Source organism: Pinus tabuliformis, chromosome 8 (genome assembly GCF_031772625.1).
Source record: "Pinus tabuliformis cultivar Carrire ecotype Pingquan chromosome 8, CPIR1, whole genome shotgun sequence".
NCBI lineage: Eukaryota > Viridiplantae > Streptophyta > Pinopsida > Pinales > Pinaceae > Pinus > Pinus tabuliformis.
The window spans coordinates 642,259,695-642,331,783 of NC_142294.1; positions in this window are offsets into that span (position 1 = coordinate 642,259,695).

The window sequence follows — 72,089 nt, forward strand, 5'->3', positions numbered from 1 at the left end:
TGAACCTCTTTTCCTTGATCCTTGATCCAAGGTGGCTCAAACAAATGTGAAGTACATCTTCTCCATGAGATTTTCATTTGTACCTGTTTAAAAAGCTGCTAACAACAACTGTTAACAACAGTAGGCATACGGACAACAACTGCATGGGCTAACTCCTGCTTCAACAAAGAAACATATTTCACATCTTGTGAACCCTTCCATGTCTTATGTCTGCATACAAATGATTAACTAGATAACTAGCCAATAAAACATGCCTTTACAACAAATGACCCTTCAATTCAAGCATGTAGGAAAAAGACCTTTAGGACTCTTTTCCAAAAGATGAAACACTTCACCCTCACCTCCATTTTAGAGACCAAGTTAACTTCTCCCAAGCCAGCATCTCATGCATCTAATGCTCAAGCATGCATTCCATCTTTCAACTTTCGCTTAAGTACACTGTACTTCCGAAGCTGAAATGAGCATACTGTTGCAACAATAAAGTGAGTTTCCTACTCAACTTCTTTCTATTTACCATTTTGGTAAGATCCTACAACTTGCATTTATTTCACAAAGAAATGCAAACAGATGCATCGAAGGACATTCAGTCTTACTTGGATAAGAATTCTAGCCATTTCTTACCAATCCATTTCAAAGGTCCCTCCTTTGTTTGCACATCAGCATCAATATGTGAATCATCCTGAACCAAATCGATCATGGAATATTTATTCCCATCCCTGCCATTTTCTTTTTCCACCTTCTCCTTCAGCTTTGGTGGAATTAGTGTGGGATTCAAAGTCCAACACCTTTCAGTAAGATGCCCTTGCTTATGGCAGCAAGTGCAACACATTTGCATCCTTTTGACAGCATGATTTGCCTTGTCCTGTGGACCTTTGGCTACTTGCTTCTTTTCCTTCAAAAGTTTCCTATATGTGGTCATCCTCTTCCAACATCTAGAAACATAATGGTTATCCAAACCACAAAAGGAGCATGCAATCATTTTTCAATGCTTTACAAAATCAAAAGGAATGTGCTTAGAACCAGATTTATACTTGCCTCTTTCACCTTTATTGCCTTCATGAGGAGGTGAGACAAATGAAGAAGTGGCTCCCTTTGGAACACCATCACTTTCTTCAAGGCTGTCAGAGTTTCCACAACTCTCTGGTTCAAGTATGTGCTTTTGAACACCTGCATCATGCGAATGATGTTTTGAGCTATTTCATTCCTCCTGAATACAATCCTCACACTTCTGAGGTAGAGGACCTACAATGAAACTCCTTTTTGGAACTGTTTCAATGGCCTTCATGGCAACGTTGGAATTCTCTCCATAAGACTGTCCATAGCCAAGACCCAAATACTTAGGCCTTTCCTCCACCATTATTGGCTCAACAATACCTTGTGCATGTTTGCCCAATCCTTTTCCTTCATAGCCCATTTTGGACATTAGCTTGGAACCTATGCCTCTAGTATGTTTTTCAAAAGAACCAATATAAGCATTCTTAGAAGAATTTGAAGACAAACAGGAATGGTTTACCTCTTCTTCAAGCTAATACTTGGTCAAGGCTTCTTTTGCAACAAAGAGTTGTGACTCCAACTCATGCATCTTTTTTAGGTTCATACTTGCAATATGAAGTTGCCTCTCCATTTCCTGTAATTTGTCAAAAAGCATCTACTTCTCTTCCTCCATGGAATTCAACTGCTCTCTAAGTATGCTGCTCTTCCTTCCATCCTCATACATTTCTCTCACCATATCCATCATGGTGGACAAGTCTTGCTTCATGTCCCCATTAAAGGAACTTTGGGAGCAAGGAAAATTTGAGAGCTCACTTGTAGCAGTTGTCATTTTAAAGAGGAACTTCAAACAGGATTATTAAAGAGCTTATTCAATAACCTTTTGCAACTACCTTTTGTGCCTTTGGGATAGAAGAATGCCTTTAGCTCCTCTTCCTTCTTGTCCTTCCTGGACTGAGCTATCACTAGCCTTCCCTTCACCTCTGCAAACTCAAACAATAGTCAGTCTGTAACCAAGAATACAATCAATAAGGAAATCAACCCTTGACTGTCCAAACACCTTCCAAACAAGCAATCTTTGCCCTGTCAATCAAGCATTCTGTTACAACCTTCTTTGAAGGTGGGGTTAATCAATCTTAAGCTCTAATACCACCTGATCTAAAAATGGGGCTCTTAGGCTTCTTGTCTAACTTACAAGAACCTCTCCCACTTCCAAAGCTTTAAATTTTCACAAGTCTTAATGATTAACCAATGCGAAAATAATAAATGCTTGAAAATATGGGTATATGCTTGTATTTGGTTTCAGCTGATTATTTACTTTAAAATCTATCGTTTGTACTGATATGGGAAGATACTTAAATTGATATGAAAATGCATGCAACAGTAGTTAAAGCAGCAGTAAAAACAAACGCATAAGACAATAATATAATATGGAGTTCACCCTCATATCTTGGGCTACATCTCCTTGAGCTTTAATCCACTCAATTAGGCTCTCTAGGATTATGGCTTCAGTTCTTTTGCAAGTGCTACACTTAACTCCAATGTTTTATACAGTAACATTGGGCTCAGAACACCATCTTATTCCTTGGCTCTTAGAGCTCTTCAGCTTTCTAGCCCTGGCTCTTGGCTCTACCTCTGGCTCTGGCTCTAGATGTGGCTTTGACTCTAGCTCTGGCTCTGTGGCTCAAGCTCTGGTTCTGGCTCTCAGCTCTCGCTTCTGGCGCTCACTCTGGCTCTAGCTCTGGCTATGGCTCGCGACTTTCTGCTCCGGCTTCTCTAAGCTCTTTCTCTCAGCCTTTGCATGCCTCTGGGAATCGCCCGACCTCCAAGCGACTCCAACAGCGATATTTTCTACTGTCAGTTGAGCTCCCTGGCTTTTCACTCAACCTCCGAGTGACTCTCCAGACTCTCTGTGCATTCAACTTTTTTTTGTTGTTTGCTCTCTTTTTTTCTTCTACCCCTCTGTTGTTCTCTTTGTTCTTGGCTTCAGGCCAATCTGTCTCACGACTGTTTGTCTCCCTTCTTTCGGTTGTTATAGTCACTGCATCACCTCACAGGGAAGTGGCCACCTATTCTGTAACGGATAAGTGTCAGGTTCACCGGAAACACTCGATCATTTGAAACGGCCGTTATTTCCGTTTACTCCAAGAATGCCCGCGAAACACGAATCTCTGCCAACTCATCGTCCACGTCGGACTTCAAATCTTTATATGTTGTAGCTTATTTCTCCCGTCGAATCCGGTTTCCCATCGGGCGCAATCTCCGTCGCTAGATCTGGGGCCTTCAGATCCTACAGTCATCGCTTTTGTCGCACGGATGACTTGCTCGGGCATTAGCCTGCGATGAGAGCGGTTTTTCTCTCTCATCTGTCGGACACACGTCAATCATTGTATGGCATCATTGGGTCCTCTGAAAAACCCGCTTACCACCCCAAACACCATCGATATTCCACTGGTTTTGGAGCGTGGGACCCGCCTGTCGTTTCAGTGCTTTTCCCACGGTTTTTGAGTTTTCCTTGTGACCATGCGCTTGGGGCTTTTCCTTTTTGAGGGGTTTTGCCTAGCGATGCGCAATTAGCACTTTGCGCTAATCGCACAATAGAAACAGCCTCCGTTTTTTATCTAGATTTCCCATTTTCCAGTTTGTGCCATTGCCCGGTCTCCAAGGGCCTCGGTCAGCGTGCTTTGACCGAAGGTCCTCATGGCTCTGTGCTGGCTACAAATTGTCGTTGTTCAGAGGTTATTTCTGATAGGCTTCGACATCCATAAGACATTAAACTCTGGTATGAGTTTTTACAAAGTTTGGTTAGCCAAAGAGAGTTTAAGGATCCAAATTTGGATCAGCAGTACTCTTTGGGGCTACCTGACCCATTTAGTGCTTTGTACTCGTAACTGATTACTAAGACGATAAAGACTTGAATGCTCATGTGGGATGAATGTACTTAGTGACCAAATATAGGGTATCATTTCCCTATAGGTGATAGTGCAGGCAACACTTGAGCCTCATTACCATTACCTTGGTTGATTCCATGATTGCCGGAAGGTGTCGCCAGTTCTTTCAGGACGTTGCCCCAGGACCCATCATAGGTTATCTCCACAAGGACCAATTATTTTGAGAGCAGACAAGATGATTATTTCTTCATAGTACTCTTTATCATACACAACAAACAAAAACCCTTTTTCTTTTTTTCTTGGTCACATAGTTTAAATTAAAGGAAAATAAACCATTTATATTTTTACTTTTCTTTATGTATGTGACCCAATTGCATTAATATTTATCTCCTTCCCTCGCTAACAAAAAATAGCTCAAAAAACTAAATCAACACCATAGGGGACCCCATGACTCCCCGTAAATCTAGGAATTTTTTAAACCTCCCCCCATTGCTAGGAGGTGTGCCAAGACTCCCACCATTTAGGCGGAGAGGACATCACTCAAATACCATTATTAAATCTTCCTTTATTGGTGAAACTTTTTTTGGAACTCTTCCTCGACAAAGTACACCCTTCACCACTCTTGAAGGATCCCCACATGCTACCCCCTTTGGGAGCACACACACCTCTCCTCTAGACAGTCCCTGAGATACCCATCAGGGTAATCCTCCCGTGATATCCTCACAAAGGATTCCATTGCATATATATATCCAAAAACGTTTTGCAATGGAAGATAATGTAGAGATAATGTTCTTAGCTTCGTTAAATCTCCAAAATTTAAGCAATCTCACCAATGACTCGATCGAACATGGCCAAAATTGGTTAGCTATGCCCACAAAGCTCCCTTCGGATATTCCAAAGTTTGAGGGAAAGCAGGGCGAAGACCTAGGGAACCATGTCATGACGTTTCACCTATGGTGTTCGTCTAATAGTATCACAGAAGATACTATTAGATTACGGCTATTTCAACACACCCTAACAGGGCTCTCCACGATTTGGTATATAGACTAGCCCTCTACATCTCACGGAACCTTTAGCTCATTAGCTATTGCTTTCCTTACTCTCTTCCAACTTCTAGTCCACCATGATTCGAGTTCGGAACTCCTAATCAAATTCAAACAAGCACAAGCTACACATATCTCAGACCATATACATGAATGGCGGAAACATCGTAGCCTATGAAAAACTAACTTTGAAGATAAAGTCCTCCTGGACATTTTCTTGAGATCCCTCACCTCCAAAATCTCTAAAGACATGGCTAAAACATTCCCACAAACTGAGGAAGAATCCATTATTAAATCCCAACAACTGGAGTTGATCTATAACCAGTTTGGGTACATTTATCACGTGTTTCTAGACACCCCGCGCCTGCAGTCTTATCAATAAATTGCATATGCATCCATTACTGTTGACGAACTAATAAGGGCCCTATCCCAAAGACATCACAACAATAATTATCAATACCATGCATATCCAGTTAATGGCCCATCATATGATGCTACACCACCATTGCAAAATACAAGGTATTATAATGGTCAACCCGCACCTATGCAAAATATAGTCAATAGGGTTAACCAACACCAGCCCCTGCAAGGAGGCTCATATCATCCCCCTCAAGGAAATCAATACTCCTCCTGGAGTATGAATAAGATGTCTTCTTCCATGAACGAGTATGTTAACCAGGGTCAAGGGAACCAATATTCTCCTTTCCAGCACCGCAACAGAATATCCCACCAAAGAAAAATAATGCACGGGTGAATCTAGTGCAACCATCTCTTGCTTCACCGCATCAATCAGAAGAACAACCGAATTCAGTTAATCCTTCTAACGGTGCTAGGAAAAAACCTAAAAATAATCCAAAGGGAGAACCCCGAGCAGGGAGGCAACAATCAGCAGCAACCCCCAAGGGCACTGGGAAGGGATAACCCCAACTGGAACCAAAACTAGGGTATGACCAACAATAACTCATAGAAATGGGACAAGAACACTAGTCTCTGAACTAATCATGCATGCGCTATCTACGGGGAGTACGACCATTATACCCATCACTGTCCTCAACTTCCTGATTTGAAAAGGATACAAGACAGTAGGGGGCAAGGTGGATAATTAACTGCACTCATGCAGGAACCCTTCCCCCATTAGGGAATTGTTAACACACAACAACAAACTTCCCAAACTCACCCATCTGGAGGGAACCTCAACAATACTCCTAACCATGATATCTTCATGACAAGAGAGGACATCCTCTTACAAACGAGGAATCAAACTTATGAGACTCCCCCAAAGCCCAATCCGTCCACCTTGGCTATGACCATACCTACTGGACCATTGACCATCACGCGACCTTCCATAGATGCCATGCCTAAAATGGTCAAAGGACCTTTATGGCATGTAGGGCCCAATTCAAAAGTTGCCCATAGTTACAGCATAGTCAATGACTTAGCTCAATCACCATCAGCTATGTCAGCGCTTGAAGTCCTACAGATGTGCCCAACCCAGCGGAAAGCCCTACTTTCCACTTTAGGTGCAATTGACCCATCCAATTCCTGCCTCATGGTCTTTGACTTGGACAAAGCTACTCCACAGATGCCCTCAGTCGTCGCTTTCCAAATCCCTGTCTTAGTCAAGAATATCAACATCCATCATTGCATCATTGATGAAGGATATTCCACATGCATCATGTCCAAAGCTGTTTGAAAAAAATTAGGATCCCCTAAACTTAAGCCTTTTGACATAACGCTTAGAGCATATGACAGATGCCCTTCTGCTCCTGTCAGTTTATGCCCTACTGTGCCAATTAAGTTTCCTGGAAAAATTGTGTTAATATACATTGAAGTACTCGATGCCCAGTTGGATTACAAGATCCTACTAAGATATATGTACGAAATGTTGGCAGTCGCCTCATCGGTGTTCAGAATCATGATGTTCCCCCATGATGGGAAGGTCATTACCATTTATCAACTCACATACTATGAGAAGGAAACTTCACCCACACCAGATGGCGTGTTTCCCTTAGTATCCCAAGAGGTGTTCACTACTTACACTGAGCTCAGCCTAGGCCAGTTTAAGCCATCAAACCTCCTAGGAACATTCCTAGGAGACCCTCTGGTAAGACAAGAGATTGTCCCAAATATTGAAGCACCAGTGTGCATGATGACTTCACGAAACATTTCCCAAACCTTGGAATCAGTGCCAGACATCCCACCCCCTGCAACTAAAGAAGTCAGGACTTTACCTCAAGCCATTACACAAACCCCTTTGTTGGGCGCGGGATCCCCCAAGGGAAGTTTGGGGCGTAAAGCCCAGATTTTGGCTAAATGGTGTAAATCCAATGTAAAGACTCTGTATTTTGTGGGTGCGGAGTGTGAAGTTGTAAATGAGTCATAGGGTTGTCCGCCCTCAATTTTGTAATGTAATGTCGGCTTTAGAGAGATTGTATAAATAGAGCGAGGCTCTAAGTAGTTGAGAGACAAGAGGAATCTAAGAATTAGAGTGATCATGGAATAGAAGAATAGCGGAAGATCTAAGTGTAGAGTCGAGTCTTTGGGTCGTAAAGTAGGAGAAGGCTCTGCAGCTGAGTGCACAGAGGCCTAGTAGTCCGCAGCTGAGTCCGCAGGGCAAGTCGAGTCTGGAACTATTGAAGCATTAATAACGAGAATTTTTACATCAATTCTATGTATTTATTTCCCATTTTCTGTATCAAATATATTGGGTATAAATTGCATTTCCGTTGTCTATATGGTGCACGAACATATATGATTGTGTTGATTAAGTAAAGGTGAGATAAGGTATCTATTTATGCGAAGTTAACTAACAATTGTAAGAATATAATTAAGATACACGATGTAATTTGGGGAAATAGTGCAGATCACTGCCCTAGCAGCGTGAAAGCATATCAGCCCCTGGTTAGGGCTACGGAAAGGACAATTATAGCAAATAGTGAAGGTATCGCAAGTCAAAACGTTGCGCGAAGTAACCTACGTGAAGGTAGGCCTAGTTGGATTAAATCGACCCCTTAGACATCTCAAGGGTGTTGAAACTTGGTTCCAACATCCCCCCATACTGCTTCGGGTGAGACTTCAGTCCGTGCTCCATAGGCTGATGCCAAAAGGGCCAGTAGTGTAGGGATTTCTTTGGCTAATTAACTCCAAACATGGGTCAGGCCCCCTCAAGCCAATGAATGGTTCCGCTGCCGGGATCGGAATCTGCATAAGAGATGTCTGATGTCGTATCATTAGAATCCAACTAAGAAAGAAATTGAAGGTTGGTTGGACAGGAGGATTTATGAGTTCGCTGTAGGAGAACAGGGACCTGCGACTGACAAAAGAAGAGTGGTTAGACTGTTACTTGTACACATAGATCCATGAAATCTTCTTCGTGTCATTTCCTACTGAGCTATACGAGTGGATTGCAAAGCTAGTAGAGATCCAAGGAAGGCGGAAACTCGACAATCCTATTGTGTGGACCCCAGAGTTAGTGTGAAGGTTGGAAGCATCAGAGGATAAGATTGTGCACGTCATTCATCACCGGCTCGATCGAATTATAGGAGGATTCATTATTGAGTTTGCAGTTGACACTTCAGTAAGCTACAGCGAGGCATAGAGATTCTTTCTCGAAGGACCACGAGGTAAGTACGTAAAGTCCCTGAATACTTGGATTAAAATTTTATTGTGTGAAAAGAGGGTTATGCAATTACCTTGATGTTCAGGGCTACGCAAAGTGGAAAAACTTACAGGAACGAAGGAAATAAGGGACCAGAAACCAGCCCCTTGATTTCACCTCCACGAGGGGACGAGGAAGAACTTGTGAAGGTCTCTCTGCAAAGTGCGATCCATTTGATAAGGAAAAGAATTCCACGAATACCACCCCCACCCACACCACCACCAGCTTCACTGCCTTCACCTCCATCTTCACCCGTACCACCTCCGCCACCACCGCGAGTCAATATGGCAAGCACGATAAAGTTGCATGTGTTCAAGGGATTAGGAAATGAGGATCCAGACCAATTTTCGTTCATGGTAAGAACCGGATGGGAAGCGCAGGGAGTTACAAATGACAATATAAAGAAAGCGACATTTCTTAGCACCCTGCAGGACCACGTGTTGACCTGGTATATTAAGCACTCCAATGATAATCCAAATGCGGGAATCATGGATATCCAAGCAACACTAAACATAGAATTTAGCAGGCCGAACTCTGAAGCACAATCGATCATTGGATTCAAAGAAATCACGATGCTACTAGGTGAGACTCCTTAGGATTTGGATTAGTGGTTGAAGTGTACGATTCACGAAGCTAATATGAATCTAACGGATGGACAACATCGTGAATGGTTTGTAGCATCGCTAACGCCACATTTAAGGAGCACGTTATCGTAGCAGAAGTTAACGACTCAGGCAGAGGCCTTAGAGATCGCGATGAGGCTGCATGAGACCCCGATGTAGGATCCTAGCTTGGGAGTTCAGTAGATCTACATGCAATTGAAAACTTTATGCCTTGAGATGCAAAGTCTGAAACAGGACAGAACAGCTCAAGCAGAAGTGCATGAAGAGGTGTGGTGCGTAAAATGCAAGAGTCAGGGTCATGATAAGGACCACCACCCGGTGTTCATGAATTAACTTGTGGGAGGAGGACCTATGCCGTTAAGGCTGGAAGCACAAGCAGGACCTAGTGCAGTGCCTACTTTGTGGTGCGCGATTTGTCAAATTAGTGGAAAACACGCTATGAACAATTGTTATTTGTTACAAAAGTATACACAAAATTCACAACAATTGTTCTATAACTTTTGTAGGTCAGTGGGACACGATGAGTGCACTTGTAGGAGCTATGAGTTGATGATGGATAGAACTCCCACCTACAAAGTTCAGGCTGAATTGTGGCCCCTAGACTAGAATGCAAGAGTGGCGCAAACGGGATTTCAGGGGCGCAGACGAGGCCAAGGCGGAAGGGCACCTATAAGAGGTCGCGATCAGTTGATCTGCTACAATTTCTTAGGGCCAGGAGATTATTCCTACGGTTGTATGAATTTGACGTGGCTGTCATGTTTATATTTCACCATGTTTGATCATGAGATGAAAGATTGTCCTATGCTGATAGCTAGGATATGCGACAAAGGAGCGCTACTACCTCCCCTAACTCAGAACCTGAAAATGATGAGGTCTGAGCTGTGCGAAGAAGGACTAAATGTTAACATTGTGCTCTGAAGTGGAATCATGATGGGAGATGACAAAGGAAAACACCCAAAAGATAGTACTTGGGTTCGCAAAGCTCTGGCGAAAGAAGTAGAGTTTGATTTGGATCGCACTCGGGAAACCTTCATGGAAGCTAAGAAGAGCTTCATTGATGCCTCCACTTCAGCAAGCAAAGATAAACCTGAGCTAGAGATGGACCCATCTATGCTTACGATGATCCTAGAAACATGCATGAAGTTACTGCGTGATAGTAAAGCTGTAAAATGATTACAAGAACTCATTAACAGTTGTGCTGGGACCATGCTAGGATAACCACGCGTAGTCCGAAAGATTGGAAAGCACAAGACAAGGACGGGAAGAGAAATGAGGTTAACCGCATAGATTGGAGAATATGAAATGGACCAAGTAATACTGGATTTAGGGTCGGATGTGAATGTTCTGCCTGTTAGATCCTAGATTTGTCTTAGGCTGAAAAGACAAGGTTCTAGGTCCACATCAAACCACGCCCAGCCTCGTAGCTAGCCCTACGAGGACAGGAGAGGGCTCTATCCGGGTCAATCTCGGCAAAAGGTAATCGATGAGGCTCGAGAGGACTAAATTTGCAACTGATCTTAGGCTAGGTATGAAGTACAAGGATTTTGAGGTTGATTTTTTGGGGTTTTTGTTGAATCAAAGGGAAAGGCACTTTTGGGTGCGGGGATGAGACACAGTTTTTGCAGAGGTCGATTGGGGCAAGGAAGGCGATCGTCTTGATGCTTTTAAATGGAATGAATGAGTAGATCAGATTGATGAGGAGTTAAGGAGAGCAAGAATGTTTCAAGGATTCTCCTTAAACAGATGAAAACATAGAAATTTAAACAAATTCAAAGGCAGAGCATAGCAGTTAATGGATTCTACCTTAATCACTCATTTTCTCAAATTCAGAAGAAGAGAGTAAGAAAAATGATACACACAACAACTTACAATTACTGAGAGAATCACAGCATCAAAACATAAAGCCACATGGATCCCAAATAGTGCTGCAAAACCCTGGTCTTTCCTTAGCCAAAAATGCAGAGATAGAATGTACAATGATATGCCAAAGCAATCCCTAGTGTCCAATCTTGAAAAATGATTGAGAAATTACATGATATAGACAAGCCTAACTCCTTCCCATGCCTCTAGGGGTCGAGCTCATCATTCTAGGTGTTGTTTGAACTAATTCTAAACAAGGAACTGAAATCTAGGTAGTCAAACAACTTACCCCTATATGCTAGGAAACTGATTCATTCATTTAATTTTCACTTTTTAGTGAATGAATCCTCTAGAACAAGTAAATAAGTGCCAAAATTACATCATGTTTATCCAATTACATCAAGTTAGATCAAAAATTACATCACAAAGCAAACCAGTCAAACTGTCCGAATTTCTGAGCTGGAAGGTGAAAAATTGAGCAAAAATCCTCTGTGCGTCGCGCCAATTTCTCTGTGTGTCGTGCCACTTTGAGACTAAGTTTGAGGCACTTCCTGAAGTCCAAATTGAGCCCAATTGTGCTTGTTGGAAAGCCCTACCTGTCTACTTTCCAACCCAAGTGGAATTTTTGAATTTGGTGCCCAATTTCCCCTCCAAAACTTCAATCTCCCAAGACTGCTTCCTGTGTGTGAAAATAGAGGCAGAGAGGTCATTTTTAGGGTGTTTTTGACCTCCTGAGGACTCAAAAATTGCCCAAACTTCTTGGCCATGCACCAGAAGTCATGATTTTTCATGACAAATCCAAAAATATAAATTTTTTTCCATTTGGAGCTTCCTGTCATAAGCGCGCGCCACATGGCATGGCGCACATGGAGAAAAACCCTGTATTTGCTCAAAAATGTCTAGGTCCGCACTTTTTCTTCACATTTCCTGTGGTCCCGCACCTAATGGTCATGTATCCTGTGGACCTGACCGCACCTTTTCTTTAAGACAGGTGCGAACCCCTAAGTGCGCCGCGCCTTTTTGCAGATGACTTTTGGAGGCCTTCCCGGTGTCCAAATTGGGTGCAAGATAGCTCGTTGGAAAGGTCTTTGAGTCTAACTTTTCAACATCAACTCCAAATTGAGCTCATGATAGCTCATTGGAAAGATAGTTGTGTCTAGTTATCATTTGATGCATCAAGTAACTCATGTGGCCAACTAAGATAGGAGAAAACTTGATTTTCCCAAGGTTACTTCAGAGGTGCATCAATTCTCCCGAGGCAACTGTATTTTTGACTTTTCTCTAAAACCATGACACCTGTGTAAAAGGTGAAGGAGTTTTTTCTTACTTGTTCTATTTTTGACAAAAACCTCTCTCATTTTTCCCAAATTCATCTTTCCTTGCTCAGAAACATCATTTGAGTAAAACCTACCCTGATGTGTGGAATAAGGGATTTGTCGAAATGAAGCGAAATGAAGGGGATAAGGGGCTTCTAAATTCTTGAGGAAAATTTTTGGAAGTAGGGAGGGATTTTAAGAAGTAGGGGAAAGTGGAATCTCAGAAATTGAGTGAGGGGAAGGGGTCCAAAAGGGAAAAACACAGGCCTAGCCTAGAAAATTGCCAAGTTGTAGCAAGAAACTAGGGTTTGTGCAAAAATGAGGAATTCGGGGGATCTCAGTGATGGGAAGTGTTTAATAAGGTACATTAAGGATATGGGAATGTGGATGAACATCAAGATACAAGTTTTGCCGATGATTTGACCATTCAAGAGAAATTGCCTTCAAAACCCTAGGAGAGGGAAATGAACCTTACCTAGGCACGACTGAAGCATGAACAAGGTGTAAAATGATCCATTGGAACCTGACATGATGATGACAACCCTCTGAATGATGGTAGACTGAGCTGAATGATGACATGGACTGACATTTGGACAACTTTGACAAAAGTAAGAGCAAACCCTAGACCGAATACCTAGCGACCAAATTTTGCTTGAAGACTCACTGAAATGACAAAATTTGACCTTGACACTTCAAAATCACTTTGTAAGAGCATTTTTTATCACTGGAAGAAGGTTGGAAAGACTGACACTAACACTGCCAAAGCAAACATGGGAGTGAATGGGGAGACCTACACTACAATGGTCTCCTATTCAGCTGCGAATGGAAAATCAGCAGAAGATAATACCCATGGGGCGATTGCACGAACTCACTGTCGATATTGAGGGAGCAAGCACGTTGACAGACTTTGAAGTGATAGAGATTGTTGATGATAGCAATCCCTACCCCATGCTCTTAGGAATTGATTGGGTCATTGACATGAATGGGGTGATTAATCTGAAGAAGCACAAGATGATTTTTGAAAAGAAGTCACTATGCGTAGTTATACCTCTGGACCCTGCTAAAGGATCGCACTATACAGACCCGGTGCACGACTATGAAAGAGATGATGATTTGGACTACATCTATAAGATATCAGCGCGAAACCAAGACTGGGTGAATTCCACTGCGGATGGAAGGCTTACATGGGAGCGTGAGAGCTCCTGTACTTTAGATTCGAATGAGGAGACGGAGCGATGGCAGAATCAGTTACATGAGGTGACTACACTAAATTGTAATATTATGACAAGGTCACTGCGCTATGTATCGACAGAAGTAAGGGACCTACTTACTTACGATGGGTTAAGTGAGGTAGATACCTTCTTGGATAGATTTGAAAGAGAAGTGCCAAAAAAGAAACACTTCCAGGCCTTGGACTGGGTACTTCGCACTACACCCATGAGATGGTGGGGTACGCACAAAGGGAGCTTTGATGACTAGCGCGAATGTAAAACAATGATGCGCACATGGTTTTGGAAGCATAGAGTGCGATTCATAGATAAATACAATGGGTAGGATAATCCGCGTGCACATCTAGCCAAGTGGATGCCAGCATGTGGAAAACAACCTATGCGGATGCACATGAAGCTCGCGCTAATAGGTATGGTCAATAAGCATGTGTTGGGGGGACAAATGTGAAGCTGGCTCTTAAGGTTGGATAGAAAATATGTGGAAAGAACAATCGCGTAGAAGGTTATCCACACGGAAGCATTTGATAAGGTCCACAATGTGTTGAACAAGGTATGCAACACACAGCGAAGTGACTGGGACCTACGTGTACCCGGACAAACTCCTTTATAGTTGGTCAATGGAGTATAGGCCGTAATTCCTATGGAATCTATCATGTCTAGTCCATGCATAGTGGCGCTCGCAGGGGTAATGGACCGCGGAGCCCTGGAAGAAAGGCTCACGCCATTGGAAGAGCTTGAAGACGAATGGTTGGGACTTGATGAAGAGATCCAGTAGGGTGATCTTAGGCTCCAAGAACTCATGAATGAAAGAATTCAGTTGAGGGAGAAAAATGCCATGGCAGAAGCGGAAGTCAAGAAGCTTGAGGAAGGAATAAAGAAGGACTTTCTTGATAGAAAGACTATAGTAATAGAGAAAGATGAGCTTGATTACATTGACAGACTTGGGGACCACCACTGAGAGTTTCTCAGTTTGTTGCATGGGATGGGACTATATGTTATTAAGGAAATCACATATGGTGGCACGGTGTAGTTGGTGAAGTTAAATGGCGAACTCTTCCTAGGAAAAGTCAATGGCAGTCAGTTGAAGCTATACACAGGTGGTCCGACCAGCTGACTAGCTACAGGGAGCATAGTCTTAGTGCTCTAGGCAACTGAAAGGAGGCGTAGGACTATAAACTACTCTGCTCGAGAGTTGCATGATTTCAGGACTACACGTAGTAGCAAGGTGTCACAAGGTCCGCGACAATGCAAAGGTAGTTGTGCTGCCACACGAATTGGCTGGAAAGTAACCATTATAGTCACTATTCATGATGTGATGCTTGGTTTGAGATGAAATGGAGTGGGTGGTAGGCATTTAAGGAAAACTTTATGGGCTAGATTTGGGAAAATCTACCGCCAAGGGAGCATTAATGGACCAGATTTTGGGGGAACGGTCGAATTCGAATTCAAAAGGCGCTATAAATTGCAAAGGGCTGCCCAGCAAACAACACTTGGCCATTTGAGAATTGAGCTATTGCGCGCCCAGAGATTCATGAACCCCGATTTGTTCAATCTTTTGAAGTCGAAGGCATTGCTTGAGCACTTACCTAAGCCGTTGAGAGATTTGTGGAATAGCAATATGGCAGCATCTGAAGAATCCATGGATATCTGAAGGATGACCGCTGAAGAGGCCGCACATGCCATGACAGTAGGAGAAGCCCCAGAAAGTGTTCAGATAGTCGTAGAAATCCCTAAATCACCATGCACACCGAGACCTAAGAGAGATAAGCAACCTATGGTATCGGTGCTCGTGTCCCCCAGGAATCCATTAAGGACGAGGCTCACCATGGAAGAAAAGGGGAAGGCGATCAATTTGGAAGTCGATGAGGAGGAAGAAGACTTCGAAGAAATCCTAGTAGAGGAGGATGAAGAAATGGAGGAAGAAACCTAGGGTGCGGACCCTCTGACCAGGTTGCCCGCATATGTTCCTCCATGGAAGGGGAAAGTAAGGGTGCCCAAGGACCTAGATGAGAGCAAGAGCTCTCTGCAAACTCCGCTGCTACCTGATGATATCATTTTTGATGGAGTGCACTTGGGACAGGTGCCGGTTCTAAAATTTGAAGACTGGGATCTCGTGGACCATGAGAAATTCCCACATTTGGCAACCACACAGCTAATGCGGCCGAAGAAAAATACAGCAGTGGGAGTCATAGAGTTGGAGCCGCACAAGTGGTTGCGAGGAGTAGAGAAAGCAGGGTTGTTAAACCTGCTCTGGGTGCCACATTACCATCGCGCCCTAGTGACTATCTTTGTCATCAGGCAACTGCTCTGCCTGGTGCATGATGGGTGTTTGTGGCTGGAGGAGCCCATCCCCATCATGGACCACCTAATTCATAGAATTACCTGACTCCCTTGCAAAGGGGAGGATCCAGCAAACATATCCGAGGGTAAAAGTGATGATTTGGCCATCACGAAGGCCATGAAGAAGAAGTTAAAGATGGAGAAGAAAAAGAGAGGGTCTACGATCTCCAGTATCGATAACACTGTAGTCAGAGTCGTGACGCAGATATTAGCAGGGAAAGTTACGCAGAAGTGCCGCGTGGATGAGGTGCTCGCGCCGATGGTTTCACTTGCCACACAGTGCGCAGAGGGGGTCTAGTTTAACTGGGCATATTACTTGTGCAGGGAGTTCCTAGAAAATTGCCACAAGCCGCAGGAGCAGGGGAAGAATTTCCACTATGCATGGCTTCTGCTATCCATAGTGCTAGTGGCTTGGGAATTGCCTGAGGACAACTAGTTCCCCACGATTGCAAAGGATCTTCTGGAGGCAACGAAGTACGCTTCGTTGTGGGCAACTAAATATGCACAGAGGATTAGAGACATCAAGATATTCTGGGTGTTCATGGAGATGAACATCAGAATGGGGATTAACTGCAAGTTGCGATTATCGCCCACTGTCTATAATAGTTTGTATATCTTCACGGAGTTCAAGGCGGACTTCCATCATGTGTATATCAGGGCATGCAAGGACCCCACAAAGAAATGGAATGAGCTACCTTACCTGGCCATGAACGATGTCATATTCACTGTGCTTGAGTCATGGCCATCGGAGTGGTGTGCTCCAGCCAGCTCCGTGGTGGAATTAGAGAAGTCTGCTGCACAAAGGAAAAAGGAGGAGGCAAAACTATGGATGGTGTAGTTGGCTGAGAAGAGAAGGAACGAAGCAATAGCAGAAAAGGCATAGGAGGCGTGGGACACCGTGAAAGCGACAGAAGAGCAGTAGAGGGAAGCTCAAAAGGATTGCGAGGGAGAAAAGTCACCTTCACCCACAAAGGAGACAGATCCAGAGGAAGGTAGTGCGGACCCACATATAGCGTCCACACAACTAAAGCAACAACACCCAAGAGAGAAGGTGGGGCTATAGAAGAAGTCGAAAGCCTCCAAGACTTCTTTCAACCCGATCACCCTCACTGAGGGGGATCTCCATGACATAGGGGAGATGGTGTGCAACGTCACTACGAAGGCCCTCCAGTAGTTCATGGAGGAAAACTAAATGGTGTTGGGGGCCCTCCAAACATAGATATAGGAGTTGTAAGTGCGCACTCCTCAGGCTGGTACTCTATCGAGCAGCCTCACAGTAGGCATGGCCAGTGCTGAGGAAATGTTGCGCGCCCGCATGACCAACACCATAGTGTTGGCAAAGGGCATGCTGGTTACAGAAAATGAGGCTGACAGACCTATGGTTAGTGTACTGAAGGGAATTGGGATAAACATGGCTGCGCTCCCTTGGGAGATGCTCTATGTTTTGCAGGACGGAGTGACTGCAGAACTGCGGGCTAGGGAGGGTCGTGTGCTCCAAGTGATCAACAAGCAATGGATTAATATTGAACAATTGATCCTTTAGTGCGACGAGGTCGTGACACAGAACAGACAGCTAATGCAGATGGTTGAGGAAGCCTGCAAAATGGTCCCTGCGTTGGCAATCCCAATAGAGGAATCAATAGAGGAGCGCATTCGGAGACTAGCAGTAGGGGTGCGTAAGGCGAAAGAATAAATGGCTAAGGTTCAGCTGGAGCTGAACCTTCAGATAGCTGAGATGAAATTGAAGGCACAACCTGCAACTCCGCCTGAGGTGAAGGAACAGTGCACCAGTGCCATTACAGTATGAATAGCAGAGATCAGCAGTGCAGTGAAGGACTGTACCAAACTATTTGAAGAGTCGTTCGAGGTCCTCACCACTCTCCAGGAGGACCCAATCATACAATGCTTAGAAACAGAGGTGCGCAAGCTGTAGCAAGAGTATGATGAAATAAAAGGGACCCTACAGATAGTGGCCCTTACATAGAGGTTCTCACGGATGCAGCAGGCAAAAGCGTTCGTCATTACGGCCTCAATTGAAGCCAAGCTCATGCAGATGCAGGGAACACAGGAACAGGTGCAGCGCAGTAGTTCAGCGAAAGCAGTCTCTGAACAGTGCGTCCAGGAAGTGCATGGGCAGCTGCTCAGTGCGTTGCCGATCTTGCAGTAGTCCAGGCGGAGTTGGGAGGTATCTGTGCAAAGATCTCCACATTAACAGAGTGACTCGAGGGTGAGTCACGATGTCTGTGTTGGGGGCCTATTGGGCATGAGATCCCCCAAGTGAATTTTTGGGGCTTAAAGCCCAGATTTTAGCTAAAAAGTGTAAATTCGATGTAAAGACTCCGCATTTGTGGACGCGGAGCGCGAAGTTGTAAATGAGTCATAGGGTTGTCTGCCCTCAATTTTATAATGGAATGTCGGCTTTAGAGATCTACCCATGCTCCGCGGACTATGGGATTGTATAAATAGGGTGAGGCTCTAAGTAGTTGAGAGATAAGAGGAATCTAAGAATTAGAGTGATCATGGAATAGAAGAATAGCGGAAGATCTAGGTGTAGAGTCGAGTCTTTGGGTCGTAGAGTAGAAGAAGGTTCTACAGCTGAGTGTGCAGAGGCCTAGTAGTCCGCAACTGAGTGCGTGGATCCCTGCAACTGAGTGCGTAGGGCGAGTCGAGTCTGTAACTGTTGAAGCATTAATAAAGAGAATTTTTACATCAATTCTATGTATTTATTTCCCGTTTTCTGTATGGAATATCTTGGGTATATATTGCATTTTTGTTGTCTATATGGTGTGCAAACATATCTGATTGTGTTGATTAAGTAAATGTGAGATAAGGTATCTATTTATGCGAAGTTAACTAACAATTGTAAGAAGCTAATTAAGATACGTGGTGTAATTTGGGGAGATAACGCAAATCGCTGCCCTAGCAGTGCGAAAGCATCTCAGCCCCTGGTTAGGGTTGCGTGAAGGACAATTATAGCAGATAGAAAAGGTATCGTAGGTCAGAACAGTGTGTGAAGTAACCTGCATGAAGGTAGGAATATTTGGATTAGATCGACCCCTCAAACATCTCAAGGGTGCGGAAACATGGTTCCAGCATCCCCCCATATTGCTTCGGGTGAGACTCCAGTCCGCACTCTATGGGTGGATGCCGAAAGGACCAGTAGTGTAAGGATATTTTTTGGCTAATCAACTTCAAATCTGGGTCAAGTCCCCTCAAGCCAACACCCCTTCTTATGCCCCCACCCTCACACCAAGCCATGGAAACCCTCACATTACCAAATATGGCTCTCGCAATACCAATTTGTTACCTAGTCCCCATGGCCGTGTTGGCTGAGTTAGGACACATGAAGGAAGGAAGCATCCATGTACCTCCACTTTCGATGACCACCCCTACTCAAAATCATCCTACACCTACCATAATTGGAACCACTAGAAAGGCGAAACAAAATGGTAAAAAAGGAGAAACTTCCAACTCCTCCAGGCTCGTGCAACCCTGTGCATTATGTGAGGAATTCAGGCACCCAAATCATATATTCCCTAAAATAGACGAGTTAAAAACAATCATGAATGCCTCTAAAACATCGGTAACCCCAGCTCCACCAAAAGGAGTAAAATTCGTACCCTTGCATAAAAAGGAAGTATGCACCAACCATGTGTGCACCATATGTGATAAATATGGACACTACACTCATCATTGTCTGAATATCCCTGAACTCCAAGAGACACTCAAAGGTCTCATCCAAGCCAACAACAATGAGCCAATAGCGCCAACCCCACCTCCACAGGATGATAAATGTCAAAACATCTTCTACATACAGGAAGAGGCATCATCCAGCTCTGCACCTGCCTACAACACATGAAGGCAAAATAAGCAGTATTTCCACCCCTCTACTTTACCATGTGCTATATGTGATGACCCTACCCATCTGGTAAATTGCTGCCCAGAATTATGGACACGTTACCAAGTCCACCCCACCACCCAGGAGGACCAAAGAAGAAAATCTAGGCATCAATACCATATATGCAAGGAGAACCATCACAAAAGAAGGTGCCCTCACCTTCCTCAATTCCACAAAATAGTGAATTTCATATGTAACTTCGTAAAGGAAAATCCCTATCTGCTAGACTCAAATATAGAATCCACAAAATCCATTCCCCCACCCAGCGAAGAAGGACCCCTATATTTCCTATGTGTGTTTGAGGAGAAAAGACGGCTAGGCCCCGCCATTTCACCTCCCATCACCATCACCATTTTAGACCAGGCCAAAAGCAATAAAAAACCACCTGGAAAAGAAATTTTCCCATCACATGTACATTATGTGACAAACCCAATCATTTGATCAATAAATGTCGCGAACTAAGTAGGTTCAATGACATCTTCCACTTAGTGGCCCACATCCCCTATAAGCACCTCTCAAACCAAGAAAAAATTACATTCTGTTATTGTCGCATCTGCTCTCAATTCCATCACACAAGGAATTGTTAGTGTTATAGACATATTTGGGCACTGCAACCCCAATCACATATGTACGTAAACCAAGGGCTTCTAAGTCCCTAAAAGTGTTGCTTCATACCCTAAAGGAGCAAGGTCAACTGATTACATCATCTCCCAAAAGTTCTCCATGAAACACTGCTCAGAACTGGTCAAAGCTGGACCATACAGACTGCTCAGTGCTAAGGGTGCGATGCATCTCACTTGCCACATGAAAAAAGTGCAATGCATACTAGAAAGCCCTTCTGTAGGGTGCGATGAGCGAGAGTAGACAAATGGCAGAGACAGATTGCAAGGTGGATGTTAATGGAATCTTCCAGAAACTTCTCCTGTGACACTTGCCTCTCTGAATTCGCCCAGGGATGAGTAAGAGATCATGAAATCTCCAAGTGGAATTGAGAACTATCAGAGAGAGGACACTAATCAAAATCCCAGAAGCTGACTCAACCACCTGCAAACATCTATATATGGATCCCTCATCCCAGAGATCCAGAGGCTGGAATCTTGTATTTTGTAAGGAAGTGTTGTTGGTTTCTTTGTGGAACATCATAGTGTTGGATGATCAAAGCTTTTCATGAGGTGAAGAAGGGATTTCATGCTGGGAGGATGACGCTGGGTCAGATCAATGGGTTGTAATCCTCTCTTCTATTCTTTCTATCAATAAAGCTATTTAAGTTTTGCTCCACATTCTTGTATATCTGAATTAATATATGCATTTTTGTGGTCAATATATATTTGTTCCTATGTTACTTATGATTTTAGATCACTATGCTTTGATGGTATTATGCTGCTTTGACTCTACAGGTGTTCTTTGAAGCGGGACAAACAAGGAAGGAGTGGCAAAGATCTGTCAAAGGGGAGAGGAAACAAGTAAGGAGCCAAGTGAAAGACTGAGTTTGGTACTCTCTCCTTCTCTCTCATCTACTTCTTATAAAGGAAAACATAAGTAACTTTAGTTTGTTTGTTTCTAAGATAGCTACCTATCTTAGTGGGACTAGCAGCTCTGAATGGAAAATAGATTTCTCGATAAGAAAATGGCGACTCCACTGGGGAGCGAATAGCTTGTTTGCTTGTTTATATTTGTTTGCTTTATAAACTACAGACGGAGCCTCAAGTTAACCCAACTAGCCTTCGAACTGCATTTTCTATGCAAGTGCAAAGTAGATCAATGTTGCTTCAGTCCATCTCCTGGTTTTATTTATAAACTGAACAATTGATTTACAAACATCCTAATTTCCCTGGTGGTGGCTCAAGTAACCTCATTAAATCAACCCCTATGATTTTTATTTACTAACTATCATTAGCTCAGCCTAAATCCTTGAACTAAGCTGCAAATTGTGACCAAAAACCAAGTTAAAGTCTCGTCCCTAGACCATCGCATTGTCTCCTCTTGACAGTCTAGATGCATCACACCTCCCGTGTGCTGTAGGTGAGATGCGTCCCTGTTTCCTTGTGTTCCATGTGCGATGATCAGACAAGACTATTTCTGCCTCCAGATTTCGGTTTTTCTTCACTCTCTTCAACTTTATTCAAGAGTTTTGCTGTCTGTGATCAGTATACCACTGTAGAAACTCCCTTATTTTGCATTATTCAGCCTTCATTGTACAAAGAATTGTAAATGTTTTTATGTATTTTTCGCCATTTAAAGTTCTTGTTTACAAAGAAGTAGCTTAATCGAACTGTCGTATTTTGATTTGGAAGTGTCGCAAGTGTCGTTTTCAGTCAAAGAAAAGAATTCTACTCTTCTTGATGGTTGATTACACTGTTACTCTTGTATTTGATTTGAATTAATAGTATTTCAAGTGTTGAAAGCAATTTTCAATTCAAAAATCGCAAAGTGTCGTCCTTGTCTTCCTTTCGTATTTTGAAGAGAAAATTGTTAGTACTATCGCTTTGAAAGAAAAGATAATTCAGATTTGTACTTAGTATTCTTTTTGTCATCCACACATTAAGAAAGCGGAAAACAAATACATGCATGTGCATTTGCATTTAGACTGCTTGTCGATTTTGATTTAGGACAAGTGCATCTAGTGTGTGCTCTCTGCTCTATGTTGAAATAATCTCACTTCTCTTTCCTTAGTAGCTAGGATTTTCATTGCAAAAAGAAGAGTAAACGACTGTTTTCATCTTGGATTGCATATTTAGGAATTGTATATCTACATCAAGCGGTGAACCTTAAAGGCAAACTTCTTAAGAAATATCAACTGTAAAATAAATTCAATGAACATAAAAATTCTTTGGAACCTAACACACAACATTTAGAAGTCTAGGCTAGAGACGTATTCTGGCGTCGTAAAGCCTGGTAACTATCGCTTTCATCATAGGTTGGGTGATTCCTCCTCTTTGAGATGACAAGTGCCAGTATGGACTTGTGCTCCCACGTACCGTCGAGTATATATTGGGAGACCACAATAGGCTATATCATTTATCCTTAGGAAGCCATGTCTGCCGCCCTATCGATCGCAATGCACTGAACACAGCATTCGGGAAGATTGACTACCGTACCGTAAAAAGTATTATGCAGTTTTGTGATTGATTTGGTAATCCCTCTATCTAGATTTCCAAAGTAGTCTCTTTCATTCCTTTTCAAACTCCTTAAAATAAAAGGTCCATCTGAGCACTTGTCACTTCAGGCTCATTAAAAATCGAAGGCGGCTATAGCCATATTTAGCTTTTTCTCGACTCTTAAAAACTGAAAAAGCAAGTTGTGTCAAAGCGTCATAAAATTTATTTTAATCGGAATAATGTCATTGTTCCCTCATTGATCTTAGGTTGAGAAAATGGAGTCCACCAACCATGGATTTCCCCTTGGGGAAATCCTAGTCCTTTCTCCTCTTGGGGAGATGTTGGTGTACCTCACATGGCCACATTGTCCCTTCCAGGACTGACAATTGGCATGCCAGTATGGCTCTTCTCAACCTCTTTCGTTCAAAGCACCGTGATTCTTGAGCAATCAAATCAACATCTGGATGATACTGAAGTTACCCCCAAACCTTCTACTTCGTTTGTTTCTCCCTCTCCTTCTTCCTCTTCACTTGGTAAAGTTGGTAAAACCAAAAACCAAGTAACTGAGAAGAAGAAGAAAGGGAAGGAGAATAAGAATAAGGAGCTAATGGCTAAAAGGGGCAACCATACATCGTCTAGCGAAAATCCACACACTGCACCATCCGAACCTAAATCTCCATGTGTCATTTGCAAAGGAGACCACTATCATTGAGATTGTCTTTGCATCCCACGGATCTTAAGGGACTGGTCTCCTCATTTGCACAATCTAGTGTTGTCAACCTCTAACGATCATGTTGAGAGTACACCGTCAACTAGTGAAAACGAAGTCAATGGACAGAAAGGAAGATATAAATTTCCTTGTAGACTGTGTGAAGGCGATCATGCCATCCACTGTTGTCCCTTCCTAGACGAAGCTAAAAGAGTCTTGGATAACCGTCCTGCTTCACCGCTACGGCTTCCTCCTGGATACAAGAAACTCTTGCCGAGTCCATCGCTAGTTGAAAATCCGACTGACACACCTTTGTGGTCGGTCGAAGCATCTATCATTGAAGATAAACCCTCTGAGTCCACACCGGACCAAAGTCAACAGGTCGAGACGGCAGTCAACCCAGTCTTGTCTTCAGAAGGTCCACCTTCATATGATACAGTCACCAAAGAGAATGAGAACGACACTGTTCAAACTCTTTTCGTAAACACAGACTTCGATGAACATGGGGGAAATCTACCCGTTCCTTTACCGCAGGAAGGAAATTTGTCGGAGTCGTATCCGGCCGTTTATTCGGTCCCACCTCCAAGCAACCTAGTCGTTTCCTTCGATTGGAATCTACTAGGCAGACCCCGTCTACCATCTAATGTACCATTCCGAATCATAGTACAAGCTTACAAAATGGTCATGGTCGGTACTATCATAGATGAAGGGGCTTCTGTGAGTATCCTTTCCTCAACTACTTGGAAAGCACTTGGTTCGCCATCGCTTCTGCCTGAGATGCGAAATCTGACAAGCTTCGACAAAGGAACCAGTCGACCGTTAGGGATCCTTCCAAGTTTTCCTATAACTTTGAGAAGGAAAACTGTCTACCTGAATGTAATGGTAGTCCAAGGACCTTTAGATTACAATCTACTCCTTGGGCGTGACTACATTTATAGCATGGGAGCCATTGTCTCCTCACTCTTTCGAGTGATGTGTTTTCCGCATGAAGGCAGAGTGGTCCAGCTCATAGACCAGCTTTCATTCCCTAGCTCACACATAGCTAATAGTCAAATTCCATCCCCAACTGGTATTTTTGCGCAAGGAATGTTTCATCAATCTCCAGTCCGTCCACCTGATGAGCGCGAGTGATTCGGTGATTATGACTGAAACCTAGGGGGCATGCACCCTGGTCTGCTTCGGCAGGAAAACCCCAGGTATAAGGTGGGTTTCCGCAGAGGAATATGACTAGTATGACACACCCGTTCATTTAGGAAATGGGATTAGACTAGAATAAGATACCTCTGTCAGAAGGTATGCCTTTCCCGACAGAGCAAGTTTTTTGTCTGCAAATTGAAGGGTAACCTAGAAACTCTACTTCGTTATACCTAGGGGCATGCAAACCTTTTTGTGTGCAAGTGAAAAGCGACCAGCATAACGCTAACTCCATAGTTTTTCCTGACTTCAAATGCTTAGGTTAGGTGATGGGTCAGATCGACCATTCACCTTTGCAGGGGCCAAATGGCATCGGCAAAGTAAAGGAAGAGTTTTCCTACCTAACCCTGGTAGTTAATTAACCCCTAGGACAATAGCTAGTCATTCCCAGCTTGCATGCAAAAGGCATCTGGAGCAAAGTTTTGAATGGTGCAAGCTCCCTAAAAAATGAACCTATCGATGAGACATCCTTATTATACGACTGGCACGAGCAGTTTTACGCGAAGTTCAAGCTCGTTAAAAAATAAACCTAGCAATGAGCATATGTTCCACCATAGTTTAAGCTCATTAAAAAATGAACCCACCTTCGGTAAATAACCATTGCGATCACATTATCATCAGCTTTTGAGCCTTGGTCATGTTCTTACCATCACCTCCACTCTGTTTTAGCTGATCATACGCCTCCATTTGATTGTTTACCCCTTTTGAGGAACAGCTGCGACGAGTGATTCTGTTAGCCATCTTCTTTACACTGCCATGATTGGAAAGTTCCAAACCTTACCTGGAACCAGCTGCTACCCGAAAATATCACTCGTTCCTCAAAAGACGAGACTGCTTTAAGCTCTTTTCATCTCACTCGTAAAATATGAAAAGATTTCAGAGCAATTTGCCTCTCCAACTCGTTAAAATGATTGGAAGTGCTATCCCTCCTCTAAATTTTAATCATTTTGGACCTGAGGGATTATTACACAAAAATATCGAGCGCTTGTCTTGTTCGGCTCGTTAAAACTATCGAAAATTCATCCCTTTCATATTATTTTACACTTTTTCAGACTTAAGGGATTACATGACGAAAAAGGAATCCTGGAGTTTTCTTTCTATCCCTTTTCAGACTCTCCCAAATTGAAAAAGGACCGAGTTGTATTTGGCGTTAAACTCGTTAAAACCAATAGTTACAAACTTGTCCATGTAGACAAGAACGAGTTTCACTGTCGCTAGGCTCGTTAAAACATAGCAACGGGTTTGCTCGAAGGGAAAATTATAGAACAAGCATATGTTATCCTCCTCAAGCTTAACAAAAATAAAGAGCTACTGGTCAGCAATGACTGGGGAAAAATTGGGAAGAAAACTTGAAGAAACTTTATTCGTAGCAAGTTGCTCTTGAACATGACACTTTCACTCCATCTCCATGATTGAGTCGGGTTGGGTTATTCCGTTCACCGGTCATATTACCATTGGTCCACCGTACCATCCATTTTTGGGGTTAATGCTACCAATCCACTTCAATGTCGCCGATATGTTCAAGAGAAGTCGCTCAGAGAATTCACCAACCCAGCTTGTGTCTCATCCGCTGCAATACCTTCACCCTTCATTCTTTCATGACCGCCACCCTGAACCCTGTATCATCAGATCATTTTCACCTCCACAAAATCATTTGCTCCATTTCATGTCGTAGATGTGGGATTCATTAATGCCCTCCTACGACGGGTCACTTCTTGTCGACATCAGCTCATTATCCAAGAAGTTGACCTAGGAACAACCCTTTCAGTACTTTGAAGCTTGCATGCCTCAATGGCAAGTTTCTCACTTCCGGCGACAGGTTTACATCAATGGCCTTCGACCGAAAGATTTTGCGTGGTGTTCGACGCCAAGTCCCATTTTCACACCACGTGAATTGTACTATTGTACCTTGAGGGTCATCATCATTATCGGTGATTCCTCTCGCGCCTGTTAACAACTTACATCATTGGCTGGTAATCAGGCGATGTCTTTCCATGTTCGACTCCAGAACATCTTTTCACATGGATCGACTTGTACTTCGGGCGAAGATTGAACGAATTTTGAAGACCCCGGATCTAGTTTCATCCATCTAGGCTGCGATATATTCAGGAAAATAAAGACATCAAATGTACATCATTGCTGCACAGATAATCATCCAAGCCAAAGGATGATGGCTCTACTAGAATCATCAGTCTGCCACACAGACGGTTGTCTGTCCTATGTACATGAGAATGAATTTATAAAGCTAAGCATGGAAATGCCCGCGTCAGCTAGCTCATGAAAATATTATGAAGATAATGTATTTTATTTTATCTTATTACAAGTCGCTTTCCAGTTCGAAAAACCTTGGATCCTCATGATAAAGCATTTCACCCGACATCAAAAAGATTTGTGACATCATGCTTTAGGGGACAACTGTTATAGACATATTTGGGCACTGCAACCCCAATCACATATTTCCATAAACCAAGGGCTTCTAAGTCCCTAAAAGTTTTGCTTCATACCCTAAAGGAGCAAGGTCAGCTGATTACATCATCTCCCAGAAGTTCTCCATGAAAAACTGCTCAAAACTAGTCAAAGATGGACCATACAGACTGCTCAGTGCTAAGGGTGCGATGCATCTCACTTGCCACATGCAAAAAGTGAGATGCATACTGGAAAGCCCTTTTGTAGGGTACGATGAGTGAGAGTAGAAAAATAGCAGAGATAGTTTCCAAGGTGGATGATCATGGAATCTTCCAGAAACTTCTCCTGTGACACTTGCCTCTCTGAATTCGCCCAGGGATGAGTAAGAGATCATGAAATCTCCAAGTGGAATTGAGAACTATCAGAGAGAGGACACTAATCAAAATCCCAGAAGCTGACTCACCCACCTGAAAACATCTATATATGGATCCCTCATCCCAGAGATCCAGAGGCTGGAATCTTGTATTTTGTAAGAAAGTGTTGTTGGTTTCTTTGTGGAACATCATAGTGTTGGGTGATCTAAGCTTTTCATGAGGTGAAGAAGGGCTTTCATGCTGGGAGGATGACGTTGGGTTAGATCAATGGGTTGTAATCCTCTCTTCTATTCTTTCTATCAATAAAGCTATTTGAGTTTTCCTCCACATTCTTGTATGTCTGAGTTAATATATGCATTTGTGTGGTCAATGTATATCTGATCCTATATTGCTTATGAATGTAGATCACTATGCTTTGATGGTATTATGCTGCTTTGACTCTACAGGTGTTCTTTGAAGCGGGACAAACAAGAAAGGAGTGGCAAAGATCTGTCAAAGGGGAGAGGAAACAAGCAAGGAGACAAGCGAAAGACTGAGGTTGGTACTCTCTGCTTCTCTCTCATCTACTTCTCATAAAGGAAAACATAAGTAACTTTAGTTTGTTTGTTTCTAAGATAGCTACCCATCTTAGTGGGACTAGTAGCTTTGAATGGACACTAGATTTCCCGATAACAGTTAGTACCTTACACGTTTCCATGTAGCAAGGGTAGCACTAAAACAAATCCACACAAATAGGCCACGCTATAACAAGACCTTTCCCCAAAGACGAATACCTCCCCAAGGTATCCTATCGCGCAATGACAGTGAGGCATCAACATCCCACACCATGAGTAGCATGACTTCTCATACAATCTATTTAGTTAGCTCCAAACCAATTTAGAGAAACCCTACCCATAGCACAACTGAAATTTGAAACCCTTTGGAAGGGCCCATACATCATCAAGCATTGCCTCCGTAAGGGGGCATACATACTATCAAAGCCCGATAGGACTTGCCTAAAAAATCTCATCAATGGTCTCTACCTCAAAAAATTTCATCCATAAAATGTTAGAGTAAGCATGTATGTACAATGACTTATTGTTTATGATGATCACCTCATCATGGATGTATTCTAAAAATCGCTCTCTCATCTCATGTCAACAGATGGATCTTCCGCCAGCTTATCACCATAGGTTCGCTGATGGTGCATCTCGATGGTCGCAAAATCTCACTGCTGCAACATGGGCCATATACTCTCCTGACTAGACACCTCGTCTCTTCAATGGAATTTGTATCGGGTCAGCCACCAACAATCAAGCATAATATGATGCCGTCATAGGCCTCTTGGCCAATGCCCACCACCTAGGTATCTGTCACCTACATGTATTCCTTGATTCCAAACTCGTAGTATCCCAGTTATATAAGACATTCCAAGTCCATGATCCATGTCTTTTTCACAAATATTTGCATGCACAAAGGTTAGCTAGACATTTTGATCAAATCACATTTACACATATACCCAAATATCAAAATCATATAGCTAATCACATCACTAATCAAATCCTAGACTAGCATGCATCACATATATATAACCATCAAGATATATAAAAACATCAACACAAGATACATCTAGAAACATAAATGTAGAAATACACCAAGAAGTATGGACGCATGTATCACATCATGAGAGCCACCAAAAATAGCCTTGTATATACATCAAAAAATATATATGAGTACAAAAAATCACTGGCCCATGACCAAGAAGAATAAGTCACCAAAAATACAGGGGAGCATCCTCATAAATGGGTGCTTGCCCTGGTACATACATCATCTCAACAAAAAAATAAAAATACATAGCCAGCCTCCCTAGGGCCCTGGTGGCCCAATCTACACATCAAGAACCTGTTGTAGCTGTCGGCATAGCAATACAACGCAAAGTCAGCCGATGCTCCTGCTCTTGGGACATCATCGTCTCAACCACAACCTCTAGAAGGTGATCCCATCCCTCAAAGGGCACACCTCCGATCAAGGTCTCCACTCATCTCCAGGAGTCACGGTACTACTCTAACTTCAACCTTAGCAGCATCTTGTCGCACGTCACCCTCCTCAGCTCGCGTGAGAAGTCTCTCTTTATCCATAGCCCCCTCTCTGGAGAGCTCACCAATCTCCAACCAAGGTGGTCGCACCGGTCACCTTGAGCCATCCCAAGGAGAAAAAGGTGGCCTCGATACCCAGGGTCTCTGAGGAACAGGCACATCCCCTGCAATTCCCATGTGTCTCGGATCATGGCCAACTAGAAAGGCCAGTGGACGTCCCCATGGCCCCGCATCTACAAGTAAACAAAGCATAGTGTCAATATCATCGTAAATCATAAATACATTAAAAAACACCTGGAGGAAGCCCCATCTTTGGGTCTCCCCGGAAGTCAACACCATGGTACGGGTAGTCCAAAATCTGTTGGGGGTTGGACTCAAAATAATGTTGAACGATGTCTTCCCAGTAATGACCGACCTTTCCTTCGCCCTCCTGTGGCATCTCTCGTCCCCAACGATGCATGCAAGGCTCCTGACGAGGCCCAACCAGTATTGCAAGAATAGGGGGAGCATAACTACCCACTCATAGATTATGCTACAAATCACACTCCTATAGCAAAAACCCTTCAGCGTCAAATGTTGAACCTGGGATCTGAGACATCATCCCATGATGCAACAGTCATGCCCAGTCAAAGAACACCCCTGCCTGTAGCTGTTGCAAAACTGATATATGTGGCCCAAGCACCAGTTAGGTGACATTGACCCCACGAGTCTGACAATCATAGCAAGAGCTTGTCATGTTATCCTCAGGCAGTCATCTGAAATAGGGTTAGCACCGTAGTGCCCATCAGCCCAAACTCTCATACTAGTATCCCCTCCTAGAAGTGGATAAGGAAGCACCTCCCCTCGCGACATCAGCTAAGTAAAAAAAATAGATATCAATCTGCACCAATATTGGGAGGTATATATGGTGAATAATCATCACCTGATGATCCGCATCCCAACAACTAACTAGATATCGTAGGAACCTGTCCTGCGACCTCATCAATGGGTTCTGAAGAAACTTCAGCAACCCCCACTGCACTAGCTGATGCCTCGCTCCAGCATCCTATGACACAACATTCTGGAGAAGCACCTAGTCTCGCTCTCTCCAGATCATCCTGCCACCCAGGATGCCACAAGTCATAAAAGAGAACCCCTTAGGTCCTCAAAAAATCAAAATGGGGGCAAAAAAACAATTTTTCCCCCACCGCGCACTTGTCTCCTAAATAGGCACACGCACGACATGCAAAATTTTGGGAAATACCTGACGAGCCTTGGAAGGGTTCATCGCACAAACCCAAAACTTAGACGCACGCAATGCACGTCTGAGTATTTCTTTCACGCGGGGTCTTTGCGCAAAATTTTTGGCTTTGCGCGAAGACCATGCGGCTCAAGAAGAGTCGCTCGCGCAGTCACCTAGGTTGACCTTAAAGAGGTCATACAAGGGACCCTTATATGGCCAACCTAACCTAAAATACTCAAAATCACAAAGGTTATGGCTCAAGCGCTTACCTGTCTCTCTCTGCACGAATCTGGGGTGCACAGAATGAGCACAATGACAAGAAACGCTCCAAGAAGGCTCTCTGACCTCCATAACTCAACAATGAAAATGATTGATATTTGGGCCCCATTTCCCTATCTATCACCCTTTCTTGAATCTCTTGGGGTACATTACAGAAGCCTGAGATCTCTGTTGACAAAATTTAAAGATACGCGAATCATTCCCACAACATCTCTATCATGGAACCCTCCATTCTAGTAAAAACAAAAAATAATTTTTTCATCCTATTGCACATGTCAGGTACTTCTCAAACTCTCTAATTACATAACATTCATTGCATATGTATGTCTTGGATGATTCTTTCACTTCGAGTTTTGGTTGTATCCATTGCAGGAACATCACACATGGTCAGCTTCAACCAACACCTCGACAAGCGAAAAGAGAGTAGGTATCATTCTCCATTCAGCATGATAGGCTTCCCCCTAAAAAACTTTGCATATCCTGACATCATTTCTCTGAAATGCACCAATAGGTCCAACATCTCGACCATGTTTATCGCCATCTCACACTTTCATATAATAAGAATTCACATCAGTCGATATAAACCCCACCCCCATGGCTCCCTTCATCATTGTAGATCCTTCTTCACACAAAGGATCCATGACCACTCACTTTGGTTTGGGAACCATCTCACATGCATATCTAAAATTTTAGCCTCATTATGCTACATTCATTACGCATTCACCCCATTTTCCTAGGCCCTCTCACAATACTAACGGATGCACCTCCACATCCTACATTTGGCCTATCGTTCATCCACATCACATAGCCCATTTGTACCACTTCACCCACCCACTCGACACGGAGACCAACCAATGGGCCCCCCACCCTCAATAGATACATTACACCTTCACACAGGTTACTATCATCATGGGGCACCCATCTCCATGGACATAAATCCAAATCAACCCCCTATTCTTTTTGCATGTGTACAAAGTGTTTTTCAAAAAAAAAAAAATCCCATCCACATTTGATTTTTACAATTCATGGCCCTCGCCCACTTGCAGTCTCTAATCACCTTTGGTCACATCTCATCAGCAAATCACCCCCATTTTCACATCCATCAAAAATCACTTACACCCATCCTAGAAATCCTACTAACTCTAGGATCATCAGAAAGCATGTTTTTTACCACCGTCGTTTGCATATCAAGCTCTGACCTCAGAATAGTTATCTGTATCCTCCAATATCGATAGCCCTCACTATCATGACTCTCTGACCCAAGTTATTATAATCTGTTCATATCTCACTTTGATTTCCTGACTCACAATGTCGCGGAGATGACATCGCTTTCCTGTTGACTTCAACAAATATATTCCAGGAAAGAGGTAGTACCTTGGATACTCCCTCCCTTAATAAGAATATCCTCAGGTGGCACATTGGAAACCATTATTTCCCAGTGATGTCATCATTCCCCTTGACATTCGACATCAACTCAATCATTCATGTCAAGGTGGTGCCATACTTAGTTACTGTTGCAGTTCATTCACTTAGTCGAAGACCCCCACATCACTAAGCACCTCATTTAGCAATGCTTATATTATGATGTGGGGGAGGTATGTGCTGCCAAATACCTGTGCATGCCACAATACCCATCAACAAAGTTCTTCATCAAGATATGCATAGGAAAAAAAAAAATCCTATTTGACTAGAAAGGGCCCCTAAGGGTGTTAGCAATTTTTCATCGTCAGCTATCAGCACGTCAACAACCACCACATTGACTGGAAAAAAAATCAATTATTTTCCAATTGTATTCAATTACAATTAGCCATAATAACGAGCATGGGACATGCTTGCCTCATATAGACACACCATTATTGTATTTTTTCACCAGAGCATGGGTATCATTCATACTCAGTCAAGGGGTTTTTCTCTACTCATCCTCACAACAAGCTATCCTCTCTCTTGAAAAGTTAAATCAGACTCTCCAAAGGAAATGAAAACATGATGTATTTTGGATATAAATTTGCTCCTAATCTCATACATCAAGGGGGAATTGTTAACACCGAAAAATCATACACCTACTAGTACAATCTAGAAGACATTAAAAGTGTCCAACAGAATGCATAGGTGGACATTTTTCCAGCCGAATACATTATGAAGATTCAAAAATCAAAATTTCTCCTAAGGTGCAAAGTTTATAAAGGAAATCAATTAACTTCGGTCATATATTTCTTCGATAAACACATGCGCGACATATCCTCAAAAAGTCACGTGGTTGCAGAAAAGATGACTCAACAGTCTGGAACCACTCTACACACTTGGAGCCGATTTTTTGATACGAGATCGACCTAGTATAGTGGAATTAGAGTCACCTTGGAGAAGTGCAGGCCTCAGTGGAATCCTTTTTTCCTACTCATGTGTCTTTATCATACATGTACCAAGAGAGGGAAAAGGGATTCAAAAAATCTATATAAATAGGCCATGGGAGAGCCAAAAGAAGAGACATTGTTATGCAGGCCAAATTGTTGTTAGAGAAAACCATCACTACATTGTTGAAACCAAGGAAGTGAAGAGCACTAACATGTTGGCCAAATTACTTCTAAGCAACCCAACATCTTAGTGAGTGAAGAGGAGTCCACTTTTTGGAGAGTCTTCACACTTCTTTGAGAGAGAGGAGAAAATTACAAAGAGGTTAAGGAAAAGAAACCCCGTTGCTGAGGATTTTTGAGCTCCCTAGCTCAAATAATTCTCTTCAAGTGTCTGAGATTCTAATTGTATTCAACCTCTACCACCAGCAACTAGTAAAGGGAGATTTTTCCATATATTATTGATGTGTTCTCCATTTGTGCATTGTTTTTTCCATGCACCTCTTTGTTTAAGTTTTTGTTTATGTATGCATTGTTTCCACTATTTACGATGTTGTGTTTATTTAAGTCTATCCATTAATAGCACCAATTTTGACTGTGATCCTTTGCAGGTAACAATCAACTCCTAAGGGGGTGTTTTTTGGTACACTTGTGCTCCAAAAACACTACAACATCAACCTTCAATAATTGCATATGTTTATACCTGGTGTGACATGTTATCTATCAGTTAACAGATGATTTTCTATCAAGTTCGTTCCCACTTAGTGTTTTATGTCTCCACACCATGTTGATTGTGCCAAGTTCTTATAACTTATTAAGGAATTTAGACTTCTGTGATCCATAACATTGTTTAGATAATCTTCGGCAAAATCACATAACCAATCTTTTATCGACGCGTTTTGAACCAACCAGTGTGGTTCATCATCAGGACAAGTTGAAGAACCAATCCGGTTTAGCTGATTAAATAGAGTGGGCAAGATAACCGTTGGAGTCTCTGCACACTCTATTTAATCAGCTAAACCGGATTGGTTCTTCAACTTGTCCTGATGATGAACCACACTGGTTGGTTCGAAACGCGTCGACAAAAGATTTCTTATAACTTGTTCATTTAGAAACTAGTTCAGTGGTATGACATGACTCACCTACTAATTTGTCCTCCTGGCTATCAAAAATTCTACCACGTGTTGCAATGTGATTGATGCCATCTCAATTCTTAACCACATCACTACCACCTGTCATCATTCTGACCTATTCAGCCAGCTGGCTACCACATCACCATTTTCCTCTAATCATATTTTACCACTTTTCATTGTTTCCATGTCATCTAGTATGGGGGGAATGCCTTGGGGGTCCTATGTTTTTTGGAGAATTCCTTCATTAAGTTTAAATTGGTCCAAACATTAAACTCCATTTTTTTTATCCAGTAAAATCCATCACCAAAGAATTTGTCAACTTTGGGACTATCAACTGTGGAATCCATCTATCCATGCCAAAACCTTGCATTTCATAAACAAAAACTTGTGCATCTCATGCGAGGAAAAATTATTGTTCATGAACTCCAGTTACCATGGCTCCTATCCTATACCTTTGTGACTTCTGAGACCAAAATCCCTATAACACAACATTAAATTAATAGTTAGATTATGGGAAAACGTTTGTCTCATGCCTTTTGTTAGCCTGTCATTAGGGGAATTTTGAGGTCTTAAAGGGGAATCCAAAGTAAAACAATGAAATAATAGTTAAAATAATAAAACAAGACAATAATTTTTAAAGAAAACAAAAAAAGGAAACTACCTTTTTTATTGTATTTTTGACTTATCTCCTTATAGGGTCACTAAAATTTCAAGAGTAGATCACCATTGGATGTGAAATTAAATTCCACATCCAACAAGTACCCACTCTACATACTTCTGAGTATATCCACATGAAAAAAAAATTAAAATACATGAAAAAATCTTGTAGAACACACGTATTTTCATGTATTTTCATTTTTTTCGATGTTGATCTACTCAAAAGTATGTAGAGTGGGTACTTGTTGGATGTGGAAATTAATTTTGCATCTGACAATTGTCCACTCTTGAAATTCGAGTGAACCTACAAGGAGATAAGCCAAAAATTCCATTAAAAAGTAGTTTTCTTCTTTTCCATCCAAAATATTTTCCCCTATAGATGACATCATCATCTTGAATCCTATTGGTTCTTTTAAAGTTAATTTTGTTAAAACATTTTTGTCCTCAGTCCCATTTTGACCTAAAAATTCCCTAATGGGAATCCTCTAGCTATGGAGCCTTGCCAAAATTCAAACCTTCATAACTGTTGAACCCTTAGATATTTTCCAAAGTGCCACACACAACTAGAAAGGTATCTAAGAGGAATATCCAACTATGCACTTTGCAAAGACATTTGAGCAAGTCACCTAGTGTAGACAAATTTCCTTCAAATATAGGCCATTAGATCCTTCATCAATAACCTGCAAACATCAAAAGACTCTACAAACACGAAAAAAAAACATTACTTGACATCAATGATAACCAAGACAATATCCAACAAGCCCCCACTAAACTTGACACTAGAAATCAATTGTTACTCCTTTGACACCAATGATAACACTTTCCTCAATAGGTATATGGTCATCAATGTCGCTAATAGGAATCAAACCCAAGAGAGTTCAAAAACATAAAAATGGAGAAACAAATTCACTTATTGTAAGAAATTCGTAGTGTTTTACAAAGTAAAAACACACAAAAAAGATGTATTTGAAGATAAACACCAAGTGGGAAAATCATGCACTATAAAACTAAAGAAATTACAAGTAAAACCCTTCCAAAACCCTAAATTGAAGGCTTCAATCATCTGGTGGAAAGAAAACTAAGAAATAGTAGGTTATCAATGCTCTAGTGCAAAGTAAGCTAAGGAACACACATCCTATCAATGCTTTGGTACTAACTAGACTGGGGCACTAGCAGGGAAAAACCTAGATCTTTGGTTTTTGAGCACCAAGATTTCAATTCAAAACCTATTCTATGACTCATATGTACAGTATAATGCTGATAAAATAAAAAAACATTGCTACAAACTCAAACAAAGACTAAAAGAAAGCACTCATAGGACTCCCCAATGGAGTCACCAATTGTGTTTAAGGGAGAAATTTCACTTGCAGTAGCAAGCTACTTTAGCCCTAGTAATCTTCCCCAAGACTTTGTCAGATGGTGGGAGTTGCAGCCAAAGAATAATACAGGAAAATACAATGCATGCATACATATACAATAAATTGCGGAGTGGGTAAAAAAATTGTACCTCTTATCAAAAAGATTTCACTAGTCGGTTCAACCAGCTTTGGGAAACCACTAAACATCTCTACTCCTATCATTACCCATGAATACCTACACACAGATAAAACCGAAAAATTGTATACCCTACAAGATCTATTAGCATTATCATAAAACCACATTCATAATCAACATGTAAATACAGAGAATAACATGATAAAATAAGATAGTGGGGGGAAATATACTCATGTTTGTATTATACTCAAGATAGTGTGTACAGTGTCGTCTGCTTCCTCTTCCTTCACCTCTAGTCTTCCCATAACCAACAACTCATTGTCCACTAGACTTATACTAATGGCTTATCGTAGGGAAAACTATGATTAAACATTCTAGCAACACTTTTGCATATGATAATTATTTCTCCTTTGTTGATTTAGGGAGAGCCTACTTTTATAGATATTCTAAGGTAGTGATCACATTAAATGTAGACATATTTTTACCATGTCTTTTCCTTTGATCGCTATATTATTTGAGTGATCAAATTTCACCTAATCTGACCTTATCCATGAAATTTCTTGCTTTGATGCTCTATCACAGTGTAACTGGGTCATTGTTGGCTCTTTGTCGCTTGGATAATGCCTTTTAGCACCACCATGTTGACGTATCAAGATTTTCAAATAGTGATTACTAAACCTGAGCCAAGTTCTTCCCATAATGTTGAGCTTAGTGATTACTCCTCACCCACATGGGTTGTTAATCATTATAGTTCCTATGACTTCCTTGATACTATGATGTCATTTGATGAAGACATCTTGGAAGCCATGAAAATATTTGATCCACCTTAGGAAGAATCCCATCATCAATCATATTTCCTCGCTTGTTTATAAAACTTAAATGATGACTTATAAAACCTTGTTTCATTGCAAAATGTGAACTTGGCATGAGATCCCAACAAAGCACATGATGTGTTCCCTATAGGGCACTTCATAAACATTTCACATGTCATACCTGTTAATCCTCTGAAGGTTGAGGTGATTTTCAATCTGCCTCCTCCTTACACTATCATTCAACTTTAGAGTTTGAAATACAAAGTGAACTTCTTATGTCGATTCATTTCCAACTATGCTAAGATCACAAATGGTTTCACGCACCTTCTCAAAAATGATACACCATTTGTATGGGATGACCAAGCAGAACAATCTTTCGATGTCTTGAAATAGACCTTGATGTCATCCTCGCTATTGAGCCCTCCCAACTATAGTTGGGAATTCATTTTATATCTCGCTGCCTCTTATTCGACCCTTGGAATTGTTCTTTTCTAAAAGGATGAACTCCACCATGAGCACGAAATCTACTACCTAAATAGAGCATTGGTAGGGGTGAGACTTTTCTATATATACATTGAAAAGTTAGCTCTAGATTCGATTCTTTGATTTTCAATGGCTTAGACATTACATTCTCTTTTCTAAGACTATCATAGTCATTGAATCCAACTCCATGTGTGATTTTCATAGTCGATGAATGATTGATGGTAAGTACTCAAAATGGATAGTTAACTTGCACGAATTCAATGTGGAGTTTGTTGTCGTGAAATCTAAGACACCATTACTCTTTGTAGAGATGTTACCTGACCTTCCACTTACTTTGAATGGAACAATGATTATTTATTTGTCTCCTAATGATTCTTTGTTCCTCATTCGCACGTCTTATCCTTGGTATGGTGATACCTTGATCTATCTCTAGACTTGAAAGTTTTGGCTTGAGTTTTCCTGTGATGACCATCGATGTATGCACCACAACTCCAAATAGTACCTCATCATTGATGATACCCTTTATTTTTATGGAGTTTATTTCGTACTACATCTATGTATAACTCAAAAAGATCATGTTATGAATCATCACCATCTAGGGGCATGTGGTGGTCATCTGTATGGGTTAGTGATTGCTCATAAAATATTGCATGTTGGGTACATTTGGCCATTAATATTTAAGGTTGATATGACTATAGTCCAAAGGTGTCATCCTTGTCAGACTTTTACCCACAAAATGTGTGCCCATCCTGCTCCCCTTCGTCTAGTAGTTTCTTTCATCCCCTTTGCTAAATGCTGTATCAATTTTATGTAGTGTAAGCCTGACTCATTGAACAATCATAATTATGTCATTTTTTTCATAGGTCACTTCACCAAATGGGCTGAGGCTATGCCTACCTATTCCATTAATGATGCCACCATAACTTTGTTTTAATTGAACCATATCATCGTTAGGTTCAATGCACCCAAAGAGATTGTGACTAATAATGGAGCTCAATTTCGCAACCATATGATGACAAAATTATTAGACAATTTGGGGTTCTACCATGATAACTCCACACCCTACTATCCTCAAGCTAATGCTTAAGTCATGGCCATCAATTGCATCTTGAAGACTATGATTCATCGTATGGCTAGGGACCATACATGGAATTGGAATCTAATGCTCTTTTTTTCTCTTTGGGCATATCAAACCTCGGCTAGGACCTCCATGAACTTCACTCCTTTCCAAATCATTTATGGTGTCAAAGTGATGTTACCCATTGAATGTAAGATTTCCTCATTGAAACTTTGTTGTTGAAATTCTCCCTAACACTTTAACTAAGGAAGAATGCTTCCTTTATTTTGCTTGGCTTGATGTAAAATGTCATGATACTCTTCTCACCAATGAGGCACACAAAAAATACATCCAAGTTCAATATCACAAGTCTATTTGACCTCATTTATTTTCCAAAAGTGACTTTCTTTGGGCCTATGATTAGAAACATGATCAAATTGGTGTAGTAAACTTAGAACCCATTTTTCTTGGTCCATACATTTTTAAATCTTGCATAATTCCTTTGAGCCACACAAACATGGCCTATAAATCTATTCAAATGGAGATTAATGACACTATGTCAAGTTCTTCCCAAGATGTTGAGCTTGATGCTTACTCCTTGCCCTCATGGGTTTCCAATCATCTAGTTCCCAAAACTTCGTTGATAATACAAATCCATTTGTTGAAGCCATCTTAGAAGCCCCGATGCACTCTAATCTTCCTTAGGAAGAATCTCATCATTGATTATCTTTCCTCCCTTTTTTAGAACACCTGAGTGTTGACTTGCATAACCTTGTGTCATCGTGAAATGTCAATTGGGTATGATATCTGGACATGGAAAATGATGTGTTCTTTGGAGGAAATTTCGCAAATAATTCACCTGTCATAACCATCGATATTTTTGTGAAACCTACGGTAATGGAAAACATTATGATCGGACTGGATTTCATTTTCGATGACATCACTACTTATTTTGCTCTTCTGAAATAATTTTTTTATTTTTTTGCTTATTCCTACAAAGAAATGATTGTCATAAATCCTTGGATTATATAGTAGGAAATCATCACCTAGGAAGCGGCCAAGTCTATTCAACAACAACTCTAGCTAGTCCACCCTCACAATGTTTTTACCATCAAAGAAGAAGTCAAGAAATTTATTAAAGCTAAGTTCATTTATCTGGTTCCCTTGACGGAATGAGTTTCCAACATCATTCTTTTCACTAGGAAATAACATAATATTTGTGTCTATGTTGATCATAGGGATCTAAGTTAGGCAATTGCAAAAGATAACTAACTAACCTCATTCATTGATGAGATCATCGATGAATGCACCAACAATGAGAAGGGTATTCATAGTCTTAAAAGTTGGAAAATGAAGGGTATAATTGCAAAATTTGATCTGTCTAAAGCTTATGAAGGGGTGGCCCAAGAAGGTATGCATTCAGAAAATGAAGGGTATAATTGAAAAAAATCATTTGTCTAAATCTTATGATAGGATCAACTGGATATAACTACATGTGCTTCTTACTCACTCGAGCTTTGAAATTCCTTTTATCAATTGGGTCATGGGCCGCCTCACTAATGTATCTTCCACAATATTGATAAATGAGGTTTCCTCTCCTTTGTTTCACTCCTAAAGAGGTCTTAGGCAAAGTTTTCCTCTTTCTATTGTTAGCAACGAAGGGATTAAGTATACTCCCCTTGGAAGCCAAGCGAAGGGGTGATATTAGGGGCATTGAGGTAGAAATAAATTTATTTATAACACAATTAGTTTTTGTTGATGATATCCTACTGTTTAGAAATGGATCGAGGCAGAATTTGAGGTGTTTGAAAGAGGTTTTGTCCCTTTTTCAAAAGGCAACAGGTATGGCCATAAACATTCAGAATTGTTTTTGGTTTATGAAGGACTAACATAGGCGGAAATTTCTAAGGCCCAATCATACTTGCCTTTTGCAACAAAACCAGTCAATGAAAGTCTTGAATACATGTGGTTTCATTTATAACCCCATTCTTACAAGAAGGGTGACTAGAAATGGCTCTTGGAAAAGGTGGAGAAGTGTATCGGGCAGTAGAACTTTAAATGGGTCTTAAGAGAGATAAGACTAGTCCTGGTTAATTTAGTGCTTGAGGCAATCCCTATGTACTTGATTTCACTTACCTATGTCTCGAAAGGTATCCTTCAAGCCATCAGGAAGTTGTGTGGGAGGATTATGTGGGAAGGTGCTAAGGAGGAGCATTCACTGCCTTGGGTTCCATGGTACAAGACTGCCTTACCTAAAGCATGGGGAGGGTCTGGGTTAAAGAACCTCCCAACCCTTGCAAGAGTGTTTTCAGCCAAATCGTGATGGAGGCTCCTATCTGTAGAAAACCTCTGGATGATAATAGTCACCTCGGAGTACATATTCCCTTAGGCAATGAATGAATGGGTGAGAAAACATAACGAAAAATTCACAAACTCTTCAGTCATTTGGAAAGCAACAGTGGAATCGTTCAAAATAGTAGGAGAAGTTCTTTCTTGGCATGTTGGTAATAGAGAAAAACTCAAAATTGGCATATACATTTTTAAGTCAAGTGGCAGATGAAGGAATGTCCTCCTTTTGGTCACAAGTGTGGAAAATTGTTGAGCAAATTCATTTAAACAATGGATTTTCACCTAGATGGCATGATTATATTACAAGTGTCCAAAGACCACACATTTTTTCCACTGAACGTGATGACTGCCTTAGGTGGATCTTTGCTCCCTCCATAAATTACTCTCCCACAATTGGATACAGTTATCAAATTGAAACGATATTGCAAATGGAACAAATCTGGTGGTGGAAACAAATTTGGTGCATTCTTTTCCTCTGATGTCTACTCAGTAATAAAGTCTCGACTTGGAATAATCTCTAGAAAAGACAAAAATATGGCCCTGGCTAGTGTGTTTTGTTGGGTGTGAAGCCTAATTATCTTCTTTATTCATAGGTATTGTTGCATTGGACCCCAGTTCGTAATGTGGTGGCAATGCCGCCCATAAATGTTCGCCGCCAAGGGGGGCGACAACGATTATTTGGAGCCCCCCCCCCCCCCTAACGGGGGATCAGGGGCAACACCCTCGGAGCTAAAAATAGATGTAAAATTGCCTTGTAAAATGTTGTAATTTCGTAGTCAATTTGGGTTGTTCATTATGCGGAGATCTGACGGTAGAAGTTATGTTTAATTTAGGGTTTTTTTCCCTAGAAGGCAACCGCTCGCTATATATGAGGGAATTGTATTGCGTCTATGTAGATCTGTGTTGTGAGTGAGAAAGAGAGAGGATATTGTGTGGGAGCGAAGAGGGAATTACAGTAGATCTGTTGTAGGTTGTATCTCTTTAATTTATTAGATAATATAAAAGGAAGGACTGGCTATTTCTCCGTGGACGTAGCCCAAATTGGGTGAACCACATATATCTGTGTCTCTCTTGTTTTATGCATGTTTTGTGTTTATATTTCTACAATATTCTATGTGTTCCGTTGCTCTGTAATATATAATTTACTAAAATGTTTTATGTAAAAATGAGGATAAATATGGCAAACATTTGTTTCTAGTTTGTCCCTTCATAATTAGCACTTTAGAGGTTACAAATTGATGGTTAGGCTACAACTTAGAATGGAGAGCACAAAGCTTTAAGGAAGCTTAGAAATCCTAGTGGGATCGGGGCCATGATGAAATTCTCATGAACATTCCCCCTTTACTCTATTGGGGTGTGTTGCTAGTAAGGAATAAGGATATCTTTAGAAACCAAGCTTCAACCTCGAACCTCATTGCCTCATAGATTGCTGCAATTTATGCCCTTCAACCTTCAAAACAATCGAATTTGATCCCTCAGGTTATAGTACAGGAAGTGATTAACACACAAATCCCATGGTCATATTTTGACAGAGCGTCAAATGCAAACAATATGTGGTGGAGGTTTGATCATTCACCTCAACCAACAACACTTCTTGAAATCCAAAATTGGCCTAGGTAGAGGTACCAACAATTTTGTTGAGCTCATGTCCTCAAAAAAATTTGCTATGTTAGAACTGGGAATCGGAATGTCGATCTCTACAAATCTTCGGGGACTCGCTAAATGTCATCAATTGGTTCAATGTTGTTTAGAGATGTCAAAATCATTTGCTATTGCCTATTCTAGAGGAAATACAACTTTTAAAACAATCTTTTGACTATATATCTTATTGTCACATTTACAGGGAACGCAACTCAGAGGCAGATCTCCTATCTAAGGATGGTGCTGGACAGGATCTGGGTATCTGGCAGGTGAGCGAATATCTAGTGGGGACTATTCATAACTACTTCCATCAGCCTTTCACTACTTTATAATTTTTCTTTATGATTTATACTTTTCCTATCAGTGACATTCTACACTCAATATTATGTCGGTATATCAGATAAGATGATGATGTTTCTTGTAATCTCCATATATATGTCCAAATCTTACATTTTTTTATGATAGTTCCCGAAGACACCTGATGCCTCAAGAGGACATCGTGCATGGTTGTCAAGATCAATTTAGAGGTTTGTATGTTTCTCCTGGGAGAAGCTCATTTTTGTCTTTTTGTATCTAGCTATCAATCTCTGGATTAAGTGGTGAAATCCTCTGCATACGCATATGTAACTTTTTATCTCCTTATAAAAGGTTGTGATTTTTCCTCGGAAAAAGAAAGAAAAAAAGAATGGATTGGAAAAAAAAGAAAATAAACATTCAATTGATATCCCTCCTCGTAAAAAAATAGAGAAAAAAAGAACATCTTCTAGAGTTGTTAAAAATAGTCTTCTCAAATAGTGTGAAAACTACAACACTAAAATTATACACTTATTATTAATATTGAAAAAAAAATCAAAATGTACGAAAGTTCAAGAATATGTAATTGTAAATATTAAATATTATTATAATATATTTCAAGAGTATTATAATGAAAAAAATTATTATCATGGAAAAAATTATTGCAACAAAAATGCATTGAACAAAAAAAATAATAAGCTCTCAATTAATATGTTTCATCACAAAAATAAAATAAAAAATACTTCTAGAATTGTTAAAAATGGTCTTCTCAAATAATGTGACAACTACTACGTTTAACATTACATTATATTGGTATTAAAAAAAAAATCAAAATGTGTGGAAATTGACGAAAATGTAGTTGTAGTAATTAGGTCTTATTATAATATATAATTTATTTATATTATAATTAAAAAACTTTATGATGGATTGAAAATAAAATAGTAGAAATTATTATAACAAAAGTGCATTGAACAAAATCAAAAATAAATTTTCAATTCATACGTCTCATCACAAAAAATAAAAACAAAAAATACATCTCCTAGAATTGTTAAATATATTCTCAAACGACGTGACAACTACAAGACTAACAATTGGGCACTTAACGTTGACATTGAAAGAGAAAATCAAAATGTGTGGAAGTTGAAGAAGATGTATTCATAGAGATTTAGCCTTACCTATATTAAATATAAATGGGTTTAAATGAAGGTGGAATAATAATAAATTATTATTATTATTAATAAAGAAATAAATAAAAAAAATTATTTATTAAATATATTAAATAAAGTTTTTTTTGGGTAGAAATTACATGAACCATATTAGTTGGTTCAAAATGTTTCAGCCAAAAAATTCTCTCATGTGATTTCTACCAAAACATTTTGTTTAATTCATTATGGATCACAGAAAGTTGAATACAAAAATTATTAAATATAATTAAGAAAAATTCAAAATTATATTAAAAAGATAATAATTCAAGTAGTAATTAATAAGTTTTGTTTTCTTCCTTTTTTTCTTAAAAGGGGGCGACCCCTAGAAGAAGCATGGATCATATAATTATTAAATATAATTAAGAAAAATTCAAAATTATATTAAAAAGATAATAATTCAAGTAGTAATTAATAAGTTTTGTTTTCTTTCTTTTTTTTTTAAAAAGGGGGGCGACCCCTGGAAGAAGCGTGGATCATATAAGTCCCATCATTTACATCATGTTACATATGGTTGCGTCATCTGACGTCAACATTTCATGTCGCAGCAACAATTGGAACCCGTGTAAAGAGATTATTATTAAACCCTCCCAACCACTAGAGATAACATCCATTGACAAAGTTTTCTTTCTCCTTAAGTTACACTAATGCAATGAAAACTGAAAACTTCTCCCGATGAAAATATTTTAGGAAAAAAAAGCAATATCAAATCTCTAAAACCCAAAAAAGTTAATAAAACTTTTGGATCCAATAAATGTTCATATTTTATTAATTATGTATTTAATTTCATTGGATTTTTAATATCGAACACATTAATAAATATTAATTTTATAAACAAAATTATAAATAAAGTTTTTAATCACTCATTATTAAATTAATTAAAAATCATTAATAATATTAATAACTCATTACTATGTAAATTACACTATAGAATTCCATTCAAATTGATATATGACCACTTCTAATTATTCATTCTATTATAACCATGATGAGATCTCATTACTAGCTTGACCAGTAATTACATAAACATGTTTTTATATTTTCGTTAAATACATTTTAATTTTAATTCCGTAAAATCCCCATTCTTTCTTATTCATTTTTATTTATTATTATTTTCCACCTTAATTATTTTAAGATTATAAGCACACTACAACTTTTGAATATAAAAATATACCCACCCTAGGGATGGATTGAACGAAGCCGCACTGGGTAGAATTCATGTGCAGGACCAAGTAGTTTCATTTGCTCTCTGACTCCTTGCCCGATGCGGACAAGCGGGTCAACCTTCATTTTACTTATTGGGTGGGGGGGCGAATGGTCGAGCGGCCTTACGGCTCCTTTCTTTCCACTTTTTTGAGCCGCATCCTCTTCAGTTACACCTCTATCCTACGCGTTCTATTCTTCAGAGAAGCCTTTTTTTCTGACACGCCCGCCTTCTCTCTTGACCAGTCTACCAACCTATAGCGATGGAGAGGCCTCATCTCGCCCCGGCAACCAATCACTCGAGTGAACACCACATTGAGGAAGTGGATTCGAGGTTGACAATGAGTCCCAGTTCCACTAGTGTGGCCCACTATGGTTGGGGTGGTCTTATTGGCGCATACCACGGTGGGGTCTTCGACTGGGGTGAAGTCGTAACAAGGTAGCCGTAGGGGAACCTGCGGCTGGATCGAATCCCTCTCCCGGGGGTCGAGAGTTCGGCAGGCTCACCCTCTTCAATTTACTTATTGGCCTCCCAAATAAGTAAAAAAAGGTCGAGCCCTCTCCTCTCCTCTCCCTTATGGTCGAGCACCCTAAAGGGTCCTTAACAGTCGAGTACCTAAAGGTCCTTTTAGTCGAGCGTTCGTTACCTCACCCTGCCGGACCTCTCCTTAACAGTCGAGCATGCTTACGCATCCTACTAATTTGGCCATTTTAGCTTGGCGGAGGTTTTTCAAGATTCCCCTCCTCTCCCTCTCCCTCTCCCTTATGGTCGAGCACCTAAAGGTCCTATTATAGCATTTTCAGGACCCTTTAGGGTGCGTTAGCACACTCGACTAATAAGGAGAGGGGGCTCGACTGATAAGGACCCTTTAGGGGGCTCGACTGTTAAGGACCCTTTAGGGTGCTCGACCATAAGGGAGAGGAGAGGAGAGGAGGCGGAGGTTTTCAGATCTGCCCATGTGAATATGGGCGGCACTTCCCCTATTTTAGTTGGGGCGGAGGTTTTCACATCTTTATCTACTATTCTTGCCATTTTAGGAGGCGGAGGTTTTGTAATGACATATATAATTCATTCATGCATAAGGATGCGTAAGCAGGCTCGACTGATAAGGAGAGGACCTTTAGGTGCTCGACCATAGGACCTTTAGGTACTCGACTGTTAAGGAGAGGGAGAGGAACGGTTCTGTTTTCATTTGAATGAGAAGGGAACGAACGAACAGTATATGTAGGTAAGGGCTCCCAGGGTAGTGGAAAGCTTTCATGTTCCAATTCCTGCCAAAGATAAGAGATATGGTACCCATACCCAAGTGGATCATTCGGGAATCCCTCTTTAGGGTCTCTCATAAATATCTCTATGAAATCCGAAAGATTCGAAATGATCGAATCGTTCAGCATTTGGGGGGACTCAAATTGGTTTATTGTTCCACGGAATGCCCCATTAAGGAATGGATCATACATTTCAGTAAAAGAATCCCCCTTAGAATTGGAGAATTTCACTCTCCTTTCTATAACATTTTCAGCGGGAGATCCATGGCTTAGAGCTTTCACTCGATCCGAAAATTCATTCCCTAAAGAATCTCTTTTTCTTTTCATGGTATGATTCCATCTATAATAAGGATCCTCAGATGAGCAAGAAGTATATAAAACATCTCTATATCCACCGACGAGCTTTTCCCCAAGGACCAATACACTAGGTAAAAACGTAAAAGAGATTCTTTTTTTTTCCATCACTTGAGTATGCGCCAAAAAAATATTGAGAGACTTCGGTCCTCACAGGACCTAGGCGAGTAAATGGGCTATTTCCAATATATCGTATCGGTTGATAAACCCTATTATGATAAAAGCACATAATGGGCCATGGTTGCTGCCGGAATAACTTTTCTTCTTTTATAAGTTCTTGAAGTTTTTGTGGATCTATAGCCATAGAGCGGTTTTTTCTAGCCATAGCCACGGAGCGGTCATCTCTAGCCATAGTCACAGAGCGGCCATTGTTGTCTTCATAATTTTTACCTTTAATAAAAGGTAATGGGGCTCTACCCAAATAGAACGAACAATAACAAAGAATAAATAAACTAAAGGTTCGATTGATATAACGTCTTAATAAAGTATTATCGATAAGTGAATTACGATCTATACGGAAAGATACCCATTTTATAAAAATTGTTAATAGAATATGACCGCCCAACCAACCGCAAAGACCACTTATCATAAAGGATATATTAGGGCTGTAACGAAAAAGAAAGAGGTTCACCAGTCTTGTTAATACAGGATTTGCTAAAAGAATGGGATTCAACAATTGAAGAATTAGACCATCCATAAATAGACTTAGAGCTTTTGGATTGTTGATCGAATTCATGAGGTGCGGAGATTCAGAACTTGAAGGTTTGTCCATAATTTGGAAAAAACGAAAGAACATATATGGTACGACTAATAAAGTTATTGCATAAGGTTTCCACAGCGCTGCATAGATGGGCGAATAATACATGGACAAAAATCCTATTAATTGTCCCGTAATAGAACCACTTATGGCTATTATACCATAGCCAGGTTTTCCCAAAAGGAAGGATCTCGTGGAATAGATTTTAGAGGGACCAAAAGGCAATGTAGCAAGAAATCCATAATATAGCCCAAATATGATGATCGGACCTGAAACTTCTACCCATGAGGATAATGGACCCAATAGTAGACCAAGTACTTTTATCATATTAAAACTCCCTTTGATCAAGAGTCGTAGGTTTGACGATAAGGCGGGAAAGGCTCGACTTTCGACCACGTCACTTTCGATAGGTGTGAAAGAGAATCGAACCTGGAACCTAAAATAGTAGGCGGCGAGGGCTTAACAGCTTTCCTTCACGGACTGCATGATGTGCGCGGACGACACACGTCTATTCCTAGTAGCTGGTTGACAGTGACATGTTAATTTTTTCTACACCCATTTGGTTGACAGACCACCGACAATGCTGGCTGACAGCGACGCGTTAATTTTTTCTCCACCCATTTCGTTGACAGACCACCGACCATGACACGTTAATTTGATCACCGCTCATTGGAGAAGACTAAGGTGCGAGACCTTAAAAAGCAGTTGTCTATAACGTGATTTTTTGAAAGTTTTTTTGCCGAGTTTTTTTTGGTCGAAATCCGGCAGGAATTTATTGGAATCGCAAGTTTGATAGCTAGTTTCTGAACAATGAAAGCGTTCCAGGGATTTTCCAGGGTGCTGAATCCAAACATGCAGTTAAAAAACCATTTTAACTACAACAAATCAAGATTTAACCTCAATTTCTTCTACCGGATTCCGTCACCGAAATCTCCAAAAAATCACATTATAAACAACTCCCCTTAAAAATGTTTCGTGTGACGTGCACAAGCCAAGTATAACCCTAGCGGTAAGTTGACAGATCAGAGGAAAATCACATGTTTTTTTATCTCTATCCTTTGGCAGGGCTTAAGTGCCAGCAAAGAAGGAAAGCTCCGGAGGCATCGTCGATTAATCACAAATGACAACTATTTTGTACTGTATGCGAAATATTTGTAATGTTTAGCATGCCTGCCAACTGTTTTGCACTGAGTGCTAACATTCCATTAAAGAATCTTCCTCCAAGGAGGAGCATAGCTCTATGGCTATCCATATACACTGTGTTATCTCTTTATTAATGTGCGGGTAGTATATGTAGTATATGTAATTGGTTAAATTTAATCAATTATAAAATTTAATAGATGGTATATATTATCTCGCGTATTAATAGCTTAGTATATATTGGTTGCTTCCACTTTTTTATGGGGAGGTTAGATTTACTAAGTATAATGGACTTGAATATTAATATTTTTTTTTTTTTTTAAATTGTTTTTATTTTTTATTTTTCTAATGGTTTGGTTATAACATAGCTTAATGGTCAATTTGAAATTAAGTTTGACTTATCCAACTCTCAACAATAGTTATAATTTTGATCTTTCCAAGCCTTTTTTCATTGTTTTCATGTGGATCGCCCTTTTTCCATGAGTAATGAGGATCAATATGGCATCCTCTTGAATTATGGTGGTCAATTACAATAAATCAACTTCCGTTAGGCATATCTTTTAGATACGAACTCCAATTGGCTTCTTTCTTGCACCACTAGAAATGACACATGGTGCTTAAGCAAGAAACTTTTACCCTCAAAAAATGTCATTTAAAGACCTCAAAATGACCATGGCAGGTTTTATACTCCAATTAGCCAAACTAGATCCCATTGATAACACTGCTCCTCTAAGCTAATTCCTCTAGTTTCTTCACTCTAAAAGCATTGATATGGGTGATAAAGTGTGTGTGTGCGCACACAGACACACACATTGTTCACATGTTTGATATGAAGAAAAAAACCACTAAGTCTTCCTTATAAATTTGGAGATTTTCAATAATGAGGAATTTGGTTCATAAATACATCAAAATATGGATGATTAGGGAGGCATAAGGCTCACTTGGCCTACCAAAACTTTGAGGTCAATTTTAGAGATCAAAGGTGGATGTTCCTTAACTAGGTGTCCCCACGACAATGCAAAAAGAAGGGAGCATTTAACTTAAATCCCCAACAAAATAATTGCATACAACAAGCATCACATATGAATCATCATAAAATTTCATCACTTCTTACCATGCCACATATAACATATAGCTATCGTCATGCTCTTTACAAAACTATTCTATAAACAAGCATTAAGAGTTCCCTTCACACAAAAGATGTCAGTTTTAACTCGATAATCTCCCCAGACACAAGAATCAAACTCGTATCAAGAGGTCTAGAGCATGTTATACATAGTATCATTCTCTAGAATTTAGTATAATAGAAAACATAAATTTCCTTACAATTATAACCATGATTTAAGTATAATTAAGTAAGAATCATAAGCACAAGAAAAAACACTTATCTAAAGTTGTCTAATACTATCAACTAAGCTAGGAATGAGTCTTTTCCACCCTACCATAGGCTCAACTACACATCGAACTCTCTTAGTTGGCCACCCCCTAGCTAAGCCATGATATATGAAGAGAATGGCCAACATTCATGAAATTTGTATTGGTGAAGGAGACTCTCCTTCATACATATGAGATAATTAGAGAACTCTTACATCTTATTAAGCAAGGGGAAACCATGATCTCCATATGCCTCTTTGTTGGCTATCAAAACAATTATGGAAATTCCTTCCATATTCCACAGTCCCTCAAAAAAAGCAATTTCCTTTCCTTTTATTACTTTCTTCACTCGACACATATCAAATCCTGACCCTCTCAGCGTAGCTATGTTCCAAAGCTCTTCTGCAAGTGTTTAGCAATCAAGTTCATTTTTGTGACCCCAGAACATGCTCACAATGATCCAATTCATGATTGGTTCTTTTATGGTTATATTGGGCATCCTAATCACATTAAATTAACTTAGAATGCCATAGAAAACATTCCACTTAAAATGGCTACATTCTACTCACTAATTCCTTCACCCGGCATTCATGCACCTCTCTACTAAGTTTTGAATAACTGAATACCCCCATGAATAACTATTCCTCCCATTTTTTTGATTTCCTCATCCCACTCATGGGTCAAATCCCAAAATTTGAGATGGGTATTTTCCCACAATTCCCATTGAAGTTTGAGGGAACTTTTCAACCACCACCCAACCCCAAAAATTATGGCAAGTGGTTTCTTTATCTACCCAATTCTTCATTCAAAGAGTTATGGAATAGTAGGAAGGTAAGACAACAATTTTGAATTGAAATTTTTAGACATAAAGATCATGGTGGGGTTTTTCTAGCAATTGTAAGCACAAATAATTCCCACAACCCCTTCACTAGCCCCTGTTGAAGAATGTAACTAGCTTCGTTATTCATAATTGTACTTGTCAAAAAGAAAATGTATTATTAAAGAAAATGACTTGTTAAATCATGGATTTCATGCTTGGGTAAAAGTTTTCTAGGTCAAAGCCTCCATTGAAGGCTTCTAGGTTTTGTCTTGAGTCATTACAGTTATTGTCAAATTTATTAGACCCTTCATGTAAAAAGAATTATTTTTGAGTCAAAAGGGTAATTTGTCACCTCCACACCAAGTCGGCCCTGTCCCCAAGAAGCCGGCCTACATAAGGGAAATTCGACCCACCAAAAAGGCTATATAAGGAGAGGCAATTTGACTTATTTGTCACATTCACTCAAAAAGTTTGATCTTCAAGTAAGAGAAGCAGAAAAAGAGTGTGAAGTAGCTAGAAGAGGATGAAGTTGTCGGAAAGACCCAAATCGAATTTTTTGGGCTATCGATCTCTCACACAGGGGTAATCTATGTCACCTCCACACCAAGTCAGCCCTGTCCCCAAGAAGCCGGCCTACATAAGGGAAATTCGACCCAGCAGAAAGGTTATATAAGGAGAGGCAATTCGACTTATTTGTCACATTCACTCAAAAAGTTTGATCTTCAAGTAAGAGAAGCAGAAAAAGAGTGTGAAGTAGCTAGAAGAGGATGAAGTTGTCGGAAAGACCTAAATTGAATTTTTTGGGCTATCGATCTCTCACACAGGTGTAATCTATGGGTAGGTGCTGGGGTCGAAAATATGTGTTTACTGTAGTTCCAAAATTATGTTGCTGGGGTCAAATTTCTATTGCTAGGGGGCCGAAATTCTGAACTCAAGTTGTTGTTGGAGCTGTCACTTGGAGTATTTTGTGAAGATCATCTATTGCAGGGAAAGGCTTAACTTGGTGGTTGGAGGAGGTCCTTGTCTAGGTCTAAGAAGTCTGGAAGTGTCTTATCTTGAATTGAATCTACTAAAGGAAGAGTTCTTAACTAGGTTTTCCACTTATAGGGGTTTTGCCCTGGTTATGTGCCTACATCTTGTGTCTCTTGTTCTTGTGATCTTCATACACATATAATTTGGTAATTGATTGATGAAAGATAAAATAATTAAGAAATAAAAGAGGCTAACATAATTCACAAGTAATTATCAAGAAATAGGAATCAAACCCTAAATGTTATTGGTATTGATTTCTCAATAAATCCCACTCACAAAATCTATCCATATCAATGATATCATTCCTAGGTAGCTATTAAGTACTTTTAATTACCATAGAAATATTTAGATACACATTATTTTTGAGTTATCTAGTTTTGATTAATTGTAATGATGACACATCAATGCCTATATAGGAAGTAACTTAATAATTAATTATAGTAATATTTAGCATCAAAATTAGATCATTACAATCCCCACCCCCTAAAAGCAATGTAATCTTTGGTTTTTTCCTATTTACTATAAAATATTTATTCAATAAGAAAAGATGGATATGCCATTCTCATGGCATTAACTAGCTCCCTTATAGCCTCATCTGCTCCATAGTGCTTCCAATACACTATGCAGTGGCTTAATTCAAGAGCAAGATCTCATTCCTAGCTAGTATGCATTGAGGCTCTAACTAGGTTTTGTCTTTGGATCCCACTTGGATCACATTCCAATCAATGATATGATTAGAATCATGCACATATTTCTTATGTAAGGATACCACGGGGTCCTCACTCAATGAACCTATGACATATCACATGCATTCATGGCATACTAAAGAATACCCTTATTTAGACTACATACTAGAAAATACCTCTAAAAATCACATTGTTTAACCCCCTGCCAATATGAACCAAATACACATTCTCAATTTAAAAATCCCCTATGTTCACAACATATCATAGGTATCCATTTTTTCATTAACTTTGAGCCCTAACTCCAGATTTGTCACTTCCATCAGTTGCTCAATCTATTGAGAAAGCTATCGATCCTGCATCTGTTCAGCCTCTTCTTCAGCTATCAGTTGTTCTGACTCCTCAACCTGTATGGGGGATATTTTCTCTTTCATCACACCTTTCCTTTCTTCTTCCACCTGAATCTGCTTCTCTTCCCTTTCTCTCCTTCTCATCTCTTGCTCTTCCTTCAACTTCTTCTCTGTTTCCTACAAGTTTAGTTATGCTTCCTGCAGCCTTTGCTTTTCTCTCTTCCTTCGATTTTCCCTCTTTATTTGTTGCTCCCTCTTTTCCTCCGCTGCCAACGCTGATTTCTCAGTGATAGGATCTGCTCTCATCTTGTAGCTTTGCTCTGCCTCTAGGTGTTGGAAATAATACTGAGAGGGGGGGGTGAATCAGTATTATCACATTAATAAAACTTTTTCATTTCCATAATCAGATTCATATATGCTACTTCCACAACTTCTTATGATTAAGTTAATTAATCTTCAATGAGTGCATTAGAACTTTATCAACCATATTATCAGTTAACAAATGCAGTAACATAGAATAAATCATCACACATAAGGCACGCACATGAACACCATGATATAAGGTGGAAACCCAATGCGGGAGAAAACCACCTGCTGCAAGTCATCTCAATCTTCTTTAATAAGAAAATCCTTTTACAATATTTTGTACTGGTGCAGTCTTATACCAGCACGGGAGCTACAACCCCCTTTGCTCTTGTACTAGCCGATCCATTTACTAGTACGCAGGCTACTACCTGCTACAATGCTCCAAAGATTTCCTTTAGCTCTTGTACTAGCTTAGATACTAGTACGTAGGTGTTGACCTACAATCTTCTCTCCTCCAGGTACCACGTTTCATCAATTTTCAGACTGGATACACTGAAGCACAACACATAATCTGAAAGGCCACATTTCATCCAATTATCATACTGAACCCAACAACAACTTTGAAGCTCATAATCAAACAACCTTCTAAATCACCCAATCACCAGATCCATACATATACAATGATATTATGAGAGTTATCAACCAGATCTAGTACATCAGATCACATGAAGATAAGTCATTTTAAACCGATCCAAAACTGAAGTTAATCATAATCACTCAATTACTGCTGTTATCTGAACATAATATCAGAACCAAACCTCACTTCAACAACCCATATCATAAAAATGATAAACAGAGATTTTAAGAGAAGTAAGCAGCTTCACCCATGTACTGCCTGCTTACGTAAGCACCCTGCTCAACTACTCGCCTACTTACGTACGCACCCTGCTCAACTGCTCACCTGATTACGTACGCACCCTGCTCAACTGCTCGCCTGCTTACTCCGCTCTGTGTCCATTGAACTGCCTGTGGACCTCCGCACCTGCAACCCTTCTGTGCCTGCGTACCGGCGCACCTGAAACGCTTCGTTCCTGCGTATGTACGCACTTTTCTTTCACTGTCCCTGCGTACCTTCGGGCATAGATGATTTCAAGACTTCAAGAATAACCCAGACAGTCAGATCTACAGATCTGATCATGCGCCAAAGAGATCTCAATCCATCAGTAGATTCGCCTTATTTAGATCTAGACATTACTCCCAAGAGATCATCATATTTCAGATCTAGCTCTTATAAGATGTTCAACCCAAGCACCTTGCTCAAGCCAAATGATCTCCTTTGCTTTATATAGGAAAGCTCTTCCTTAAATCATGGATCAATACCACGGGCCGACACCATAATAACACAAATACCGTCGGCTAAGTACCAAGGGTAAAACATAAGAAAACCCCACGTGTGCTTTTTCTTTTCCTTAAAATAAGGAACTGGGGGTACGCACCTCATGAACAGGATAACTGCGGGTATGTACGCACTTTATGTAACACCGACCTGCGTGTATGCACCTTATGTAAGGTGTACCTGCGTACCCCTTATTTTCTTCAATATTTGATAGCTGATCATCAATCTCTGCTGCTGACTTGAAGTACTGTGATCTATCACCTGAATGGGTTGCCATCAAGGACAACACTTTAGCCATAATGCCAACAATCTCCCCCTTTGGACTTGATGGCAAAGCTTACTAAGAACTTGCCATTTGATTCCTTTGAGCTGTCCTGCATCTATGTATTATGTCACATCTGATATCTCTTCTGTAGATTCATCTGAATGTATATAAGTGAGATGATATTCTATGAGAGGGTTGCCATCAAGTACAACACATGCATCATAATGCCAACAATCTCCCCCTTTGGACTTGATGGCAACAACACCAAATCACTCTCCCCCTTTGACATCAAGGGCAAAGGGTTATGCTCCCCCTAATCTATAAACCAGATCTGCTGAAGTCTCTGAATGAACTCCCCCTTTGTATATGCCATGGTGCTCCAATCTGATAATGCTCTTTCTGAGAGCAAGCTGAGATGTTTGCTCTGCTATATAGTGCTATCCATGCTCAAGCTCCCCCTGACTGCAAAAATATGTTCTACAAGAAGAACATGACTCTATATATCATAAATGACCTTCCTATCACCAAAAGACTCAATACATACATTTATCACAATGGTGATACATCAAAAGTTTACATATGATATCATTCATCCCAGGCATAGTGGGGAAACAAAGGCCATTACATGACCTGAAGAGATAACTACAAAAGAGACCCACTATTACATCATGAGTAAAGACCAATCGCCCAAGATAAACATCAGCAAAAACACTCTATGATCTGCTTCATAGTATCTGTCAACAGCAAGGTACTTCTGCATCAACTCATTCATAACCATCTTGATCTACATGAACCAAGAGCCATCAAAAGGAAGCATCTGCATCAATCAACATATCATCATATATGTAAGATCTCATCATCATGTCTCCAACAATGCAACTTTGAATAATCATCCAGCCAACAATCCTCATCCATATATGTGCTGAGAATAATAAAGACTCCATGCAAGCACCATCTGATCTAAGAACCATGTGAACAACTCATAACCATAGCAAGATGAATCATAAGCATCATCACCAAGGACCATAATGCCAACAATGCATTAAGAACATATGCTCCCCCTAAACTGGTGCCATCTGTCAGATCTGATCATGCATATCAATAAGAAGAGTCAGCCAATAAATGTCTTAAGACAGGTACGCAGTTTTTCTTTATCTGCCCTGCGTCGCTACGCAATTCACCTTCTGCTTCCTTGCGTATACACGCAGAGGGCCTTCTGCTACACAGCGTGCCCACGCACTGCTTCTTCAACCGCGCTGCGTACTGTTAGTGCAGGTACGCACCCAGAGACACTATCGCGCCGCGTACTGTTACTGCATGTACGCACCAAGAGATACTATCGCGCCGCGTACTTTTACTGTGTGTACGCACATGAACCTTTGTCGCTCTGCGTACCTACGCAGTTCTCCTTCTTTTGCTCTGCGTACCCTCGCAGATCTCCTGTTTCTGCTCTGCGTACCCTCGCAGATCTCCTGATTCTGCTCTGCGTACCCACGCAGCTCTTCTGTTAAACATCTGTGTACTTCTGATTAGGGCCAAATTGGCAGTCCACCAGAGTGGCACAGTTGCTCAGATCTGATCATGTGCTCGAGAGATCGTACTTCATAGATCAACTTTACTTTCCCTACTGCCTTTCTTCAAACAATCATATACGCGATTGTGCAGTATCCAACTCGCGTATATATGCGACTTCCCTTTATGGAGTTTGCATATGAGATTCAGGACACTGAAGTTTTGTACTTTCAGCTCCCTCTGATTCTGGTATGTCTGTACATTGTGCCGTGCCACCTTTTTCTGATTGTACTTCCTTCTTCCTCCATATCTTAAGTGTGATGATGACATTTTCTCCTTTTGATATGGTACCCACACTTTGTTCCTGCATTCCTTAGCTATATGTCCAAGCTTGTTACATGCATAACATCTTACATGTTTCATATTCCTCCTGTAACAATTAGCAGCTTTGTGACCAAACATATTGCAAGCAAAGCAATATCCATAAAAGTACCTTGATTGAGATGACCTTTCTGCATAATGGTCTTGAGCTCTTCTTCTTCTACATCTAGCTGCAACATGTCCAAGATTATGACATACATAACATTCAACATTATTCATAGGAGTAGTAAAGGATTTCCTTTGAGGAATCTCTTTTCTTGGTTGATGATGAGATGGATCTTTCATTTCTTTGTTGATCACTTTAGATTTCTCTTTAGAGTTCCTTGCCTCACCTTGTGAACTAGATTCACCTTCAACAGATTCATGGAAACCAAGACCAGTCTTTATAGCAGGAGACCTTTGACTACTAAGAATATCATCCAAGACTTTAGATCTATCTTGAAATCGTAAAAGCTTATCCTTTTCTTCTATTTTACTTTTCAAGATATTTACCTCAACCTGAAGTTGTTCTTCCTTTTCAGGAGATTGCTTTTTCAAATCTTCTTCAGCTTTTCTTCCTTCTTCCATTTGTTTCCTTAGTTTGAGAATCTCCTTTTCTTGTTCTTCATTTAGATCCTGCTGCATTTGATGAATTCTGAAGGCACATTCTAGCTAAGATTTTAGGCTGATAACTTCGTTTCCCTGTTTTTCAATATCTTGGACTAGATCTTTATTCTGCTTCTTTGATTCTTCAAGGTCTTCCTTTAGTGAGCGGATTGTGGCTTCAAGACTTTCATAATAGCTGGATCTATCTCTGAGTTTGATGACGGTTGTGTTCTTTTCATTGACTTCATTTCTTAGTAATGTTACTTCATTCTGTAGCTTGTGATATTTATCCTTGAATAACTCTCGTTGGGCCTTAGCAGTATCATCCTTTATGTTCATAAGTTCTTCTTGAGTTCTAATTTTGTTTGTCAGTCTTTTAAATTCTGCTTCTATCTCATTTCTTTCTTGTTCACCCATGAGAGCTAATTCAGTAGTTTCGCTTTCACTTTCATCTCTTTCACAAGGAAATATAGCTGGAACATCAGAGGATAACACATTCATACCTGATAATGATTCTGAATCTGAAGAGCTTCTTATGCCTAATCCCCAATCGATTCTCCCACTGTCATAGTTCTTCTGAGATGCCTCCTTTTCTTAGGCGCTTTCTTCTTAAGCTTCTTTCCCATTGTTCCACGGATCTCCTTCAAGCGATCAAGCTTCTATCAAAGGACCTGCTCTGATATCAATTGTTGGAAATAATACTGAGAGGGGGGGGGGGTGAATCAGTATTATCACATTAATAAAAAAATTTCATTTCCATAATCAGATTCATATATGCTACTTCCACAACTTCTTATGATTAAGTTAATTAATCTTCAATGAGTGCATTAGAACTTTATCAACCATATTATCAGTTAACAAATGCAGTAACATAGAATAAATCATCACACATAAGGCACGCACATGAACACCATGATATAAGGTGGAAACCCAATGCGGGAGAAAACCACCTGCTGCAAGTCATCTCAATCTTCTTTAATAAGAAAATCCTTTTACAATATTTTGTACTGGTGCAGTCTTATACCAGCATGGGAGCTACAACCCCCTTTGCTCTTGTACTAGCCGATCCATTTACTAGTACGCATGCTACTACCTGCTACAATGCTCCAAAGATTTCCTTTAGCTCTTGTACTAGCTTAGATACTAGTACGTAGGTGCTGACCTACAATCTTCTCTCCTCCAGGTACCACGTTTCATCAATTTTCAGACTGGATACACTGAAGCACAACACATAATCTGAAAGGCCACATTTCATCCAATTTTCATACTGAACCCAACAACAACTTTGAAGCTCATAATCAAACAACCTTCTGAATCACCCAATCACCAGATCCATACATATACAATGATATTATGAGAGTTATCAACCAGATCTAGTACATCAGATCACATGAAGATAAGTCATTTTAAACCGATCCAAAACTGAAGTTAATCATAATCACTCAATTACTGCTGTTATCTGAACATAATATCAGAACCAAACCTCACTTCAACAACCCAGATCATAAAAATGATAAACAGAGATTTTAAGAGAAGTAAGCAGCTTCACCCATGTACTGCCTGCTTACGTAAGCACCCTGCTCAACTACTCGCCTGCTTACGTACGCACCCTGCTCAACTGCTCGCCTGCTTACTCCGCTCTTTGTCCATTGAACTACCTGTGGACCTCCGCACCTGCAACCCTTCTGTGCCTGCGTACCGGCGCACCTGAAACGCTTCGTTCCTGCGTATGTACGCACTTTTCTTTCACTGTACCTGCGTACCTTCGGGCATAGATGATTTCAAGACTTCAAGAATAACCCAGATAGTCAGATCTACAGATCTGATCATGCGCCGAAGAGATCTCAATCCATCAGTAGATTCGCAAAGATGGATAGGTGGTATGCTATGAGTCGCAAAAACTGAATGAAAAATACATGACGTGTGATCTTGAGTTAGCAACGATTATACATGCGTTGAAGATGTGGAGGCACTATCGTTTGGGCAGGAGGTTTACATTGATGAGCGATCACAATGGTTTTTGGTATCTATTTGACCAACCGAATCTGAATGGTAGGCATGCTCAGTGGTTGGCTATGATCAGTTAATTCAATTTTGAGATCAGGTACATCAAAGGAAAATAGAACAGAGTGGAAGATGCTCTTAGCAGGTGGATATAGGTAGATCGATTACCAGCTATGATATCCTATGGGATAGACTTACAAGATAGGATCTTGTAGGTAGGTCATCAAGGTGTCAGATATATGGATATTATGCACAGGTTGTAGCAGAGTACGGGTACAAGTATAAGTGATAGTATAGGTACAAGTGATAGTACATGTACAGGTAATGGTACATGTACAGGTACATGTGTAGGTGCACAAGATGTGGATTATTGTCTTACAACAGATGGATTGGTTAGATTCAGAGACAGGATATATGTGTCAGATAGTAGTGAGCTCAAGAAGCTGATCTTGAGGGAGTTTCATGTGAAAACATATTCGGGTCACCCAGGTTATCAGAAGACACTGACAATAGTGAAGAGATTTTATTATTGTCCAAACTTGAAGAGAGATGTAGCAGAGTGTGTGGCTAGGTGTTTTGTTTTTCAACGTGTGAAGGCAGAGTGTAAGAATCCAAGTGGACTACTACAATTGATTGCGATTCTAAAGTGGAAATCGAAAGTCATTTCCATGGAATTAATCACAAGTTTTCCAAGGAAAATGAAACAACATGATTCCATCATGATTATTGCGGATGGGTTGACAAATATTGCACATTTCATTCTAATGAAGTCTATATTCTCAGCTAGCGATGTACATAGGTATTCATCAGAGATTTGGTTAAATTTCATAGTGTTTCGAAGAATATTATTTCAGATAGGGATGAAAAGTTCACTCCCAAGTTTTGGAAGGAGTTATTTGTAGGTTTCAGCACAAAGTTTTCCTTCAGTATAACTTATCATCTGTAGACAAATGGACAGACAGAGAGGGTCAGCAGGATATTGCAGGACATGTTAAGGATGTATGTGATGCATCAACAATATAAATGGGAAGAGTATCTTCCACTAGTAGAGTTCACTTACAACAATAGGTATCAAGAATCTTTGAGGATGAGTTCATTTGAGGCATTGTATGGGATTAGTTGCAATAATCCTATTAGTTGGAGTGATCCAGTTAACAAAATGTACTAAGGAACCTGCTATCTTGATTTGAGATGATAGACTGTGGGATCCCAAAGTGTACCCACACTCGTTCAAAGAAGAGTTTAGCAGTGTCTTCTGCTGTGATATTCTTCTTGTAGGCTGCCATAATGACCATCATCAAGAATCTATCGATGACCAAAAAAAACACATTCATTTCCATGCTTAGTATAAGGAAGGCCCGACATGTAATCCATGGAGATGGATTCCCAAGGTCGAAAAGGGGTAGGCAGCGGAGTATAGAGGCCTTGCTTCTTGATGGTCGGTTTGGTAATGGCGCAGGAAGTGTAGGATCTGATGTACTTCCCGACATCCTGTCGAAGATTCATCCAATAGAAATACTTCTGCAGTGCTAACATCATTTTATCGACCCCAAAATGCCTAGCAGCTCAACTGTAATGCACTTCCCAAATCATATTGGTACGCTCGCTTCAAGGAACACAAAGGTATCCGAGGTGGCATAACAGGGTATCTTGGAGGAGAAAATCTAGAACTTGCTAACCCTCCAAGAGTGTCTAGTATGTGTGGCCGAATTCTGGGTTGCTTTTGTAGAGAAGTGGCCAATGAGAAGTCTTGTGCCCACAAGAGTTGAGCATAGTGGTTAATGCCATGATCGGTGGTCAACTGAGGTAATCTGCAACATTATTGGTGCTGCCTTTCTTGTACTTGATATTCAAATCGAACTGTTGCAGGTATGTGGGCCACTTCTGATGGTGATCATTCTGCAACTTCCCTTGCATCTGTATGAACTGTAGGGGCTGTTGGTCTGTGTGGATGATTGTTTCCTTCCCCAAAATGTAATTCTTCCATTGTCGGTGACCTACACAATCGAATGCATCTCTTTGTCATAAGTGGGATACTTTTGGACTATGTCTAAAAGTGTCTCACTGTGATGTGCCACTGGATGCCCCTGTTGAGTAAGGACTGCCCCAATAGCATAGTCAGAGGCATCTGTCTCGAACTCAAATGGTTGTTGAAAGTCTGGTAATGTGAGCACTGGTGTAGAATAGAGGCAATGTTTCAACTCTATGAATGCCTTCTGTTGAGATTCAGATCAAAAGAATTTTTCTTTCGCTCCTCCCTTGGTGACTTGACTCAAGGGTCAAGTGATACGAGATAATCCCAACACGAAGCTGTTGTAGAAATTGGCAAGACCCAAAAAGCTACGAAGCTCTATCAAACTGGTTGGAGCTGCCCAATCCCAAATGACTTGGATCTTGGCTGGGTCCACATGCACCCCCTGTTCATCAATAATGTATCCCAGATACTAAACCTGGTCATGCCAAAAGTGCATTTCTCCAAATTGGCACATAGCTTGTGTTGTTGTAGTGTTTGGAGAACCTATCGGATGTGGTGGAGGTGCTCTTTCCAACTCTGGCTTAAGATCAGGATGTCATACAAGTATACCAATACAAATGAATTGGTGAATGGCTGCAAGATGTCATCCGTCAACCTCATAAAGGTTGTAGGAGAATTTGTTAACCCGAAAGGCATAACCAACCATTCAAAAAGGCCCTCCTTGGCTTTGAAGGCAGTCTTCCACACATTGGAGGGTTCAATTGGTACTTGGTGATATCTTGATTTCAAGTCGATCTTGCTGAAATATTTTTCCATCTTTAGTTCGTCCAAAAGGTCATCAATACATGGGATTCGGTACCTATTCCAGACAGTCATCTTGTTTAGCACCCGATAGTCAATACACAGTCTCCAAGTCCCATCCTTCCTCTGCACCAACACGATGAGGCTCCCATGGGGTGATGAACTTAGATGAATGTGACCTTTTTGCAGCAACTCCTGAATCTGCCTCTTGATTTCGTCATTCTCTAGAATGGAGCACCGATAGATTGGTCCATTGGGAAGTGGTGCACCTAAGGTCAAATCGATGGAGTGCTTGACCTGACAGTGTAGGAGCATCCCTGCGGGGGAGGTGAAGATGTCCTCATACTCCTCCACAACCTTGTCCATCTGTTGTTGTCATGTGAAGGGACCCTGTCTAGAGGTCATGGCCATTGTATTCTTCTTTCCATGATGGCGTATCATCAGGAAAAAAAATTTCCTAGTTCTGGAAATAAGCTTACTGCATTATTTTGTAGTAACCAAAGAGATGGTGGTAGATGGTGCTACCTCCGGTATCCTGTACAACGTATTTCCCAAAGTAAAAATAACACCACGAGGCCTTGACTCATACACAACATGTCGCTTCCATAAGTATGGTTGACCTAATAATAAATCACAAACATCAAGGGGAGAAATGTCATATAATACCTCATCCGTGAAGGGCTTGATGTTGTATCGAAGGCGACACTTCTGGCTCATGTGAAGATCCTGTCCTTGGTGAAGCTGTTGAGCCCCAAAACTGCCTCTTTTTCAAGCAACTTCTTCACCCTTCTTCCTCTGTTTTCCCATGCCAGTGCATCCTAAACCATCAAAATTCATTGCATGTTGATTCCAAGAGTACATTTTAGTGATTTTCAAATTATATCATTATGTGTGTTATTTGGATAAGGTTTTGTTTTTCAGCTACGGAATGTAGCCACTTTCTGCAGCTAACTAGAAATTCCGCAGCCATATTCATACTTTTGCAGGTTACAGGTGTCGAGAAGAGGAACGAGCCACATGGGTAGCTTAGGAAATGTCAACACATGGATAGGGTCCTATTCATTTGATCAGATTCGATGGAAAAGACATCGGTCAAAAGGGAGTCAACGGAGAAGTTCTACAGCAGTTAGAACTCTGTTTTGGCACGCAATTGAGTCCGAAGCCTATTCCTGAAGTTGAGGATTCCTTTTTCCACCTGCATAACCAAATCCAACACCCACTATGTAGAGATTTATTGTTTATACCAACCGGAAGGCTAAATGCTCGGATGCATGACATGTTCACGTGTCTATCGTAGACGACTTTCCTCTTAGAAACAATTATGAATTTTTCTTATAAATTGCAGTGTTGAAATGCAGAACGGGGAATGTTTTTATTGCTGAAGTTGTTGAAAATAATACTGAGAGGGGGGGTGAATCAGTATTATCAAGCAATTTAATAAATCTTCCTTATTTCATCTTTGAATTATTTTTGCATATCAGTACCATAAAATAATGAGCATGAAAAACAGATAGTCACACCAAAGAACACAAGATGTAAGGTGGAAACCCAATGTGGGTGAAAACCACCTGCTGCAATATGTCTCTATCTTCTTTTAATTTAGAAACTTCTTTTACAATGATTTTGTACTGGTGCAGTCCTTTACCAGTACGCAGGCTGCAACCTGCGGAGAGCTACAACTCTCTCTCTTTCTCGTTTTTCCAGTCTACTTCTGGAAGGGAGCTACAACCCCTTACTTCTTTTCATAAAGCATCAGATGATCAATAAGTACATAACAGATATAGACCACTACAGATATCAGATCAGCAATAACAGAACTAACCCAGAACACCTTATCAATAGAGAAATTCAATCAACAGAACATCTTAAAACAGAGACGCAGTTTTCCTTTTCTGTGGCCTGCGACCAGACGCCATTAACCTTCTGCTACTCTGCGTCCACCCGCAGATATCCTTCTGCTTCGCTGCGTGCCCACGCACTGTTCCTTTGACTGCTCTGCGTTCTGTTGCTTCAGGGACGCACCCAAGGATACTATCGCGCCGCGTCTTTCGCTACAGAGACGCACCTGAAAACACTATCGCGCCGCGTCCTTCTGCTTCAGAGACGCACCTGAACCTTGATCGCCCTGCGTCCCCACACAGGTCTCTCTCTACTGTACTGCGTCTCGGCGCACTTGCCCTTTACAGTACCTGCGTCCCGGCGCACTTTCCCTTCACTGAACCTGCGACCCTTCAGATATAAATGATATGAAGACTTCAGAACAAACCCAAACAGTCAGATCTACTGATCTGTTCATGCGCCATAGAGATCACAGTCCATTAGAAGATTCGCCTTTTTAGATCTGGACTAGATCTCACCAAATAACATATTCAACACAAAACCATTGCACAATCCAAATGAACTCCTTTGCTTTATATAGGCAAGCTTCTCCCCAAAACATGGAACAATACCACGAGCCGACACCATAGAAACACAAAACCGTCGGCTAGATACCACACAAGAAACCCCCATGTGCTTTTCTCTGCCTTGAAATGTGTGCACTGGGTGGACGCACCCCCTGAACAGCCGGCCGGCATCCCTGGACGCGGTTTCTGCATGGTATACCTGCGGGGGTGCACTTTCTGAACCGATTTCCTGCGTCCTTCTTAATTTTCATCACATTGAGAGCCTTACCACTGGAGTTGCCATCAAGTACAACATCTGTAACATACAGTCATACCAGAAAACATAATGCCAACAATCTCCCCCTTTGGACTTGATGGCAACCTCACAAACTTCAGCTTCATTCTCCCCCTTTGACATCAAGAGCAAAGGGTATGCTCCCCCTAAGCGCATGCTCCCCCTGAATATGAACCAGATCTACAGCAACGCACCACCATGAAAGAGATAGAGACATATTGCAGCTATTTCCAAGATCTCCTTCTCCATAATGCCAACAATGCATTATGTGCTCCCCCTGAGCCTGTACCACCAATAAGAAGAGGTTCAACAAGATGATGCATCAACAACCCCCAGCTTTTGCCTGAGGTATTCAAATGTGTCCCTGGGCAATGGTTTGGTAAGAATATCAGCAACTTGTTCCTTGGAAGGAACATACTCCAACTTGACTTTCTGTTCAAGCACTTGTTCCCAGAGAAAATGGTACTTGATTGGTATGTGTTTGGTTTTTGAATGCATGACCGGATTCTTTGAGATGCTGATTGCACTTGTGTTATCACATAAGATGGGGATAGGTGGTGTACAAGTGATTTGAAAATCCTGCAAAGTCTGCATCATCCAAAGGAGTTGAGTGCAACAAGATGCAACAGCAACATATTCCGCTTCAGCTGTAGACAAGGCAATCGAACTCTGTTTCTTGCTGAACCAAGATACCAGTCTGGAACCCATAAAGAACGCACCACCACTTGTGCTTTTCCTATCATCCACGCTTCCGGCCCAATCTGCATCTGTATAAGCATGAAGAGTAAGATCTGTATCTTTAGGATACCATAAGCCATAATTTTGAGTCCCTTGAAGATATTTGAAAATTCTCTTTACTGCCTGAAGATGAGTCTCCTTCGGATTTGCCTGAAATCTTCCAACTATTCCAACTGCATGCATGATGTCTGGTCGGGTACCTGTCAAATATAGTAAACTTCCAATCATAGATCTGTAGGTTGGTTGATGTACTGCTGCAGATTCATCATTTGCACTGAGACTACATCCTGTGACCATGGGTGTACATACTGGTTTGGCATCTTCCATGCCATATTTCTTCAAAATCTGCTTGAGATACTTGGTTTGAGATAAAAAGATTCCTCCTTCCTTTTGTTGGATTTGCAAACCAAGGAAATATGTCAGTTCTCCTAACAAGGATATTTCAAATTCTTTCTGCATGACCGAGGCAAAGCTTTGACTCATAGCTTCTTCATTGCTGCCAAAAATAATGTCATCTACATACACAACAAGTATTAGCAATTTGTCATTTTCAACTTTTATATACAGATTGCTATCTGCTGAACCTTTTGAGAAACCTTGTTGATGAAGATATTTGTCCAACCGGTAGTACCAAGCCCTTGGAGCTTGTTTGAGACCATAGAGAGCCTTTTTCAATCGGCATACAAGATTTGGATCATTTCCAAGAATGAACCCATCCGGCTGTTCAATGTACACTTCTTCTTCCAAGTCTCCATTCAGAAAGGCTGATTTCACGTCCATTTGAAATACTTTGAAGTTTTGAAAACTTGAGAGAGCAAGGAACATTCGGATGGCCTCAAGTCTTGCAACAGGAGCAAAAGTTTCTTCAAAGTCTATTCCTTCTTGCTGCGCATACCCTTTACAAACAAGTCTGGCTTTGTTTCTAATTACTTCTCCATTTTCATTCAATTTATTTTTGAAGACCCATTTTGTTCCGATAACATTCTTGTCCTTTGGTCTAGAAACCAGCTCCCAAGTGTTGTTCTTTTTGATTTGCTCAAGTTCTTCATCCATTGCTTTCACCCAACATTCATCTTTGCAAGCTTCTTTCACATTTTGTGGTTCAGTGGAGGAGAGTAATGCCAAGTAGCTTGAGGCTTCTGCAACTTTTCTTCTTGTTTGTACACCTGCTTCTTTCTGCCCCACAATCTGAGATTCTGGATGATTCTTCTGAACATATCTGGATGGTGTTTTCTCTTCTATTCTTGTCTGCTCCTCTGGTTCTTCTTGAAGTTCTACTTGGGGTTCTTCTTCTTCATTATTCTGTCTTTGAGGGTAGCCTTCATCTTCTTCTATATCTTCATGATGTACTTGCCTAGGAATATATCCCTTCTCATCAACCACTACATCAATGTTGTCAACAATTCTGCCAAGTCTTTTATTGTAGCATTTGTATGCTTTGCTATGTGGAGAATAGCCAAGAAGAATGCCTTCATCTGCTCTAGGTTCAAGTTTGCCAAGCTGCTCATCAGTATTCTTGATATAGCATTTGCTCCCAAAGATTTTGAAGTGCTTTACCGAAGGAGTTTTACCACTCCAGAGCTCATGAGGAGTTTGAGTGCTGTTTACTCGGACATTTGTCTTGTTGAGAATGATAACCGCAGCATGTGCAGCTTCACCCCAGAAAGTTGCGGGAGTTCCTGATTCATCAAGCATAGCACGAGCCATTTGTTGGATTGTTCTGTTCATTCTTTCAACAACTCCATTTTGCTGAGGAGTTCTAGCTGTAGAGAATTCTCTTCTTATCCCATGTTCATCACAGAAATCGAAAAATTCATTTGAAATAAATTCCCCACCTCTGTCGGATCTAAGGCACTTAATTTTGTGACCTGATTCATTTTCAACCAAGGCTTTGAAGGACTTGAATTTTTCGAATGCTTCATCTTTGTGTTTCATAAGTCCTAACCAGACAAACCTGGAGAAATCGTCAATAAATAATATCAATTATTCCTCTCCTCTAGGTGTTCTTTTCCTGAATGGGCCACATGTATCTGTATGTACTAGCTCAAGAGGCATGCTAGCTGATCCCTCTTTCTCTGGAAAGTTAGTCCTGGTTTGTTTCCCAAACTGACATGATTTGCATATGGTGTTGTCAGGAATTTTGATATCTGGAAGATCGCGAACCGCTTGATATTTGCATGCTTTCCTTATTTGTGAGAAGCTTAGATGTCCCAACCTTCGATGCCATAACCAGTGCTCTTCATCCTTGCTAAGATAGCATTGTTGTTGTCCTTCTTCAAATATGTACAGATTATTTGGAGTTCTTTTGCCCTTGAGTACTGTTTTACCTGTATCAAGATCATGAACAAGACATCCATTCGATCTGAAAATAACCTTGGTTTTTTGATCACACATCTGGCTGACACTTAGTAGATTATGCTTCAATCCATCAACATACAAGACATTTCCAGCCTTGACCTTTTCTTTCAAAGGAGCAATACCTTTTCCTTTTATAGTTGCAGGAGTATCATTTCCAAAAGAAACTTTCTTTCCCTTTTCTAAAGTAGAATAAGATTCAAGTTTTTCTTTATCACCTGTCATATGTTTCGAACATCCACTGTCAATGTACCATAGATTTTCCTGTCCTTCTGCATAAAATGCTATCCCACATCTTTCTGTTTGAGGTTCCTTTATTCTCCATGTTTTGGTGCTTGTGGCTTGTTCCTTTTTCTCCTGAAACCTGCTCCTGCATTCAGAGTCTTCATGACCAAAATTATTGCAAATAGAACATTCAACTTCATTTTCAAGAACCGAAAAGTTGTTATAGGTCCTTTTTGTAATCCCTGTCATACTTCTTTGTTTTTGAGCTTCCCTAGTCATGATTGTTTTATATGCAACACATTGAGCTGCTTTGTGACCAAAGTTATGGCAAGAAAAGCATTGTCCATTGAAGAAGCTTCTGCGGTTATTGAATCTACCAGCCAACTGATTGTAATTTCTATTTTCATCTATTCTTGAACCAAAATGAGAAGATTTTACCTGTGGCTGGTTGTAGCTTTTGTTCACCCTTAAGATGGATTGTCCCTGATAGTTTCTGTTTGTAATTCGTCCCTGCTTTACCTGATTATCTTCATTGTTCTTCTGCTCATTTCTTCTTGCTGCATCAAGATAACTTTTTGAGGTGGATGCTTGAGAGGTTTCTCCATTATAGCCCAAACCTGTCTTGTTTAGAGGAGACCGCTGCACATTGATAATCTCATCCAAAGTTTCAGATCCTTTGACAAACTTAAGATTAATAGCTTTTGTTTTCTCAATTTCTTTTCTGAGACCAACAATTTCACCTTCTAGTTTTTCAAGATGTTTTTCCTTTTCATCAATTTGAAATTGCAAAGTATCAATGATCACATTCTTTTCTTCTATGCATCTCTTGAGTCTAGTAATTTCATCATAGAGATTATCCACATCTACAGCATCCTCATAATCATCATCTTCAAATGCCATTAACAGCTTATATTTATTACCTTGTTCATCTTCATCACTGTTTGATAAGCCATCACTATCTTCATGGGTGTAGTAGCTTTTCTTATTTGCACTTTGTTTCTTGTTCCATCTAGCAGGTTCCTTTCCTTTATCCTTATAAGGACATTTTGTAGCATAATGACCTACTCTTCCACAAGCAAAACATTTGAAAGGTAGCTTACCTCTGAACCTTCCAGAACCCCTTTGAAGATTTCTGACAAAATTTGATTCTTCTTCCTCTTCTTCTGGAACATGGCTTGCTTCATAGTAATCTTCTTTGCCTGCTGCCTTAAAAGTAGCTTCCCTTCTGTCTGATGGACCTCCCTTTCTCATTTCATAAGCAGTTAGAATTCCATGTAGCTGAGACATAGTGAGAACACGAAGATTTTCCTTTTCTTCTATTGCAGATACTTTAGATTCAAACTTGGGGGATAATGATCTTAGAATCTTTTGAACTACTATAGTCTCTTTTATTTCTTCACCCAAATTTTTCGTACAATTAACAATCTCATCTACCCGAAGAAAATAATTAGCCACACTTTCATCATTATACATCTTGAGAGTCTCATATTGAATCCTGAGAGTTTGAAGTTTAGCTTGTTTTACCTGTTCATCTCCTCCATAGCTAGTGATCATTTTGTCCCATATCTCTTTTGCTGATTTGAAGTGCATTACCTTCATGAATTCTGTTTGAGATATACTTCCTAATAGAGTACTGACCGCTTTTGCATTTGTTTCATACTGCTTTTTCTCAGCTGGATCTGTAGGAGTAGCTGAAGGAAAAGCATAGCCTGTTTCTACAATGTTCCAAACTTCTGTACCAAGAGATTGAAGATATGCAGTGACTCTTACCTTCCAATAATTGAAATTTGTCCCATCAAAAATCAGTGGCCTGATTGATGCTTCTTTCTCGTAGTTGCTCATGATGAATGATCTACCTTCAAGCGATCAAGCTTCTCTGAAGGACCTGCTCTGATACCAATTGTTGAAAATAATACTGAGAGGGGGGGTGAATCAGTATTATCAAGCAATTTAATAAATCTTCCTTATTTTATCTTTGAATTATTTTTGCATATCAGTACCATAAAATAATGAGCATGAAAAACAGATAGTCACACCAAAGAACACAAGATGTAAGGTGGAAACCCAATGTGGGTGAAAACCACCTGCTGTAATATGTCTCTATCTTCTTTTAATTTAGAAACTTCTTTTACAATGATTTTGTACTGGTGCAGTCCTTTACCAGTACGCAGGCTGCAACCTGCGGAGAGCTACAACTCTCTCTCTTTCTCGTTTTTCCAGTCTACTTCTGGAAGGGAGCTACAACCCCTTACTTCTTTTCATAAAGCATCAGATGATCAATAAGTACATAACAGATATAGACCACTACAGATATCAGATCAACAATAACAGAACTAACCCAGAACACCTTATCAATAGAGAAATTCAATCAACAGAACATCTTAAAACAGAGACGCAGTTTTCCTTTTCTGTGGCCTGCGACCAGACGCCGTTAACCTTCTGCTACTCTGCGTCCACCCGCAGATATCCTTCTGCTTCGCTGCGTGCCCACGCACTGTTCCTTTGACTGCTCTGCGTTCTGTTGCTTCAGGGACGCACCCAAGGATACTATCGCGCCGCGTCTTTCGCTACAGAGACGCACCTGAAAACACTATCGCGCCGCGTCCTTCTGCTTCAGAGACGCACCTGAACCTTGATCGCCCTGCGTCCCCATGCAGGTCTCTCTCTACTGTACTGCGTCTCGGCGCACTTGCCCTTTACAATACCTGCGTCCCGGCGCACTTTCCCTTCACTGAACCTGCGACCCTTCAGATATAAATGATATGAAGACTTCAGAACAAACCCAAACAGTCAGATCTACCGATCTGTTCATGCGCCATAGAGATCACAGTCCATTAGAAGATTCGCCTTTTTAGATCTGGACTAGATCTCACCAAATAAGATATTCAACACAAAACCATTGCACAATCCAAATGAACTCCTTTGCTTTATATAGGCAAGCTTCTCCCCAAAACATGGAACAATACCACGAGCCGACACCATAGAAACACAAAACCGTCAGCTAGATACCACACAAGAAACCCCCACATGCTTTTCTCTGCCTTGAAATGTGTGCACTGGGTGGACGCACCCCCTGAACGGCCGGCCGGCGTCCCTGGACGCGGTTTCTGCATGGTATACCTGCGGGGGCGCACTTTCTGAACCGATTTCCTGCGTCCTTCTTAATTTTCATCAAACTGAGAGCCTTACCACTGGAGTTGCCATCAAGTACAA